This window comes from Gigantopelta aegis, chromosome 1, assembly GCF_016097555.1.
Source record: "Gigantopelta aegis isolate Gae_Host chromosome 1, Gae_host_genome, whole genome shotgun sequence".
NCBI lineage: Eukaryota > Metazoa > Mollusca > Gastropoda > Neomphalida > Peltospiridae > Gigantopelta > Gigantopelta aegis.
Window position 1 is genome coordinate 3,348,388 of NC_054699.1, and position 72,089 is coordinate 3,420,476.

A 72,089-nucleotide genomic window follows, 5' to 3' on the forward strand; every position below is an offset into this window, starting at 1 on the left:
AAACAACTTTATTAAACGTTTTAAAACATTAAATTGATAATTTGTAAGTCATATCTTCTCCTAGAAACGTGGAACTATTATTCTCTGGAACAGTCTTCTAACTAATGGAGAGATATTTGGAATTTTAAAATGCTTATTAAATTACAAAATTTAAATAAAATTTTAACATTGAAAAGTTTCGAAGTCTATCTGCTCCTAGAGATTTAAATAGATGTATATAGAAATTTAACATTGAACATTTGAAAGTCTATTTTCTCATAGAGTTTTGGCCGGACAGTTCTAAAACCTCGTACCATGATAACATAATAGTGCTATTCTTGGTCAAATAAAAAGTTGGCTTTGTGTGAATGTATAGGGGACTGAGTATTTAAGATTTTGATTTACTTTAAACTGATAATATGTATAACGAATTTCAGACAATATTCCCAATATGTGTCATACAGTTTTAATTCGATCATTCTTAAACTTGACACGTGGATATTCTGAGGTGGTCTTTATAAATTAATTAATTATCTATTACTGACAAATTTAAAACTAAATAGGCGAGCTCTATAGTCCGATAGGCCGTTTTGTTTTTATGGTGTATTTTTTTATTCCGCCGCCCTTAGATCTGTTTTTAAAAATGATTTTAAACATAGGAAAGAAAAGAAAAGAAAACAATCACCTAGATCATGTCAACTGAAAAATAAATTTGTTGTTTTATTGAATTCAGCAGGATTACCGTTGAAAAAGACGTTGTATACAGTTTACGGAGATGGCCGAGGATGTCCCACTGATGCTGATCGGAACTGACCGACAATTGTAACCTTTAAAGTCGCAAACCCTAGTTCCATCCCATGAAAATGGACACTAAGTTTAGTTAATCTATAAAAATGCAACACATTTGGATAACGTTATAACCGAGAGAAGCTATTTAAAGTATGTGATGTTTAAAAGGAGAAAATTCATCTAAAAATAGCTGGAGCATGTCTCAATAACCATTACTTCTCAGACGAACGTGCGTTTTTAAAAGTATGAAAAAAAAGAATTTTGGTGTCTTGCAAAAACCTGGATGACCAGAACCACTTCAGGTATCCAAAAATGAATATTCCAAATAATAAAATGTAAATACTTCTAATTTAAATACAGCGCGGATTACCTACAGGACAGTATAATGACAGTTTATTTTAGGTCAAACATAAATAATACCACAAGCTCATTCAATGATTGTTTTTTTCGGTGTTTATTTTCAGAATTGTTATTTTAGCAAAATATTTGTATTACACCTTTTTAGGCCTTTTTAGGTATTCCGTTAATTAAGGGGTCGGATCAATCTTCTGTACTGCCCACACTGAAACACCGAAATAAGTAGTCCGTTAATTAAGGGGTCGGATCAATCTTCTGTACTGACCACATTGAAACACCGAACTCGAAGTGACATTTGTAGGATGTAAATCAATTCGATTCCAGCGCCGGTCTAATTACGGGCATGCTGAGAAGGTGGAATTGTTATAATTCTTTGTAAATAAAAAATCTAAATCTTTAACTGGAGTAAGGGAAACTGAGTTTTAGTATTAAATCTTGGCAAAAAACAAACAAAAAGCATACAAACAACAACCAAAAATACCCCACCTTAAACACCCCTAAAACATTTTCCCATAACAACAATCCAACAATAAAAACAACAACACCCCCCCCCCAAAAAAAAAAAAAAAAAAAAAAAAAACCCCAAAAAAACAACAACAAAACACCCCCCACAAACAAACCCCAACCCCCCAAACAACCCCAAACAAAACAACAACAACAACACTAATACGCTCCAAAACAACAAACAAGCAAAAACCCAAATCTAGGTATACCCACTCTGGCCTTACAATGAACAACTGTATAGTCTAAACAAATAGTCCGTTACAATTAGGTCAACAATTGAAAATATGAACATGAAGAACAAAAACCCAAATCTAGGTATACCCACTCTGGCCTTACAATGAACAACTGTATAGTCTAAACAAATAGTCAGTTACAATTAGGTCTACAATTGAAAATATGAACATGAAGAACAAAAAATAGACCTAGTCATTCTCAATGACATATATGAGTACATTTACTAATGTATACATCCGCACATAGACCTAGTCAATGATGTACATATACTAATATTATATACATCTACACATTTAGAATCATTGTATATGCACATCTACTGGTATACCTTTACAGATGTATGCACTGATGTACACACAGAGAGATACATACTCAGTCCATTGACATTATACATTTGTAATTCATTTATGAATACATTTACAAACATGTAATATTATACCAATCTACACAGTCAAAATAGTATATGCTCATTTCTGGTATACCTTTACAGATGCATGTACTAATTAAGTTGTTCTTTCCTTGGAAAATGGTATTTTCTCATTTCTCAAGAACTGCTTCGTTAACGTCATGGTTAAAAATAGACACACGCATTAGGGAAGTATTTATCGCGTGACTCGTGTGTATTTATAACAATACGGACGATTGCAAATTGTCTCTAAGTATCGCCACAAGGAGATCTGAATTTCTTACTCACCCGTTGGTGAGAACTCCATTCATTATTTATGATATTCGTTATGAGCTCTATTAAATTAGAAAGATATTTTTTTAATTTGTATTAAATGTTTCTAAAAATTTAAATTGAAAATTTGAAGAAAAAAATTTCTCCTAGACTTTTTATAGGATAGTTCTGAAACACAACAGTTTTCACAAACTAAGAGAGATATTTTGGAAATAATGTATTTTTGAATGTTTATTAAATTTAAAACGTTTTAAATAGACATTTAACATTGAACATTTAAAAATCTCTCTTCTCTTATAATTTTGCTCGAATAGTTCTGAAACGTGGTGAAATGTTTCTCTGGGGCAGTCTTCACAAACTAATAGAGGACAATTTTGGAATTATTGAATTGTTATCTTTAAAAAAACAAAAAAAAACGTTTACATTGAAAATGTTCAATTTCTATTTTCTCCTAGAGTTTAAAAAAAACAGAAAAGAAAAGAAATATTATTTCCGCTATGACATTCGTCAGTGAAGCTTTATTGATACCGATTTATCTGGTAACTGTCTGTCCAACGTCTGTCCATCAACTTTTGATTTGTAGTTTATCATCTTATAGAGATTAGATTGTTCTGAAACGTGGTAGAATGATTCTCTGGGACACTCTCCATAAACTAATAAAGAGATATTTCGGATTTTTAAAAACAAATTTATGAAACGTTTTAAAAAATTAAATTGATAATTTGTAAGTCATATCTTCTCCTAGAAACATGAAACTATTACTGTCTGGGACAGTCTTCTAACTAATGGAGAGATATTTGGAATTTTAAAATGCTCATTAAATTATAAAATTTAAATAAAATTTTAACATTGAAAAGTTTCGAAGTCCATCTGCTTCTAGAGTTTTAAATTTAAAAGATGTATATTTTAGAAATTTAACATTGAACATTTGAAAGTCTATTTTCTCATAGAGTTTTGGTTGGACACTTCTAAAACCTCGTACCGTGACAACATAATAATGCTCTTTTTGGTCAGAATAAAAGTTGGTTTTTGTTTGAATATATACGACTGAGTATTTAAGATTTTGAATTACTTAAATTGATAATATGTATAACGACTTTCAGACAATATTCCCAAATATTCCCAAATATCAAAATATGTGTCATACAGTTTTAATTCGATCATTCTTAAACTTGACACGTGGATATTCTGAGGTGGTCTTTATAAATTAATTAATTATCTATTACTGTAAAATTTTAAATCTAAATAGGGGAGCTCTATAGGCCTTGTTTTTATGGGTGTTATTTTTATTCCGCCGCCCATAAATCTTACAAAAAATTATTATTATTTTTTTTTAAATATGTTTTTAAAAATTATTTTAAACATAGGAGAGAAAACAAAACAAAAACAACCGCCTAGATCATGTGAACTGAAAAATAGTTTTGTTGTGTTATTGAATTCCGTTGGACAAGACGTCGTATACAATTTACGTTTACATTTAGTCTAAATATTTGTCTAATTATGCAAAGATTGTGCGTGTGATCGATTCATTTGTAGTTATTAGAGAGGTTTAGATTGATTACGTGTACGTGTACGGGTACATGTGACGTCACATTATACGTACTCGCAATGAACTTGTAGAAACACTTGTTTACAAACGACGTTGTCCGTATGAGTACGTGTATGAAAACTACATTATGATTGGACCGGCTTTCTTCATAATGTAAAAATTTGACTGTCACAAAACACATATGTGTGCGATACATAGATTAGATGTAGTAGAACTGAACATGATGGCTTTATATTTTAAATGAAAAACTGACACGCTTTCACAACAGTGGCGTAACTATGGGGGGCCTGGGGCGGCCCGCCTCCCCCCCCCCTTCACAACATTGGACCCCCATTGCCCCCCCCCCCCCCCAATTTGATCTTTGATTGTGCACAAGAAATATGATGGAAAAACTGCAGTTAATACTGTTAGCAAGATTCCTTTTGTTTCGACAATACATCTGACTGATTGTTCAAACATTAAGGTGTGTTTGTTGTATGTAAAGCTATGATAATAGTGGGCGTGGGTTGAGGGGGGAGGGGGGTGTTTACTTTTGTAACTAGCCAGTAATAGGGGCCTATGCTATATTTTGCTACGGGCCACGCAGTTGCTTAATCCGGCTCTGCTAATGGTACAGACTTGGCAGACGGTGAGAACACAAATCTACACTGTTCAACAAAAAGTTAAGTAAGTTGTGTAATCTTTTTTAGTTATTTCCTTTAACATTGTATGGCTCCTGGAAGCTAAAACTATGTAGATTGTTATGACACATTTGACAAAAGAACTGCTGATGACTTTCTGTCCCTACAGAAACGGGACACATTACTTTTGTTATGACTGTTGCGGGTCACTGAGAAAAACAAAGTGACGTCTCGTCATTATCTGTCATTTGTCTATAACAGTCATAATTCAGTCGCCTAAACTATCGGACATTTTTACCACAAAGGTCTCAGAAGTGTTAATCCATAACTGGCTGTGATATATGGTTTTTGAGACCGCTCCGTAACCTAATTTAGCGAGGGAAGCCATCTTTGATCTCGGTTATATTTTAGAAAACTCCACATCAGGTGCTTTATTAGGAGGGGCCTCGGAAGAGTTAAACAAATACCATGTATGGTGGAGCAGGGGGATGGGAGGGAGACAGCCGCCCACAGTAATTTGGGATAATTGCTAAATATTTGCATTTACCAGCATTTGTCATGGAAATACATGGTAAAACGGTTTCAGGTCAGCTCATTTTGCCCGAATATCTCTATCGTTTTTGCCCGAATGTGAGGATTTCTCCAGCCCTGTGAGGCTTTCCACCCTCTACACAACCCCCCCCCCCCCCCCACCCCCACCCCCCTGTCTCGTACGTTTATGTTTATCATGATAAATTGATGTTATATGTAGAATGCAGGAAATTGCATTTCAGGACATTTAGTTTAAAAAGGTTCCAGGGGAACTCCCCAAGAAATTTAGTAAACGTTACTAAATGAGTTAACCCAGTTTTAATTTAACATGTGTATAATGATATAAAATAATACATTACAAAAACATTTCCTCTGTTTTTTCGTTTTTTCAATTATTATTTTCAATTAAAATTCATATTTGCGATTTTAATTGCAACACATTATTTGATTAGACCAAACAGTTGTTCGTTGTAGGTAATTATTTTGGCACATCGTCATGACTGTGGTGTCTATAATACCGATCTTCAGATTAAATAGCATAATACACATGTATATATATAAACATGGCAATAAAAGTGTAGCATTCACAACCATTTGTCACGATGAAGTTTACTTGTAGAAAACAGGAAATTGCATTACAGGATATAAAGTTTTAAAACTTCCCGGTGAAGCACTTCCTCGAATTCACCTAAATGCATGTGTACACACTCTGCCAATGTAGTGAAACCAGCTATATTAACATTTTATTTAAACACAATGTTCTGTATAGTACATTAAAAATAATAGATTGTTTTTTATTCATGTTCATATTTTCAATTGTAGAACTAATTGAAACTAACTATTTGTTTAGACTATACAGTTGTTCATTGTAAGGCCAGAGTGGGTATACCTAGATTTGGTTTTTTGTTTACGGTTTGTCGTTCAATTCCGATCAGCATCAGTGGGATATCCTCGGCTATCTCCGAGACCTGTAGCCTACGTGAATTGTTTCTTGAGCTGTTGATAGCAAAGACGGCACAACGATCGAGACTGAGAAAACGTAAGGTGGTGTGGTCTCATCAGAAACCTTTTGCAACTCGCCTGTCGTGGGTACCTTTGCGTTTGTGTCTGTGTGCGCGTGCATAAATATGATATATTTGTGCGTGTGAGTGTGCTATCATACACACGCAAACATCTAATAAAATTTCGATAAAGAGGGAGGGGCACTATAATTAGAGTGGGCAACTCAAAAAAGGTTTACGGTAAAATGTGTTTATAATACCAGCGTATCAAATTACCGATGACAACACAGTCGCGCATGCGTTTTTATGCCGGGGCAGAATTTCTATCTATCGATTGCACGCGCCCTTCACTTTTAGCACGCCGCGCTCGTGCTGTATAAAGTTTAAACTAAACTAAACTAATCTAAACTAAAAAAAAAAAAAAAAAAAAAAAAAAAAAAAAAGGAGATCCGCGGGGCCCCTGAAGGCGCGGGGCCCGTAGCATTTCCTACATCTGCTACGTTGTTAATCCGGCACTGACCATTAGTATACCATTCGCCTATATTCGCGTTTAAACAAAACAAATTGTCGATCAGTACAAATTTCACTTGTAGTATCCATAATTAAAACACATTTCATTTTCTTTAACTGTTTTAAAATAATGAAAACTGACGAAGGGGTCCGAAGATATACTGCTGTACCGATTATTTCATACCGAATACTTGGGCTACTTACCGAGGTACATACTGTAGGTTGCATTGTATCAAAGAAGAGAGTTCCGTGATAAAGTTCGAGGTGCACAGTGAAATATTTACGGTGTAAAAATAGACGTGGCTGTGTTTGGTGATATTGATTTTTTTGTACAAATACTATTATCCATTGACAATAAATAAATACACTTTTATTTGTTATACAATTGTTATGCAATATACACCAGAGGTTGAAACTAATGTAGTGTACCCCCAAAAATGGGTTGTGATCCCCTTGTGCATAAAATGTCCCTTAAGTGATTCTTCATATTAAATAAGTACACTCTGTGGGTAGACAGAAAAGTGAGGGTAGACTTTCTGTAACCCGGCAATAATTGAGAAAATGACGTTCAAAGATATAACCACCATGGCTGAATTTGAAAGAACATTATTTTTTGTAATCGTTTGTAATTTATATTGGTGGTTGAAAGTCTTGCATACTTTGATGTAATTTGCATATAATTAATGATTTCGATGCTTTGATCATGTTATTATAAACAATGTTAATGTTTCACTTTCCATATTTTAATTTGAAAAGATTCTGAAGACGTATTTTCATATTTACTAAGTTTTTACAGAATTATGGCAATAACATTGTCTGTTGGTCATTTACTTGTCTCAAATTGAACTAAATTTGTGTAATACAAAACTTATCAAATTTGTTCAATCATCATGACCTTTTGACCTCTGTGGACCTAATTAAATAACATATTTGCATACTGCTTATTTTACTACACAGAGAGATGTAATAGAAACATTTGGAGAGAGGGGGAGGGGTCGTGTGCTATGCTACGACCTTTGCTTACACAGTTATAACAATTTCATTGCCCCCCCCCCCCCCCCCCCCCCCCCCAAATTGTTCTTCCAAATTTGGCCATGGTCGCTGCATCTTTCTTATTGCCGGGTTACAAAAAGTTTACCCTCACCTTTCTGTCTACCCACATGGTCTAATAATACGAAGAGTAACTGAGGGAACATTTCATGCACACACCCAGCAACTGGACTAACATCCATAATTGTATCCATTGAGCCTAGCGGTGCACTCACTCTGAGTTGGAGCTGGTACTGAGATAGAATATACCCTGTTGCCTAAGGTGGGATACGAACCCAGAGCCTACCAGCTTCAAGTCTGATACCTTAACCACTATACCACAGAGACGACCCTAAATCGTATTATTTACTTACTGATATAGATGTTATTTCTTCGTGTATCTTGGCACTGACAAATAGTTTAAAATAGATATCCGCTAATAATGGGGCTCACGAGTGACTTGAAGTGTAACAAAGGTGTATCACATGCTGAGGTTTCCCACCCGTACTTAAGACTAATGACACGTACTCCCTGTCAAGTCGTAAAAAGATATGTTTGTATACCACTGAATATTTAATGTCAACGAATGCGTATCTGACGTAAGTTAAGCGCGTTGTTATGGGACTTGTTGCTAACAACATGAAATAACAGTACTTGTTTGTTAGACTGGAGGTGACCTGGTTGTCAAGGCGTGCAGAATATTCTGAGGTGGGGGTCTGGTAGTTTGCTTTGATATGCTAACGATTAAAAATATCGATCTCGTCTCACTGAATGGAATTGAGCGCTATGTCATCGAGTCTAGGGATCTAAAGGCAGTATATCACTGAGGGCAAGGTATACAACAGACAGGGTCGTTCAGCATGTACGTAACGTACCAGCTCGAGTGTTCTCTAGCCTATTCAGCTGTTTATATGTTTTAATCAGTCGCCAAACACGCTCAGACGACTTCATATACAACACAACACGATATCTTGGTTTTTTTTATATCCATTGATCTCATAGTAAATATATAGTAAGACGTTTCAGGATTAACCCCGATTGAAAATTTTTTTTTAGTATACATGATACAACAAATATAGGTAACATAATAAAAATAATATACAGGATACAAAATATTTTTTAAAAAGCCCAACATTTGAATGTATTAAATCAGTTCCCTACATTGATCTATGCATAGAGATTCAAACCGACACTGGGGTCTGATGCGTGAAGCGACACAACCGAAAGTTTCTAACAACTCTTTGTCCCGGACTACATACACCAATACTGGCCGTCGCCAGCTTCCAATGCTAGGACCCAACGTGTGACTATGACAACGAAGTTCGAGACTTTAGCACGTTTGTCACAGCGTTTGTTGTATTTCTAGGAAACCACGATAAATTTCTTTCCAAACATTCCAATATATAAACGTATAAAAAAAAACCAAAAATATATCGATAGAAAATATTTTATTGCAATAAATATTATAAAAGTTCATTTGACATTGCTATTGTATAAGGGAACTACTCTTTACAATATTTGGAGTGATGAGTATTGCTAATGAAGTTAATACCGTGGCACTGTGGCACAAATCATTAATAAGGTGAAAAGATATGATGAAAGCTGTTTTATAAAATCGGAGAAACTAGTGTTTCGCAGCAACATGTCTGTTACTTTTATATAGTTTTGAATAATTGTGATGTGATAAGTTTTAAAATTAAAATCCATCACAGGATTAGGGGCCACGCTATTTAAAAATCCTAGATTTGCGCTTGCATATTAAACCATACCTGTAAATCGCCAATTGTTTTTTATGTCTTAGAATAGTTCTACAACAGATTACCGAACACATTTTGATATTTTTTAAAAATATATTTTAATAAAAATAATTTTATAGGTTTTCGCTAGTTAGATATATTTTGAAACAATCCATAAAACACACACGTCGGAAGATGGCGGTAACTGGTGTGTGTGTGTGTGTGTGTGTGTGTGTGTGTGTGTGTGTGTGTGTGATTTAAATGTGAGGTTATATATAAATATTAATACAGTGTCTGCGCTTAACTTTTTTGTTGAGTTGCCATCCGGGCAAGTGGTGACAGCACTTTCACTTGCCCGGTTCTATTTTCACTTGCCCGAATAATATTTTCTAAAAAAACAAACAATATTGCAACAGATTATAAGAGAAAACATTTATTTTGAGTATTTTCCTGCACTTAACCAACCCACTTTTAAAATAAATAACACCCCACCCATTTCAATGAAATAATAATAATTTAAAAAACCCCTAAACTATAATGTTCAGTGGATACGATCTATGACGTGTACACATAACCAGGGCTGAATCTTGTCGACATGAATTTGTGCCCAATTTTACATGCTACTTAACTTGCCTTACACCTATTTTTATATTGGGCATATGTTTATATGTAAAAGCAGACCTACACTTTTTCATGGTGCAAAGTAGGCTACATAGCTGTACTTTTATTTATTTATTAATTACTGATTAATTTTTTTTTTTTTAAATCGGTCGCCAGGCGGGCAGACCTTACTGTGGGTTTTCAGTCGACCGTTAGGTTCGAAACCTGGAATATATAAACGTAATTTAAATTGTTTGTAATCAACTCTGGTCGTATTCAATCAGTTTCTAATGATGTAACATTATGAGCTACATTCTTGTGGCCTGTCGAAGTAAAAAAACAAACAACAAACAACCAAACAAACACATCCATATTCTCATTGGTCCCCTCGTCCCAACCAGTGTACCACGACTGGTATATCAAACTCTGTGGTATGTACTATCCTGTCTGTGGGATAGTGCTAATAAAAGATCCCTTGCTGCTAATCGAGTAGCCCATGAAGTGGTGACAGTGGGTTTCCTCTCTTATTATCTGTGTGGTCCTTAACCTTATGTCCGACCGTAAATAAAATGTGTTGAGTGCGTCGTTAAATAAAACATTTCCTTCCTTTCTTCCAATAGCCGATGATTAATATCGAAGTCAATGTGCTCTAGTGGTTTCATTATACAAAACAAACTTTAACTTTTTTCTTCGTATTTTACGTAAATAAAAATGTTACGACTCATTATCACTATGTTGGACTTACATTGGATATTGGTACCGCTACATATCTTGGCACCACGATTCAACTATGGTAATAAAATTGTTATGACTCATTATCACTATGTTGGACTTACATTGGATATTGGTACCGCTACATATCAGGGCACCACGATTCAACTATGGTAATAAAAGTGTTATGACTCATTATCACTATGTTGGACTTACATTGGATATTGGTACCGCTACACATCTTGGCACCACGATTCAACTATGGTAATAAAAGTGTTATGACTCATTATCACTATGTTGGACTTACATTGGATATTGGTACTGCTACATATCTTGGCACCACGATTCAACTATGGTAATAAAATTGTTATGACTCATTATCACTATGTTGGACTTACATTGGATATTGGTACCGCTACATATCAGGGCACCACGATTCAACTATGGTAATAAAAGTGTTATGACTCATTATCACTATGTTGGACTTACATTGGATATTGGTACCGCTACACATCTTGGCACCACGATTCAACTATGGTAATAAAAGTGTTATGACTCATTATCACTATGTTGGACTTACATTGAATATTGGTACCGCTACATATCAGGGCACCACGATTCAACTATGGTAATAAAAGTGTTATGACTCATTATCACTATGTTGGACTTACATTGGATATTGGTACCGCTACACATCTTGGCACCACGATTCAACTATGGTAATAAAAGTGTTATGACTCATTATCACTATGTTGGACTTACATTGGATATTGGTACCGCTACATATCTTGGCACCACGATTCAACTATGGTAATAAAATTGTTATGACTCATTATCACTATGTTGGACTTACATTGGATATTGGTACCGCTACATATCTTGGCACCACGATTCAACTATGGTAATAAAATTGTTATGACTCATTATCACTATGTTGGACTTACATTGGATATTGGTACCGCTACATATTTTGGCACCACGATTCAACTATGGTAATAAAATTGTTATGACTCATTATCACTATGTTGGACTTACATTGGATTTTGGTACTGCTACATATCTTGGCACCACGATTCAACTATGGTAATAAAATAGTTTTAACATATAATTTAAAGTTATAACTGATAATAAAACAATTATAGACCTGTATTTAAGACTTTTAGCAACAAATACTCCCACAATTAAATCTGAATAATACATTTAAACGTCAGTAGTAGGGAGGCCTGTATGGCACCATGACCTTGACCTTGGCCGTGATCATGTGACATTGATAGGAGACAATGGCCTTGGTGCAGGTGTGCGACCTTGGTAGGAGACAATGGCCTTGGGGCAGGTGTGTGACCTTGGCAGGAGACAATGGCCTTGATGCAGGTGTGCGACCTTGGTAAGAGACAATGGCCTTGGTGCAGATAATGGCCTTGGGAAGGTATGCGATCATGGTAAGAGACAATGACCTTGGTGTAGGTGTGCGACCTTGGTAGGAGACAATGGCCTTGGTGCAGGTGTATGACCTTGGTGTATTCAATTCAGTTCAATTTATTGCATATTACCAAACTGGTGTCAGCAAACAAATAAAAACAAAGAAACATACAACATCAATAACAACAACAATTATTAATAATAATAGCAATATTAATGTACAGGCCAGATGTAAGACTGACCTTGGTGTTGGTTTTGGCTTCATTGTATAAAGTCTATTGTGTTGGTTGTTTTTGTATTTACAGTGGATATACACGTGGGTGTTTTTTCACAGTGTCTTTTTTTATTTTTATTCTAGTTGACTTGACACCAAAAAGAATCAATAGCCATAAAAGACATTTCTCTTGAAAAGAATAAGTAGCAAAAAAACGTTACAGATGTTTGCAGACGGTACGGCCACCTTGTGTGTGTGTGTGTGTGTGTGTGTGTGTGTGTGTGTGTTTTGTTTTTTATTTGTTGTATCTGCAAAAATATCCTTCACTGGTGAACTTGAAAGGATAGTCTGGCAACCTCGAGCCGTATCACTAAGTTTTATTCTGTGCCGAGCCTGGTGATGATATGCAAATTATGAAAAGAACATACTCTGGTATGGTTTGGTTTAAAGTGAGACTTTAATGTCGCCAGACAAAATGCGTGTGTAATGATTTTCATTCATTTGTATTTCTTTAACACATAGTCGACTTTTTCTTTGTGCTCGTCATTCAGCCATTCGTTCATTCATGTCATTTAACTTTTTAGAGTAGAATGTTTTAAGACCACGATGTGTACTGAATATCGCCCATCATGTTGCTAATTAGTTGAGGCCCGTAGTAACAATATGTGAAATGTAAGGCACACACTATTATGTTGAGGTAAAGAGGGGGAGACAAGCAATTTGTTTGTGTTTCATTTATGTATATAATAGGACCAAAAGGTTAATAGTTTTGGAGTTAAGGGGGAGTGACGTGGGGGGGGGGGGGTCGGGTGGTAGACGGGGTCATAGGCCCCGCTTCCTATTGACATGTAGTTGATAAATGATATACCGGTACAATAAAAGATTATGATATATTATATACTTCCCATTGGCGGGCCTAGAGGGCTTCTGTTTTAAATACCCTTTTTAATAAAGTTTTAACATTCATCACAATGTACAACACTCAATTGTTATGAAAACGCGTCGCTGAGCATCGTTATTTCAACAATTTCCTGTGAGCGTGCCCCCCGAACCCGCATAAATATCTTACACCCTTTAGGAGATCGGATAATTTGCCTTCGACACACTGAAATTGCCCTTTTTATAATTTTGTGTGGCCCCTCCCCCTTTTACAAAATCCTGTATCTGCCCGCAGACTTTGGCTTGTCTACATTCATGCATTTAGGGAAGCGCAAATAAAAGATCCCTTGCTGCCTAATCGTAAAAAAGTAGCCATGTGGCGACAGCGGGTTTCCTCTATAAACCAGTTTCAGAATGACCATATGTTTGACGTCTAATAGCCGATGATAAGATAAAAATTCAATGTACTCCAGTGGCGTCGTTAAATAAAACACACTTTACTTTACATTCATGCATTCTGACTTTCACGTGAGTCTCGGCGTTCGCAAATACTCCCAGATAACGTCATTGTCTCACTTCATGCATTAGACCCCTGGTCTCCAATCTAACCTGTATGACTAAAGGGATGGCTTCAAATTTCCAATAGTCAATATTCACTCATGTCGAGCAATATACCTTCTGCTCCAGCTTTCGGTGTCTACACATACCTTTGGACATGCTCATGGTATGCAGATTTCAAACAACATCATATCATTCTGAAACAGAAGTTGTTCCATCAGGGTTATGATGTCCAGGGACTCATGAGGGCAATCAAAAAGTGTTATAGTAGACATCTGGAGACTATATGTACTATATGTATATGATGTATCACGGACCAAAATGATGGCTGATGCTATTGGATATATTGATCTTGTGAATACATTTTACAGCTCGTTGGTGAAATTCTTGCACATTGTTTCACCGTTTTAGGTAAAGTGACAGACTTGACAGCTGTCGTGGCAGTAGTCATGGCGGATGCCACTAGTGGGGCAGGATATGACCGCATTTCGCGAACACTTGATGTCATCACTGATATGACACTGATTCATGAATGCATGTCACCACAGCTGTACGTATTCTAATGACTTCTGTCCGGTGCAAGTTTTGATTTAGTAAAGTAGTCTCGGAATGGCAGACCTCTTTGTGGCGATGCAATAGGAATAAAATCTGCATTATGCGCAGACACGGCCCTGACCATGTATTACGATTTGTCGTTCAGATTCTTACACACATGTAAGAGATGATCCGTTTTAGATCAATTTCTTCCCCAAGATATTATGTTGGAGATCACGTCTGAATGTTGTGATTGGCTGTTCCGAGGTCATGACCCAAGTGTTCTGAGTAACCATAAACACGTGACGTCATTTTAGTATAATTATACTGATTAACAAATGAAAGGGGCGCACTCTAAGGGACGTGTGCTAAACTGTTTTTCTAGCACGGTTTTCTGACAACATTTTACCAGGTATTGCACTAGAAACATATGTCTGTGACGTCATTAAATTATATACTTTCAACCTGATGTCCAAATAGCGCTACGATATCGTAAAATCATCGTAGTATTGTTACATATGGGTTTTTTTATAAAGTAATCCAGACGACAAAAGCCCACTCCCTGATCAAATCGTAGGTGTGCACAAGGCAGAGTCGAAAGGATCTTAAGTAAAGTTGTGATTGCTTCCATATCCACTATCAGGTGCTCGATCTTAGGAGGACCGCCACTTCCCTATGAGATTTGTTACAGGACATTTCATCCCTCCTTCAGCTTCAAGACTGCCACTCCCCTAGTTGATCAGTCCCAGGATATTACAAACATCCTGTAGCCCTGTAGGAGTACTGCCACTCCCATGAAGATCCGTCCCAGGATGTTACACACATCCAGTACCGCCTGTAGGAGGACTCCCACTTCCCAAGACAATCCGTCCCAGGATGTTACACACATCCTGTACCCCTGTAGGACTGCCACTTCCCTAGACGATCCGTCCCAGGATTTTATACACATCCTGTACCCCTGTGGGACTGCCATTCCCCTAGAAGATCCGTCCCAGGATGTTACACACCTGCACCGTCTGTTAGAGGACTGCCACTCCCCTAGAAGATCCAGGGTATGCACTTGGGATTTTTGTTTTGACTGTCCAATCGGGCCACCCACAGCAACACTTTGACTCTCCCGTACAACTTTTGAATGGCTCGCGACCGAATTTCGTTAAAAAAGGAATTTACTTAAATTGCACTTTTAAAAACATGTTATCATATCATACAAACAATAATAACAACACAAAAGAAGGAAACAGAACATGTTTTAGTTTTATTACAAACTCTTGTAATTAAATTAGAATTATTATGTTGTTTCTGGTGTAGTTTCTTCTCCCATTTTCTTTAGGACAGCAGTCTTGTGTGCCTCACTCTCTTCTTGTAAATGAAAGAAGATGTTAACAAATTGAATCACAATTGACAACATTCAGAAGGCTTTTTTATTTTATTCATGCAATATACTGATATTGCTGTTACATACTGAGTAATTACTTAATGTTATAATATATAATTTTAAACAATATCAGTGATACTGTAAAACTCAACTTTTAGCCATAAAAATTATCTTAAGAAGATTATCATTTACCGCAGAGGTTTGGTAAGTGTGTGTGTGTGGGGATGGGGTGGGTTAGGGCAATGCTACATCCCCATTCAGGAATTTGTTTGCCTTTATAAGTTTGTTTTCTAAAATGTTGGTTGCCCACTCCCACTCCCATCGCATCCCCCACCAGTGCCATCCCCTGCACATATAAAACACTGGGGGGTGGGGTGGGGGGTGGGGTGGGTGGGTGTGGATGGGTGTCCACCCCACATACCCACTGGATTGAAGACTTGTTAAATTATGATTTCGTTTCCGATTTCCGTTTCCGAATCCAAAAAACACGAAATTAAATAAAGAATACCAGAGTTGAAATCACTTCAACATCGTAAGTATTTGTCAGGTGAGGCTCTCAAAGTTGTCGAAAACTTTGGACATTCTGCATTACAATATAAAGCTGCAGAAGAAAGATTAGACAAAAAATATGGTGGTGAACGAAGACAGATTGCAGTTTATTTTGATGAAATAGACCATTTCAAACCCATGCATGTTGGAAATTCAAAGGATTTAGAAATGTTTGCTGACCTCTTGGATGTTGTAGTTAAAAATTTCAGAGATGCAGGCCGTCATGATGAACTTTCCGATGGATCATTGAAGTTAAAAAAGAAAATGACAGAAGCAATGTTGGCTAAGTACAAGTTGAATCTGTTGAATCGTTGCGACAAATCATTATTCAAGAGGGTGAGTTTCAAACAGTTGCTTCAGAAATTGTTAGAGGATTTTCTGACGTACCAAGATACGAAGTGCCGAGTAAAAGGAAATCCAGTCAACGATAATTTTTTGGCAACGACAAGGGACCAGAAAATACCAGACAAACTTTAAGGATGTGCAAAGTGTATTCTGGTCCGCATGGCGTATGGGCGTGTGACAGTTTCAAAAAATAGGAATATTCAGGATAGGTGAGACATTGAGAAACATTACAATCTATGTTTTCAGTGCTTAGGCGATGATCATCGTGGACAATATTGTAAGCGGACAAGGGTCTGTGGAATTAACAGGTGTAAGAGTACACACAACAGACTTCTGCATCAGACCATGGATAATTCTCATGCAAAAAGAATTGTCAATAGTGATAGTGCATCAGTATCAATGAATGACAATCCAATTATTAGCACAGGACTGACAGATAATAATATGAAGAAAGATCAGTATAGACAAAGGTCTCACACAACAAACACCGTTAATTCAGATTCGGTGAAGTTCGTTGCTATGAGAACAGTTCTGGTAGTATTAAGAAATGGACACAAACAGTTGACAGTGAATGTTTTATTGGATGACGCAAGTACCAAGAGTTATCTGAATAGTGACGTTGCTGCAGAACTGGGTTTACAGGGAAATTCGCAAACGGTGAAAGTAAATGTATTAAATGCTCAAGTAGAAACATTTAGTACAGTTCATGTCAGTTTTAGACTAGAAAGTGTAGATGGCTCTTTGAAGACGACAATGAATACATTTACAGCAGAGAGAGTTACAGGTAATTTGGAGGTTGTTGTTTGGCAGAAATATTCGAAAAATTGGGCTCATTCGAACAGTTTGGAATGTCCGGATATTGGTCCTCGACCACTTGTGGATATTTTTATAGGTTGTGATTACGCTGATCTGCATTGTTCTTATAAGGACATCCGTGGAGTACCTGGAGAACCTGTCGCTCGTTTAACTCCCCTCAGTTGGACATGCATTGGAACTATAGGCTTGTTATCAACCAATCAAACAATTAATTTCAACAGCACATTTATTTGTGTTGAAAAGCTAGCTGAATTTAGTTGAAAATATAAACAGTGTTCTTTTGAAGTTCTGGGAAATAGAAGAAGTAGGGAAGCAAGATGACATTCAAGTTCTCAGTCCAGAGAATCGGTCAGCTTTGCAGAAAGCAAAGAACTCACTGGAATTCGTAAATGACCGGTATCGAATTGCAATTCCATGGAAGGATAATAGGCCATCTCTTCCAGATAGCTACAGCATGGCGGTCAATCGTTTGTGTAATACTGAAAAGAAACTGTTAAAAAACAAGTCGATTCATTAGAAAAGTGCCACCTGAAGAAGAACAGCCAGAACAGAAGTGGTATTTATCTCATTTTCCAGTGGTGCGTCCAGACAAAGCTACTACAAAGATGAGAATAGTGTTTGATGCTGCAGCAAAAGTTGAGGGCATTACGTTGAACAGTGTCATAAATCAGGGACCAAAATTATAGCGAGAACTATTTGATGTACTGTTGCGGTTTCGTAAACATCCAGTTGCATTGGTGTGTGACATAGCCGAGATGTATTTGAGAATAGAAATAGCTCCACAAGACAGGAAATTTCATCGATTCCTATGGCGGAATGTTGATCAAACGAAGTCGCCAGAAGAATATGAATTCACAAGAGTTGTGTTCGGAGTTAACTCATCGCCATTTCTAGCTCAGTATGTTACTCAAGAACATGCTACGTTAAACAAAGAACAGTTTCCGATGGCTGCTGAGACAGTTGTGAAGTCTACCTACATGGATGATAGTATGGACAGTATACCAGATGATGGTACAGCAGTACAACTCTACCATCAGTTGTCAAATTTGTGGGAACGAGCTGGAATGCATGCCAGAAAATGGTTGTCGAATTCCGTAAAGTTGCTTGAAAAAGTACCTGACAAGGATAGAGCATCAGAAATCAATCTGGATGAGGGACATTTGCCATCAAGAAAGACTTTAGGTGTATTGTGGTCATCTCAAAAAGATGTGTTTATGTTCAAGGTTTGGCAGGATATCGATGCAGATCTGACAAAACGTCAATTCCTGAGTAAGATAGCAAGGCTTTTCGATCCTATGGGTTTTCTGGGACCATTCACAATAAGAGCAAAGATACTTATGCAGGAAATATGATTAGAGAGCTTAGATTAGGATGATCCATTGGCCAGCAACTTGAATGAAAAGGCTCAACAGTGGTTTAGTGAACTTGGTCAATTAGTCCATATTGAGATACCACGATGTCTTCGTCTTGATCAGAACAAAAACATAGTGTCGTGGACTGTGCATACATTCGTCGATGCTTCTGAAGTTGCGTATGGTGCTGTAGCTTATGTCAGAAGTACATATAGTGATGGACAAGTCTCGTGTCGGTTGGTAGCTGCAAAAACGAGAGTCACTCCACTTGCTGCAATGAGTATATCTCGATTAGAATTAGTTGCAGCTGTTCTTGGACTGAGGTTGTCGATAACAATTAGCAGAGTTCTAGATATTCCGGTTTCTCGAGTAGTGTTGTGGACAGACAGTATGAATGTGCTTTGGTGGATTCGTGGTCGAAGCAGAAACTTCAAACCCTTCGTTGCAAATCGAATTGGAGAAATTCAAAGGTCAACAGAAACAAGACAATGGTGTCATGTCCCAACAGCAATTAATCCCGCAGATATGCTCTCTAAAGGAATACCTGCTTCAAAGCTCGTCAGTGAAACTTTCTGGTGGGAAGGACCTGACTTTTTTGGACTGAATGAAGAAAACTGGCCAGACAAGAATTTTCAAGTTGCTATAATGACTCCTGACATTGAGGTGAAAATGCTTTTTAGGACTTTATTTGTTGCTCATCCAAGTGATTTGAAATGGAGATTGGATCCAAAGCAATTTTCAAGTTGGAGAAAATTGACATGAGTTCACGTTTGGGTTGGTCGGTTTATCAGAAACTGTCAGGTGTCAAACGATGAAAGATTTCATGGTGAGTTGCAACCAGATGAAATAGAAGACGCAGAGATTAGTCAGATAATCTTGACACAACAAGAGTTTTTCCCTGAAGAGTATCCAGTCCTCAACAAGGAGAAAATAATACCTTTGAGAAGTAAATTAACTGGGCTACAACCATTTATTGATGGAGATGGAGTTCTTCGCATGAATGGACGTCTTAAATTTGCACATTTCTTACCGCATGACGTTCGAATTCCAATTATACTACCTCGAAAAGGTTGGGTTACAAAGTTGATTGTAAAACAACACCATGAAAAAGGGCATCATGTTGCAGGAACTAATCAGACATTAGCAAGTTTATCGAGTCGTTTCTGGACAATATCAGCTCGTGAAGAGATTCGTGAGTGGGAAAAAGAATATTGTGAATGTCGAAGGCGGAAAACTAGACCGGCAAGACAAGTGATGGCTCCTCTTCCTAATATCAGATTTAGTCTTAGAACATTCAGTCATTGTGCGGTGGATTTTGCTGGACCATTTATCACAGTTCAAGGTAGAGGAAAACGTAGAGAAAAGCAGTATTTGTGTTTGTTTACATGTTTATCATCGAGAGCTTATATCGGATGACAAGTCGACGCGGTATTCCGGAAAAGATTTTGTAGGAGCTATAAAAGAACTTCGTGAGCTGGCTGACAAATTTGATAAGGACAAATTGCTCAAATCTGCAGCAAATCGAGGTATGAAGTGGCATTTCAATCCTGCAAGTGCACCCCATTTTGGTAGGGTTTTTGAGTGTATTATCAAGTCTGCAAAACGGGCGATATATGCAATTTTATGTAATGCCGATGTAACTGATGAAGATTTAGTCACAGCGTTTGCAAGAGCAGAAGCGTTGATTAATTCGAGGCCGTTGACATATCAAAGTGCTCATCCAGATGACAATATTCCGTTGACACCTAACCACTTTTACATGGTTGTATTGGTGGACAGTTTGCTCCAGAATCCGTTGACAAGAGTGATTTTCATCCTAGGAAATGACGGAGAAGAGTTCAGGAACTTGTTAAACATTTCTGGAAAAGGTGGTTAAAAGAATGGCTACCTTGTTTGAATTCGTAGAAGATGTGGTTCAAGTGAGAAAGGGACATTCGTGTAGGTGATGTTGTGATCGTAGTGACTACCGACACTCCTCGTGGTCAGTGGCCTTTAGGACGAGTTATAGAAGTTTCACAGGGCCAGATGGTCATGTGCGTGTGGCAAAAGTGTAAATGGCGATAAAGTATTGTTGAGACCTATTACCAAACTTTCTCCATTAGAATGTGATGTCGAAGAACACTGACATTTCTAAATAGTGATTTTTACTGACAGTTCCAGTTTGTATACATAGTGCTTATAGTTCTAGTAACGAAGGACTGACTTATATTTTAGTAAAATAGTTATATTGGACATAAATAGCACAAGAGATATTGAGTGTTGATATGAAAAAGGGTATTTCATATCAAAAGGGGGAATATGGATTGAAGACTTTTGTTAAATTATTATTTCGTTTCCGATTTCCGTTTCCGAATCCAGAAAACACGAAATTAAATAAAGAATACCAGTTTCCGGTTTGAGACAAAAATGGCATGGTTCGTCGTTAATTTAAAATTAGTTTATCGTGGACAAAATAGCAGGACAAAATATGGTGAATATGTTGGAAGTCGTCGAAACATCCACCAATCCAAACTGCTGGCTATTTCAGTGCTTTCAAGTTATGTAAAGCCTATAATTGTGGTTGCTAAATACAGGTTACTTATCATAATTTATAGTACATACCTTTATACTTTCCATCTTGATTGTGAAACATCCCTTCACAAACATACTGATATTGCCCCTGCACTGTGAACATGGTCCTTTAGGTGCTATACGGTACATTTTATTACACTCTTTCCTATCAACCAAACTATGACCCATTAATATCAGTACTACAACCCCTACCTCAAAGTATTAACTGAAGAAAATGGTACCTTTCATGGCTCATTTTTGGTGTAACCAGATGTTTTTACAACACCCCTAGTTTCACACAAAATTTGAGTACTGTTTTTTACAGGTACCCCATACATGTTCCAAGCACAAGGTTACTTGACACAGTGGTACTAGATGAAATAAGATTGCATACATGTTTAGCCCAGATGAAACTAATTTTTTTACAGCCAACACACTCACATTCATAACCAATGACAGGACTTGTGGTGTTAACTTCTCTATCAAAAGTTCGGTGCACCTCTAACTTTGACCCAGCCGGAAATTATTTGGTTTAGTGCTACCTGTAAATAGGATTAAAATTATATTGTTTGCGTAATAGTGACAATAATGATTAAACTACTAAACATTTGTATGAAGTGGCTCTAAACCAATAATGCTTAGAACAATAATAATGTTACATGTGTTTGTGATACAGGCGCGGATTCGGGGCAGATGTTTGGGCTCTTTAGCCCCTTGCTTCCGAAAACACACGCACGCACGCAAGCACGCACGCGCGTTTGTAGACAGATGCACAAAGAAACACAAACACGCACATACACAAACTTACAAATGCATGCTCATTAAAGCACAAACACATGGACATACATAGGCCAACACACACTCACAGACGCAAACACCCACACAATCATACATATACATACTTGATACACATACACAAACGTACAAATACATGTACATACTCATAAAAACACAAACACATGGACATACACCATTGCAAACACTCACACATACGACATAAACACACTCACAGACACGCAATCACACTCCGATACACATGCAAACACATACATACGACACCAACACATTCACAGACACATAAACACACTCAGATACACATGCAAACACCGAGACATACGACAAAAGCACCCTGCCTGACACACAAACACGCAGATACACATGCAACACTCACACGTACGACAAAAACACAGTGACAGACATATGCAAACACAGTGACAGACACACGGAAACACACTGACAGACACACAGACACACTGACAGACACACACAGACACACTGACAGAAACACACAAACATACTGGCAGACACAAACAAACACACTGACAGACATACACTAACATTGACAGACACACAAACACACTGACAGACACACACAAACACGGACAGACACACAAACACACTGACAAGACACACACAAATACTCTGACAGACACAAGGAAACACACTGACAGACATACACAAACACTCTGACAGACACACAAACACACTGACAGACACACACAAGCACTGACAGACACACACAAACACACTGACAGACACACACAAACACTGATAGACACACACAAACACACTCACAGACACACAAACACACTCACAGACACACAAACACTCTGACAGACACAAACACACACTCTGACAGACACATACAAACACACTGACAGACACACAAACACTCTGACAGACACACACAAACACACTGGTAGACACACACAAATATTCTGACAGACACACACAAACACTCTTGACAGACACACACAAACACACTCACAGACACACACCGACACTCTGACAGACACACACAAACACTGATAGAGACACACAAACACACTCACAGACACACAAACACTCTGACAGACACAAACACACACTCTGACAGACATATACAAACACACTGACAGACACACACAGACAATCTGACAGACACACACAAACACACTGGTAGACACACACAAACACACTGGTAGACACACACAAATATTCTGACAGACACACACAAACACTCTTGACAGACACACACAAACACGCTGACAGACACACACAAACACTGAAAGACACACACAAACACACTGACAGACACACACAAACACTGAAAGACACACACAAACACACTGACAGACACACACAAACACTGATAGACACACACAAACACACTCACAGACACGCACAAACACACTCACAGACACACAAACACTCTGACAGACACAAACACACACTCTGACAGACACATACAAACTCTGACACACAAACACACTGACAGACACACGCAAACAGAGTGACAGACTCAGACAAACACTCTGACAGACACACACCGACACTGACAGACACTGACAGACACTCTGACAGACATATACAAACACACTGACAGACACACACAAACACACACACTGACAGACACACACAAACACTCTGACAAACACACAAACACTCTGAGAGACACACAGAAACAAACACACTGACACACACACACACACACAAACACACTGACATACACACACAAACACTGACAGACACACACAAAACACTCTGACAGACACACACAAATACTGACAGACAAAAAAACACAAACACACTGACAGACACACAAACACTCTGACAAGACACACGCACACATACACTCTGACAGACACACAAAACATTCTGACAGACACACACAAACAAACGCTCTGACAGACACACACAAACACTCTGACAGACACAGACAAACACTCTGACAGACAGACACACACACACATACACACTGACATACACACACTGACAGACACAAGCACTCTGACAGACACACACACACACACTGACAGACACACATAAACACACTGACAGATACACACAGACAAACTGACAGACACACAAAAACACTCTGACAAATACACACTGGCAGACACACACAAACACACTGACAGACACACACAAACACCGACAGACACACGCAAACACACTGACAGACAATCACAAACACTGACAGACACACACAAACACACAGACATACGACATAAACACTGATAGACACCATGGGGTTGGGGTGGTGGAGGGAATGGCATTTACCAACATTGATCATGATCAATTTTAGGAAATTAATTTCAAAACATCTAGTTGTCAACACTTTCCCTGATTTCCCCGCACCCACCCCAGAATTACCGTAAACGTGTTACCGAGGCAGAGAAACCTGTTCAGCTAAATTCGAAGTAAAAAGTCGAGATTAAAGTATTACTTTTCGACAAAAGTGCGACAATACACACACACACACACGCACGCACTCACTCACGCACGCACACACATACATACACATACATATACATACAGACATACACAGACAGACATATAAACACACACACACACACACGCATACATACATACATACACACATGCATACACATACACTGAAACACACACACACATACATACAGACATGCATACACACATACATACACATACACACACTGAAACAAACACACACACAAACACACACACAGACATGCATACACACATACATACACATACATATACATACAGACATACACAGACAGACATATAAACACACACACACACACTCACACACACACACGCGCGCGCATACATACATACATACATACACACATGCATACACATACACTGAAACACACACACACATACATACAGACATGCATACACACATACATACACATACACACACTGAAACAAACACACACACAGACATGCATACACACATACATACACATACACACATACATACACATACACACACTGAAACACACACACACACACACATACATACAGACATGCATACACACATACATATACTGAAACACACTGAAACACACACACACAGACACAGACATGCATACACACATACATACACATACACATACACACACACTGAAACACACACACACACACACACACACACACACACAGAGAGAGACATGCATACACACATACATACACATACACACACTGAAACGCACACAGACACACACACACATACAGACATGCATACACACATACATACACACACTGAAACACACACACACACACACACACATACACACATACACTGAAACACACACACACACACATACATACATACATACACATACACACACTGAAAGACACACAAACACATACGTACAGACATGCATACACACATACATACACATACACACACTGAAAGACACACACATACATGCATATACACATACATACACATACACACATACATACACACACTAAAACACACACACACACAGACATGCATACACACACTGAAACACACACACACAAACATGCATACACACATACATACACATACACACACTGAAACACACACACACACACACATACAGACATGCACACACACATACATACACACACTGAAACACACACACACAGACATGCATACACGCATACACACTGAAACACATACATACACACACACACACACACACACACACACACACACACACACACACATACAGACATGCATACACACATAGGGGTTTTGTTAGTAACTAAAATGCAGGTGAAAGTTCCTATTTAACGATCCTAACGTATAAAATATCGCGTCATTTCTCGCTACGACCGCTTCGATATAAATTATAAACTTTAATTAGAAAATTATAATATTTTGGAATATATTCACACCTGAAATAGAAACATTTACAAGTTACTGTCATACTATTCCCGATTTCACAGTCAATCTTAGACACGTCTATCTGTCCATGTTGGACTTTCCCAGTTCCTCGAGAATAGATATATTGATTTGAATACGTGACTGAGCTGATGCATTGTTCTTTGACGTAACAATATAGAAAACGTAGATTACACTTGATGGTTTTCGCACAGTAAACATATTTCTAATTTGATATGTAGCTGTCCTTTATAATGCCATCTTGCTAAGGTGTTTGTATGTGTGGGGAGAGGGGGGGGGGAGGGGGGTGATCGTGTCTGAATAGGCAGATTTATGAAAGAAATGTTTATATTGAATGCTGTGACATTTATTACATATTAAATAGGATTGATTTAAGACCTTCCACATAGTCCATACTGACACCCCCCCCCCCCCCCCCAATGTGAAAACAGGGTATATAATCAATGTAGCTATCCATTTATCTCTCTCACGCAAAAACACACGTACATAAATATTTAAAATACATACATACATACATACATACATATATACATACATATAAATGCACTATAGATTCTTTTCCTTCATAACAAAACGTACACATTTTACATTTGACATCCAATAGCCGATGATTAATTAATTAATGTGATCTAGATGTGTCGTTAAACAAAACAAAACAAAAAATTCGAATGTTTTAAGCAAATATAACAAAGTATATGACATCTCTGCCCAAGATGTCCCAGTTAGGACACCTAATGCACCGCTAGAACTCAGAATTTTAAAAATCATTTTCTACTCGTACCTCAGACAGACGGACAGAAATAGTAGTTTTTTGTTTAGTTTTTGCTGCCAAGCATTACCAAGACAATGACTGCTCACTTGAATCTCAAACAGATGACAATGCAGCAATGCAGTATTTGTATTTTAAAGTAAGCATTAACTTAACGCTTGTATTTGGTGGTGTCAAAATAATACTAGGGCATATGTTGACGATATATGCATAATTCTGAACGGCAAAACCGTTATCTATGACCAAGAACGTATCTCTGCACAAGAACGTATCTCTGCACAAGTACGCAACGTTCGAGTGATCGTTCTTATGCATTGTTTCGCAGTGTGTCAATCAGTCAGTCATTTGGCACGTGCCTACATCCACGGAAGGTTCAAGAACGGCCGCCTTGGCGCATATCGTCTCAGTTCTTCGTCTCAAAATGTGTCCAAGACACAATGGATGGACTTGTCTGCAGTGTTGCTCCGCTTCTCACACTCACGTTATGACGCAAAAAAATCGGAAATGACAAGGGATGAGATAACCGTTTGGGAAACAGTGTTCTTGGTTCAGGTCACACTTGGACTATTAAATCATGTAAATTCCGAAGTACGTCGACTGTGGCTGTTTGACAAGTCTCTCCACCGACGACGTCTTCACCATCACCGTGGCCCCGGTGTAAAAGGAATGCAAGTCCGTAGGAACCGAGGTCCGCAGGACCTCGGTTCCTAGGAAGCGTAGTCCTATCGGACCTCCATTCCAACAAATGTAAGTCCTACCCAGACTTGCATTCCGGATATATTTTTCTGTTTTTTTTTTTATATTAAGCCTAGGACTTGTATTCCTAACGGACTTAAATTCCTTTTACAGGAGTGACAAACTTACAAGTCCGACATAAATACAAGTCCGACATATTAATAGATGTATTTATATTACCTTCGGCAATATGCACGAGTTATCTGCAAGGCACGATTGAAATTTGAGAGTCTGGCAGCCTTCTCTCGTAGTGTAGTGGATAAGATAGTGCAACTTCAGTAATATCATTGCTGGTTCAAATCTCTATGCCGCATTATTTTTTTATGACAAATGTTGTTTTTTTTTTTTTTTTTATAATCTTGGATATAACACGTGATTGAATGTTTGTAACCATGTTATATTTTCATTGGAAGATGAAAACAGAACGTGCATCTTGCTTCTTCCGAACGCATATAAAGCAGCTACTCAAAAGCATGTTCGTGCATTCAATATGTCAGACGAGACATGCAAAAAACGCTTCAAGCCGCAAGTTGCAGACATATTTTTTTATTTGCAAAATGGACATTGTCAACCTTGAACAAGCGAGTCAAATAAGCGTTTCATTCGAAGAACAGCAAAGGCCAACTACAAAGTAAGCTCATTAGTTATTATCTTGTACAATTTTATCTTTTTAACTTGTGTTGTTTATAATTTTTATTCAGTCGGACTTTTATTCCTCGGAATCCTAGTCCGTGGGACTTTCATTCCTAGTACTCTAAGTCCGTTGGACTTTCATTCCTAGTACTCTAAGTCCGTGGGACGTTCATTCCTGTACTATTAGTCCGCGGGACTTTCATTCCTAGTACTCTAAGTCCGTGGGACTTTCATTCCTGTACTATTAGTCCGCGGGACTTTCATTCCTGTAGTATCAGTCCGCGGGACTTTCATTCCTAGTACTCTAAGTCCGTGGGACTTTCATTCCTGTACTATTAGTCCGCTTGTATTTTATTAATGAAACTGTTTGGTCCGTTAAACTTTCATTACAACGTCTATGTGCCATTTGATCAATAGTTTAACAATAACATGTTTAAATGTGGAAGTACACATGATATTATCTAAATATCAAATATACCACATAAACTATATTTTAAGATACACATGTATTGTAATTACTTCCAGGTTAATAAAAGCACCCTTTACTATAAAGTCAATAGGAAGACGACAACAGATATTATTCCCGACTCCAGCTCAACGTCAGATACACTGGAAAACTGGCGAAAAGTCCTCATCACACCTGAGGAAATTGAAGAAGCCATGAATGCCATGCACTCTAGCCCATTGGGTATGTACTTATTTTAAGTTTATATTAATAATTGTAACATTTAAATTGAATAAATCGCATTATTAATTATAGCGAATGTGTAAAGGAAAATATCCATTTGTTTGTAATGCGTATACGTATACGCTTAAGTAAATTATAATTCATAGAGACGGACGCACAAATTAAATTTACTAATATATTTGAATGAAAAGTTATGTTTATGGAAGACGGATTACGTACACGTATACTATTTAATTTAATTAAAATTTGCCCCTTACTTTTGTTTAATGTATTGAAATATTTTTATAAATTATTTTTCTTATGCTTACCATCTTTTTAACATCCACTTTTTATAGGATGTCGTTAAACATCCATTCATGCATTACATTATAGTACATTACATCATTAAAAAATACATACGGTATTATGAAGATTAATATTTTAATTTTTGTTTTTAATTTTAGGTGGTCACTTTGGCCGTGACAAAACGCTTGATAAGATTGAAAAAAGATATTGGTGGCCTAATTTGGTAGAAGATGTAAAAAGATACCTTCAAACCTGCGAGAGGTGCCAGAAAGTGAACAGAAAACAAAATAAAATTGCTCCACCTTTACACCCTATTCCAGTTACAAAGCCTCAAGTTTGGCTATCAGTAAGTTTTATTTTATTAAAATACTTTAGTTGTACTGTCTTATATTATTAATGGGAAAGTGCATATAAAAGATCCCTTGCTGCTTATCGGAAAGAGTAGCCTATGTGGCCGCAACGGGTTTCCTCTCAAAAATGTGTCAGAATTACCATATGTATGACGTCCAATAGCCGCTGATAAGATAAAAAAAAAGAAGATCACTGTGCTCTAGTGTCGTCTTTAAATAAAACAAAAGTACTTTACTGTCTTATATTAAGATCGTTTTGTACACATACATTTGTAGTTTTGAAAATGTATTAAGTTTTACGTAAAACATATAATTTAAAAGACCCTCCACCTAATTACAAGAAATCTTTTTTATAAATATAATTTATTTTTTAAAAATATATGATTTCACAATAAAAAAAAATAATTGTATAAAAATATATATAATTATAAAGTAATAATTATAATAAAATTCAATGTGTTTGCAGTTTTTAATTTTAACTTTTCATTGTTTCTTTAGATTGGCATAGATCTGGTTGGCCCTTTGAGGGAAACTACCAATGGAAACAAATACATTTGCACCGTTACCTGCTATTACTCAAAGTGGGCACAAGCAAAAGCTTTGCCTACTAAACAAGCATCTGGAGTCGCACACTTGTTATTGGACCTCTTCTTACGGTAAAATTAATTTTAAATTATTATATTATAATTTTAATAATATCTAACGCTAACTTATTTTTAAAAAAACTTTTTTTTTATTATTAATTTTAAACCATATGTTTTTCTCTTACATGTTGTATTTACATATACAGTGAAACCTGTTTTATGCAGCCACCCAAGGGAGTAACAAAAAGTGGCCTCTTAAGACAGGTGGCTGCTTAATATAGGTTATATTGTACTAAAATAGCTGATTTGGGAGAAAATTAAGGTGACCTTTGAAGACAGCTGGCTGCTTGATACAGGTGGCTGCTTGAGCAGGTTTGACTGTAGTCATAATTAATGTATTTTTTAATTTATTTATTTAATTGGTATAATTTATTTTTTAGTTTTGGTTTCCCACAAAAAATAATAAGTGACCAGGGAAGAGAATTCAACAACAGTGTGGTTGATGGGATTACAGATGCACTGAAGATTGTACATCGTCGTACCACTGCATACCACCCGCAATGTAACGGATTAACAGGTAAATCTAATACCCTATATTGTTACATTATACTATCAATAATACAGTGTTGCAATTAAAATAATTAAAGCAGAACCTATGAACAACATATGGCTATAAATACTTTTAGCACTCAATTTTGAAAAAGTTTGTATATTGTGGAAAAAAGTTAAGTATATAAAAAAAAACATGATGTAAATTTATGCAACTAAAGCCATCAGTATTAAAAACAAAATTCTACGACATTTTGCCTGTTTCAGTAACGTAATTGATTGCAATTTTTTGTTAATAAACTGATGTGCAATAAAGGAAAAATTAAAAAGTTGTGCTTTGACATTTTTTTTTTTTTCAGATAGATTTAATCAAACTCTGGAAAACATGTTGTTAAAGCTTGATGATGATGATGCTGAATGGGATACATTGCTGCAGCAAGTTGTGTTTGGCTATAACAAGTCGAAACACGCCAGCACCAAGTTTTCCCCTTTTTTCCTGATGTACGGAAGGTGAGAAGTTTATAATGCATATCCAGTGATTGGGCTAATGAAATAAAATAGTTCCAGTGATTTACGAGTAAATGTTGTTATAATTAGATATTGTACAGCTATCCTGTGATTGACGATTGAAGTGTTGATGATAAAAGTGGAAACCATTTATAGTTGGAAACAAACAAACACTTTATTTGCGTATCATACAATTTATAATTGATAATAATCATATACTAACAATGTGTTTTATTATATTGATTATCGTTATAACAGAGAACCAGCTTTACCATCTGATGTGGTCTGTGATTCGGACGATAATACAGAGCAACTAGTGTCCGAAGAAACATGCCAGATTGAAATAAATGAAAGGGTTAAAAAAATGGCAAACGTCATTGGGAAAATGGCTGTTGGCAATATCAAAGAGGCACCAACTCGCCAAAAAAGAAATTACGATCAAAGACATGCGTCACAACAGGTTTGTAGTTTTTAAAACGAACTAATTAACATATGACTGCTATTTTTTCCTATGTAAATCATATTATACATGTACGTCATTTGTAACTTTTACACAGAAAAATATACATTAAAATTATAGTAATATTTTTGGTATAACACATCACACACACACACACACACACACACAACACATATATATTAATATATCATTATGATTAAATGTTGTTGTTTTTATTTCAGGATTTTGTTATCGGAACAAAAGTTCTAAAGAAAAACCTGCGGCGGCAAGATCGCAAAGGGGGAAAAGAGGAGAAGCCTTGGCTAGGCCCTTATAGAATTCGGGCGATCACAAAGAGTGGGTCCTATCTATTGTCAACAATGGATGGAATAGCACTGAAAAGTTCTATTAATGGGGATAATCTGAAACAGTGGGAGGAGGCACCATTACGCAAAATGCCTAAAATTGTTGAATAAAAAAAAAGAAACTAAAGTGTTTGTATTTTGTATTTGTATTTGCATTGCATTATAGTATGCCTGTATGCCACCAGACTTGCATTTTGGTTGTGCGGGAATGTAAGTCCTACCTGGACATGCATTCCTGGCAGTCGGGCCAGCAATCCTAAGGAACCTATGTCCTAGGACTTGCATTCCTAGATACGTTAGTCCTAGGACTTCTATTCCTAGCAGTTAGAGTCCGGGGAGACTACCATTCCTACGGACTTTCATTCCGTTTACAGGCCGTTAGGCCTCAAACGAGATTCACGAGCGCAACTAATCGTGAGTTTGAGGACATTATGCTACTTAAAACAAAGTACCCTCACAAAATTCTCCAACCAACTAATGTGCATCCAAAAATTATATAACCCACAGGTAACTGAAACTGACGAGACACGTGACTGAATACCGCATGTTGTCCGTGCATAACTATTTGAGGTTTGACCACGTGACGTTCAAGCACGTGCAAAACTATTTGAGGCGTTCATTACCAAACACGTTGAAAACGCACGCTGGGAATTACCGTATTAGAGGAATTCGATATGAATGAACAAACGGACGACGATTTATTTGTAACACAGAACAGTTTTAACAATTCAACTGTGGAACTAGATTTGAATTCCGAATTTGATTTTGTGCCTTTTTTGTCCTTTAGAAGACAATTTTATAACTAATTTCGATTTAGGCAGTTTAAACAGTGAGTTAGCAAGTAAAGCTTGTGACGGTGAAAGCAATGACATTAACTTGTCAAACTTAAATCCAACTAATTCCGATGAGGAAGTTTTGCAGGCTACTAATGCCATAGAAAGCGAACTGAAAGATGAAACATTACGTTTCGGCACACCACTCTCAAAAAGTGAAATGAAAGGTTTACGTGACTCGGCCTTTTCTACAAATACTGAAAATAAGAGCACATGGGCAGTCAATCTGTTTAATAGTTGGATAAATGAAAGAAACAACTGCAATTTAAGAGATGTACCCATCATTAAAAAGGATCTTATTTCTTTGGCGGAAGATGAACATGAATTAAAATACGGTTTTGATGTGTTTTGTGATGGAAGTACACAACATGAAAGGTGCGGAGTATCGCGGTAATACACTCTATGAAATTGTTTCATCGCTACAGTACTATCTGCGTAGAAATGAGAAGCCAGTTAATTTTTTTGATGAAGCATGTTACACGGGACTAAGGTCTGTACTCGACGCACGCATGAAAGAAATTGCAAGGAAAGGCATTGGTATCAGTAAACGTCAGGCTCAAATTATATCGGAAGAACAAGAAGATATCTTATGGAGGAAACAGTTTCTTGGCGAAGACACTCCACGACAACTTCTAGATACACTCGTGTACTTAATCGGACTGAATTTTGCGCCAAGGGCGGGAGATGAATATAGGTTTCTACGTGTTGGTTCAGTATCCCAGTTTGAGCTCTTGGTAGGTTCCAGTGGTGAAAAATCCTTTAAATACACAGAAGACATTTCAAAAACTAATCAAGGAGGCTTGAAACATCGGAAATTGGAGAGGAAAAGTGTTACCGTTAGTGAAAACCATGACTTCCCTGAGAGATGTCTTGTCAGGATATTTGAAAAATACATTTCATTGAGGTAAGTAAATTTCTTGATTATATTTATCTCTTCTGTTGTCTTCACGTACAAATTGCCATAGTGTGAGGCCTATTAGTGCACAGCCCAATTGGGCCCAAACATAGGGCGGTAACCTTTATGGACGGCAATATTTTGGAAAACAAATTATTTTTGTATGCTGCACACAATTCCACTTTCCCCCACTAAGTAATATAATTACTCTTTATGCCAGATAACATTCCCTCCACCCCCTCCCATTCTCTTATTCCTAAAACTGATTAGCTTCTATTTAGAGGCGTGGCAGGGGCTCGAAATATCAAAATGCCTAGGAGCGCCAAATACTCTGAATAATTATGTGTCTGCCAGTTGTAAATTATACAACACTAATGGGGGGGGGGGGGGGCAGAAAATTTAGAAATTAGCGCTTCTATGGGGATATAATTATTTTGTTGGAGTTCCATTATAATGGGTAAGGAGATGTTTACCGTATCCACTGATCTAAGACAGTATTAAATTCTATATTGCAGGCCTAAGAATGGAACATGTGATTCGTTTTATCTACAACCACTTACATTTTTAACATCAGACTGCTGGTATGCAGATGTTCCTGTTGGTATTCATCCATTATGTTCAACCTTTGGATGACTCTGCAAGGCGGCGGGTTTCACTGGCTACTACACCAACCACTCCCTCCGGGCTACTACTGCGACGAGATTGTATGAGTCTGGTATCGATGAGCAACTGATAGCCGAGAGAACGGGACACAAGTCCGTGGCTATTCGGGCATACAAGGTACAATAGTTAATTAAATTACACGATTTAATAAAATTAATATCCTCTTACTGACCTTCATTGACGCAGGTTCTCAAATTATGAATCATTTGAAAATAACAACAATAATTAAACCAACTCATTTTGATTTAAGGATCACCCTTTTGATCTTCCAGATAATTATAATTAAATGTATATAACATACAGGTACATGTATATATTAAATATGATTATATCCTGTCTCAAGAGATCATTTTATTTTCATCTCCTGTGTTTATATAAACGTATATGACTGGTTTATTGTCGTTATAATGTGTAAATAAAATAAATAGATATGAACATGTTATAATGTCAGTGATGTAGCAAGTTTTGTTTTGTTTATTTGTCGTAATAGAGAAAATCAGCAAACATGGCGTCAACTGTTGACAACATCATTCAGAGAAAATCCCCAAGGATACTGGACACTAAGGGCAAGGCCTCGGCAACACCTCTGATTTCCCATGATGTCGAAGAGAAAGCTAAACAACGTGACCTTTGTCTAAAACTCGGCGACGGCACTACTTTTTCTATGAAATTCTAATGCTCAATTAAAGAAAAATACTTTGTGCACAATTGTCTTGTTATTATTGAACTATTTTACTGTCACGTGGTATTTAAGGCTCAAATAGTTACCCTCAAATAGTTGTAAACTGTTTGAGGGTTGCTGTACATTATCCAACTATTTGAGGTTTGTGGTACTATTTGAGACCTCAAATAATTACTAATGTTTACCTAACTTTGTTTTAAATTAAGGGGATTTCAGGAAATTCTACATAATACGCAAAATAAATGAAGTGAAGCGTTTTATTTGATAACTTTACTGTTTTACAGAGTAGTAGATCTATGCACATTGACCACTTTGTTGCCTAAATTTATACACCAAAACAAAATAGTTCTTATTCAAATAATATATTTCGAACTACTAAATATCTTGTTATTATTAATATGTAGTAGTATATTTTAACACCGCATCGTTTCTTTACGTTGTACTGTCAAAGTGACTATTCCTCAGATAATCATAATTAGTTATTGTAGATTTTTTAATACAAAATGTGCCAAGGTTCCTGTTGTGACAACAGTCTGAAAGTGACCTATGACTACATTATTTTAACCCACCTTTCTCATACTGTGCATCAAGATCCATTTGCAGATGAGCAGCGGGTTTTGTTTTGTCTTCGTTTACAACAGCTGCAGCTTTCCTCACCCTCTGGAGATGGTAGTCTGAAATAACATTACGAACTAAGTGTAATACGTGGTATATAATACGTTTACAACAGCAGCAACTTTCCTCACCCTCTGGAGATGGTCATCTGAAATAACATTACGAAGTAAGTGTAATAGGTGGCATATAATACTTTTACAACAGCAGCAACTTTCCTCACCCTCTGGAGATGGTAGTCTGAAATAACATTATGAACTAAGTGTAATACGTGGTCAACATACATTTACCCTCCTTCCATGTATGTCTGTGTGTGTGTGTGTGTGTGTGTGTGTATGTCTGTGTGTGTACGGTTCAGTAGTTAAATGGTGTGTGTGTGTGTGTGTGTGTGTGTGTGTGTGTGTCTGTGTGTGTACGGTTCAGTAGTTAAATGGTGTGTGTATGTGTGTGTGTCTGTGTGTGTACGGTTCAGTAGTTAAATGGTGTGTGTGTGTGTGTGTGTGTGTGTGTGTGTGTGTACGGTTCAGTAGTTAAATGGTGTATGTGTGTGTGTGTGTCTGTACCACTATTCACATCTTTCATAATTTTGATCCAGATGCTGAAAAATAATAATTAAAAATAAATATATAACTGTCATCTTGTATAGGAAGTTCGAAATACGTATTGCACAAACGATTTTCCATGACATCGAAAAAGAAAGGAATGTTAAACGACACCTCATCACATTCATAACAGACTGTGCTTTGTTAAAACATTATAACTGTAACGTTTGCTCTAGTGTGTCTTACTAACTAACGCACAACACAAGACACCTTATAAACGTACTTACAAAACAGCAAATGATCCCTACGTTTAACAAACAAGTACACTGTTTTATAATTTCGTAATGATTTAATTTGAAATTTCTATGATTTATAATCTAAACTGAATTTTATTAGCCAAATATTAACAACCATAATAATAATAATCAATCGGATTAAAATTAGTTCTACTGGTCTACCAGTAGATCTAACAGCATTGTGTAGACTCCTATGTCCAGGTGACATTTCGTCTGTAAATAATAATTAAAATATCGACCAATCACACTTCGCCTTTTATAACGTTATTTGGGAGCATACAAATTCTACAAATATCGGGCGAGTCTATTTTAGTGGCCGCAGTACAGCGAACTATACCAATACGTACGGGAGTGGTTATCAATCTCCAATTATGCATTACAAATTATTTATTTATTAAAAAAAACACCTAAATCTGTCTTCAGTTTTACATTACAAATTATTTCTTTTATAAAAAAATCCCATGTTTTAATGCATTCGTAATTCACACGAAACACCTCGTATACCTTCGGGATAATTCGGAATGTTTTCAAATTCTTTTCAAATCACTGGCATTATTCTGCAAGTAAGGTTTTGACTGGTCGAATGAAAGGTCAGCTGGACATGAGCTCCAACGGGCTGCTGTTAGATCCACATGTAATAGTGGAGCTAATTTTAATTAGATTGAATAATAATTAGAAGAAGAACAACAATGTAAACAAGAAGAAGAAGAAGAACATGAAGAACAAGACGAAGAAGAGAAAACTCCAGGGCCCATATTTTCGAAGCTATCTTAGCCTACGAAATCGTAAAATCATCGTAAGCTATGACATCACTATGGCGTGTGTTGTAGTGACGTCACAACCTACGACAGTTTTACGATTTCGTAGCGCTAAGATGGCTTCGAAAATATGGGCCCAGAACAGTAAAACGTGAACGGACAGACGACTTCAGACTGTCAAAGCATTCATGATTGTTTTGTTTTTGTTTTTTAAATAGCCGAATTACATCATTCCTTTTAATGATGTTAGAAGTTTGTAACATAATTGCCCATATGGACTGTCGAATTACAGGATTTAAAATGCATCTGGTGAGTAACATTTAATGTTGCAACTGTAAACAGAATGTATCATTTTCATTTATGTTTTATTCGTAATGAAACTTTAGCAGGTTGTGAATTGTGTTTACGCGGCACTGTAACTTGTAGCGATCTTTACGTTACTACAGGAAGTATAACTATAATATATAATTATTATTATTATGTATTTATGTATTGTATATATAAAGGTCTCACTACATAGTTTACTTCCGGATGAAAGTTCGTTGATCACGGTCCACTATAGTTTCTAAATATGACATATGTTGTGGTTCACGTATTTATTTCTAATAATTGGGGAACAATAAAAAAAAAGTTAGCACTTTTCAATGGTAAGCATCCAGGCTGGATTTTCCCCCATGTTATTTTGTAATATTTTGCATTGACCTTTTGGGACATGGGTGTATAGCAGAAGAAAGAAAGAAAGAAATGTTTTATTTAACGACGCACTCAACACATTTTATTTACGATTATATGGCGTCAGACATATGATTAAGGACCACACAGATTTTGAGAGGAAACCCGCTGTCGCCACTACATGGGCTACTCTTCCGATTATCAGCAAGGGATCTTTTATTTGCGCTTCCCACAGGCAGGATAGCACAAACCATGGCCTTTGTTGAAGCAGTTATGGATAACTGGTCGGTGCAAGTGGTTTACACCTACCCTCTGAGCCTTGCGGAGCACTCACTCAGGGTTTGGAGTCGTTATCTGGATTAAAAATCCCATGCCTCGACTGGGATCCGAACCCAGTACCTACCAGCCTGTAGACCGATGACCTAACCACGACGCCACCGAGGCCGGTAAATGCTTATACGTGCACACTACTAAAACATTTAACAGAATAACTTAAGAGTATAATATAATTTGTGATTATCTATGATAGCATATGCCTACCTTTAGCATAATACTACGAATACGTTCCCCGTAGTCATGGTAACAACAATACAAAGAACCATTGACGGTTTTGTTGGTTGCAGTGACGTCACAGCACGTCTCTCCTGGTTTACACGATAGAGAGCAGCACCACATTTGTAACCATCAGGAACATTACTACAGACTGCCGAATTGGAAACATTCTGCGTGTTGGGTAAAACTGTCAAGAGAAGAATTTAGCTCCCGGCTAGAGAATTACTCTGTAAAAGATTAATTATTTAGAAGTAAGTAAGATAAGTAAGTAAACAAGTAAGTCGACACGTAAGTATGTAAGTAAGAAAATAAGTAAGTAAGTAAGGTCAATGCTTTTGTCAAGGGGATTTACAAAATTCTAAAAAAGGCAATTTTAGTTTACTACAAGCAAATGAGCCAAGTTCCCAAAAGGGAGCAAGAACTGTAGGGTTGTTCGGGAGTATGCTCCCATGAAATGTTTTAAATAAAGATGCTCAGAAGGAAATGTTTTATTTAACGACGCACTCAACACATTTTATTTACGGTTATTATGGCGTCGGACTGAGGGAGGAAACCCGCTGTCGCCACTTCATGGGCTACACTTATCAGCAAGGGATCTTTTGTATGCGCCATCCCACAGACAGGATAACACCTACCACAGCCTTTGATATACCAGTCGTGGTGCACTGGCTGAAGCGAGAAATAGCCTAATAGGCTTAACTGACGGGGATCGATCCCAAACCAACCGCGCATCGAGCGAGCGCTTTACCACTGGGCTACGTCTGGCCCAAAGATGCCCAAAGACGCGTTTTCATGGTAATTTAGTGTGAAATATTATGGAATATGAATTTTGTTTAAAAAGGTACTGAAAAGGGCACTTCAAACGGGCGGGTGGGGGGTGATCACGGAACCTCGGTGATCCCCTCTGGATCCACCAATGTGTCGTGAAAAGAGATTCAGTCTTTGATACAGTCTTATATGTATAATATTTGATCATATTCATAGAGGACAATAAACGAGGTACCAGTTATTATCAAATTTACGTCCCTCGTGAAATAATTTTCAGCTGTCACGTGCTTCAGCGTGTGACAAATTAAAATTATTTCACGAGGGACATAAATTTGATAATAACTGGTGCAGAGTTTGTTATTCTATTTATTATCTGAGCTATCTTTCCTCTAAAAGCCTTTATTTTCGACACACATGCACGTACATGTATAGAAACAATATAAACCACTTTACGCACTGTTCTGAGTATTGCTATAACTTTGTAATTTAATCATGTTCATAGATAATTTTTAAAAACAAACGTTCTCTTTATTCTGGTACAAAATCTATAATGAATTGCATTAAAATGACATTTTATTGTAAATTTAACACCAAAAACAGACAGCCGAAGAAAACTACATGACGTCATTGTATGTATTTGCCAAATCGTGATGACATCATATTCAAGGGGTCCAACCTATACCGTATGACACGTGCTTGAACTTCGTATACCACTACCAAAATGGCGGATATAGCTCGCTTCGATACACGACGGTGAGTACATTTTGTCTTACAACTGCATGCTAAATGCCTTTCTGATTAAATTAATACTGCGATACGGCTCTAGAATGAATACTCTATCCATCTGTTTACGTAATTCTCGATTTTGTTCAACCAGAAAAAAGCTATTGAATAAAAAAACCTCGTTGTTTTGACAGTCAAAACAAACATGACCAAATTTGATGGTGTTATTTTAACAAAACAAGTTATATTTATATACTTTGAAAGTGTCATGATGAAAGCTTGTACACCCTGGGAGCTAAATTAAGCAAATACGTTTTGGAAAGTCATTTTATAATTGTTCATCCAAGACATTTATTGTAGTTTAGGCACATCTTCGTCTGCTCCCCCGGGTTTAAGCCAAGATTTCGTTTACTTCAAAAAATTATATTTGAATTTGTACCCCTAAAATATCATGATATTATATTTCAACTTACGATGGGTTTTTTTTTCAGTAATGGGGAGATAAAAAAAAGAGGCCAGTAAGTTAGGCCTTTGCCAATCACGAAAGACGAAAGTTGTTTCCCGTCTTGACACCTAGGAGATCCAGTTCTGGCAAAAGGCTGTATAATCGTCGAGAGGGTTTTCTCACCGGGATATATCCTGGACCATCTCGAGGAGTTCTACCTGCACGTGCCAACTACAAGGTGGATGAAGGAAAGATACTCCCTTCATTATGACTTGGAATCAAGGACAATATGCTCATGTGTTCTGATGTTACATGCAATTAAACTGTACACATAAACTAAGTTTCAACTATTCAAATGCGTTCTTATTTCTAAAAAAAACAACTCACCCAAGTATTGTTCGAGACCTGTGAATGCTTATATATAATTGGTTATGATTTGATTACAAGTACATTTATATTCAAAGGCAGCCTGAATAGTCTATTTATTCTATAACTGTAGTCTATTTATTCGTGTTACATCACTGACACTATGTGATACCACTGGCAGCAGAAATTAAATTTTAGGTTATCACACTCCATAAGAGAAACATCTCAGAGACTTTGGATTGGATAAAAACGCATTGTGATGCAGAATTTTTTAATGTGACGTCACAATTGTAATTCCTATTTTTTCTCTGTTCAGCTTGAAGGTTTGTTTGTTGTTTTTTTTTTTTCTTTTTCTAATTTTTTTTTTTTTTTTTTAAATGGCAACAGACATGTAATGTAAATACTCTCATTTATGAAATAAGTTTCTCAATTCGTGACGGTTGACTATCTTACTTACGTTAGTTAATTTTGAAAACGTCACCTAAGACTAAAGCCCATGTCTTAATTAACGAGAATGAAATAAATACAATAATCAGCCGTCACTCGTTGTGGAACCTTTATGCACACAATACAACTTGTCATCAAATTTTGTCAAAACACATCTGAAAACACCCAGATGTAGGTCAAGGGTGAGAGTCAAGGTCACTTTGACTTATTCGAGATACACGGCATGTATCCATATACTAGGATTGCTGTCGATTTATTAAATAATATATAAAAACTAGATAATTCATTCCAATGAATCTGGAAACGCGGTGTCCTTGGAGATGACTCCTAGTTGAAAACACTCGTCCACAGTCAGTGCACTGGTGGCCGCCTGGTCTGCCGTGATGGACAACCACATGTCTGCGGACGGCATACCTTCCAGAGTATAGTTAGCCGCAGTCTTCACAAACTATTCTGAAAAACACAATTTGGAACATACGATTAGGTGTCCTAAACCCGGGGGAGTAGACGAAGATATGCTTAATATTTATAAACGATCTTCTTGATGAAGATGGACATTTATTTACATTTGAGAAATTAAAAAATATATAATGGAAATTCACACGTTTTAGAATATTCATCGCTTTAAGGCATTTATAAATAAAGCAGACAATGTTAGAAATGGCCACTTTACATTGCTAACTAATCCTGTATTTCCGGTAAAATTTAATATTATTCTTAAAAGTCAAACAAGTATTAAAGACATGTATAAATTATTAAATCACGAAATTATTACACCAACATCACAAATAAGATGTAGAAACCAAGGTTTTGCTTTTGACTCGAAAGAATGGGGAAACTATTATAGATCTGTGGCATGCTGTTGTAAATTGGATTTTAAACAAGAAAGGAATTCGAATAAAATTAAATAAAACAATTATTTTATTTTGACAAATAGGCAATATAAAAAAACATATTTATAAACTGGCTATTAATAAATATTAAATATTATATATACAAGACAAAAATGGAAAAAAATGAAATAAATATAATAGCTGCTCAAAATATATTCTTTTTAAAAACTAAATATGAGGAGTATAATACAATCTGGGCACCATGGAAACGACTCTTCAGCCAAGAAAGTAATTTGGTGGAAGAAAATAGAAACAATTATCAAGCGAGCGCTTGACGTGAATTTTGACATTATTACTTATCACTATAATTAACTACTATAACTTTTCTTTTTAACAATCTTTCTTTCTTAACTTATATATTTATTTTATGTCCCCATTGCATCAACCAGCCTATTTAAATATATTTCTATTAACTAGCCATTTATAATGTGTTATAAATACTACTATCTACATTAATATTAAATATATCACCATCTACAAAAAAAGAGAAAGAAAATAGAAAAAAAAGATATGCCTAAACTATAAGAAAATTCTTGGATGGATAATTATAAAATGACTTTCCAAAAACGTATTTGCTTAATGTAGCTTACAAGGTATACAAACTTTCATTATGACACTTTTTAAGTATATAAATATAACTCGTTTCCTTAAAATAACACAAAAAACTTTGATCATGTTTGTTTTGGCCGTTAAAACAACGAGGTTATTCTTCAATAGCTTTTTTGTAGTTGAACAAAATTGGGAATTAAGTAAACATATGGATAGAGTAATCATTCTAGAGCCGTATCGCAATATTATTTTAATCAGAAAGGCATCCATCGTGTAGCTGTAAGACAAAATGTACTCAGAGTCGTGTAGCGAAGCGAGCTATATCCGCCATTTTGGTAGTGGTATACGAAGTTCAAGCATGTGTCATACGGTTTAGGTTGGACCCCTTGATATTTAGTACCGACAAGGTCATTGATTTATAAGCGTCAAATCATTCGTGAGACCAATGCATGATAATTTCTCAGTGAGAAATTATGATTTTCATTTTCCCCGTTATAAGTGCCTGCTGGAGAAATAAAGTGTTATATGTATAATATTTGAGCATGTGCAGCTAAGTATAAGTAATACATTTTATCAAGGTTTATATTTTTGTATTTCAGCGCATTTCTTTGGAGGAGGGACATGACGTAGGCCTAAGCCCAGAGGTAAAGCGCTCGCTTGATGTGCGGTCGGTTTTGGATCGATCCCCGTCGGTAGACCCATTGGGCTATCTCTCGTTCCAGCCAGTGCACCACGACTGGTATGTGTTATCCTATCTGTGGTATGATGCATATAAAATATCCCTTTGTGTGAATGTTTTACATGTAATAGCTGATGATTAATAAATCAATGTACTCTGGTGGTGTCGTTAAAAAACATACCTTAACTTTCTATTGAGGAAGGGTAACAAGAGGATGGGTGGGTTGTTTTCGAGTGCATAATGTTGTTAGACAGTACATTTATTGACATTTTTTCTTTAATCACGCTTCCATGTTGTGGGGGTTTTTTTTAATGTTATCATCTCGTTCATTATTACAGCATTTAATACATCTAACATGTTCTAAGCTTTCAATGGGGTAATGGAAAAAGTTCGTTTCGTCTTTTCCGTGTGCAATTAATTTACATATTCACCAGGTTTACACGTTGATACATGTTTGCTATACAACGCATTGAGGTATACCATAGATGCTGGCTTCAGTCTCCGGTGCATCATGCATAACGACTGTAGACTGAACAAAATAGTATATGGAGTATAGAAAATAGTATTTGCGGACACACACTGTCACACAAAACGACCAACCAACACTTGAGTTGTGTATGGATTTGTTAGTGGACATGACCTATCTGTACGACCCAGGCACTAGACTAGTGACACACTTTATGTTTTGTGCCTCGATACGAGACATAAACAACGAAACATGGTTTTAATATGGTATGCTGTTGTCACTCCAAACAATCATTAGGCCTACACCGGAAATAGTACAATCCTGCGAAACGTAGAGCGTGCACTAATCAGCTGCGTATTATTTTTTTTTTATGTAGATCTGTAAGCCTTTGTCGTGGTTACATGGCCGATTTCTAAGTATTATATTCTTAATGTAGATCTGTAAGCCTTTGTCGTGGTTACTTGGCCGATTTCTAAGTATGATATTCTTTATGTAGATCTGTAAGCCTTTGTCGTGGTTACATGGCCGATTTCTAAGTATGATATTCTTTATGTAGATCTGTAAGCCTTTGTCGTGGTTACATTTTATGTAGATCTGTAAGCCTTTGTCGTGGTTACATGGCCGATTTCTAAGTATTATATTCTTTCTGTAGATCTGTAAGCCTTTGTCGTGGTTGGCCGATTTCTAAGCATTATATTCTTTATGTAAATCTGTAAGCCTTTGTCGTGGTTACTTGGCCGAATTCTTTATGTAGATCTGTAAGCCTTTGTCATGGTTACTTGGCCGACTTCTAAGTATTATATTATATATTATGTGGGTCAGCAGGCACTTCGCAAGCTGGATGTACTGGGCGCCGGTGATGATCTTCAAAATCCTGTGGATGGTGTAGTTGTCCATCTCCCTGTGGAGGATCCCTTGTCGATAAAGACCATCCCGGCGCGAGGTGACCACTAAGACTTGTCCCACGCCCTGTAGCTCCGTCGAGTGGATGGCGACCTCGTGGCCATCCGGGAAGTGCTTGAAGTTTTCCTCGTAGAACCCGCCTGGCAGTCTGTCGGAGTCCGTGACGTCGTCGACCAAGTACTTAGAGTACTGGCCTCGGATCTTCCAGTCGTCCCGGGCGGAAGCAGAAGGCCGAGTCTTGGCAGGTTGGTCCCACGGGGGTGGAGGTGGTGGGTGGGTCACGACCTTCCGCTTTGCAGCACCAACATCCAAAGTAGTACTAGCGGAGTCCCCCGTGGGTGGGGGCCTCGACGCGGACGGACGACGAGTTGGAGCGGGTGACGCTGGCCGCGGTACTGCACTCGTTGGCTGTTCCACTTGCTGCGTCGGTTCTGCCGGTTCCGTCGGTTGGCGAGTGGCTTCCCGTTGAACTGGCTGATCTGGTGATGGTGGGGGCGGCGACGCAGACGGGACCGCCGCTGGCGGTTGAGCCGCCAGCTTTGTTCCCCCCTGGGCCGCCCCTGGCGCACGTTTCCTCTTCCTCGTTCCTCTCCTCTTCGTCTTCGCTGTAGCCGCGTCGCCATACACCAAAGTCACGGTTGCCCGTGACCCGGTGTAAGCGACGCGGTACTCCAACAGCTTCCCGTAACTGGCGAGAAGTCCCCCCCAGGTGTGTGTGTGTGTGGGGGGGGGGGGGCAAGTCTAGAGCGCAAGAAACCACGTCTAACTTCATCGCTAGTCGAGTCGAGTCTATGGAAAGGTAAGCTTGTTTTTGTTTAACGACACCACTAAAGCACATTGATTTTGTTAATCATCGGCTATTGGATGTCAAACATATAGTAATTTTTTTGACACAGTCAGAGAGAGGAAACCCGCTACATTTTTCCATTAGTAGCAAGGGATCTTTTATATGCAAAATCCCACAAACAGGTTGTTTTTCCTGGGAAAACGAAGTGAAACAAGAAAACAACCGGAATTTTATGGAATTCCCATTTTCTCTGATACCCGGAAACAGACAGATTTAGCGAGGTTGTGTGGTAGGATTTAAATGTGAACTAATATATTTAGCGGAGGAACACTGTAAACTTTTCACAGAGCAGCAGCTGGGTTGCCGGGTGTTGTTGATTAATGATACGCTCTTGTTAACTGGTTCGACAAACTGAATTTGTGAAAACAAACCCCCCAAAAAAAGAAAAAGGCTAAAGGAAAAGAGAAGGGAGACGTTACTCTGGAACTGAGACAAGGTAATTTTCACGTCGTATCTAGTACTTGGTGGTGTGGGTGGGGGTGTGGTGGATGTAGGTGTTCCAGACAAAGCACGTCACAGTATATGGAGGATATTAAACGAGCTATGTATTATCAAGTCCCGTACGAAATAATGTTTCTTTGATACGAGCTTCAGTGACAAAGGAAACTTATTTCACGAAGAACTTAAACTTGTTAACACATCGTAGCGAATTTTACATTATATTTATTAACTCACCCCTCCCCCAACCCCACCCCTAGGATACGTATATCACGAAGGATTTGAATAATACATAGAAGCGAATTTGATATTCCATTTATTACCCCCGCCTCCCCCCATCAAAAAAAAAAAAAAAAAAAAAAAGAGAGAGAGAAAGAAACGTGTTAATTGAGTGTTCCTTTAAAATTAATTGTCTTGATTAGTTGCCTAATTCAGTAAATTGTAAATGGATTTGGATTTGTTTTTTAAATGTTGTAATTAAAAATGTATTTTAAGTGTCCGTTTGTCTGTCTGTGGGTATGCATTGCATGTTTTTTTTATGCACACATGTGTATGTATGTATGTATGTATGTAATGTATATATATATATATATATATATATATATATATATATATATATAGTGTTGGAAATCGGTTGCAATTTCATGGTCGATCATCAGTTGTAATCTGTTAGCACTAATCGATCGACTTTCGATTATGCAATCTGTTAGAACTTGGAGAGGATCAGACAAATTCGGAACTATGCACCTATTTTAAACATATGTATATACATGTATATATTTTTTCATCATGATCATCTAAAACGTCTTAAGTAGTAATGTTTACTTTTTAATGTTCTTACGTTTCCAAAACAGATATCTTTTACATGAGATGTAAATTTTGTTGCAGGTTTGTAGAATATTTTTGAGAACAATATAGCAAAGACATAAATGTAGTTCAAATAGCATAATGGATTCATTTCTTCAATATAACTCCATATCAATAAGCAACTAAAACGCTACATTTAAGCATTCTATAATGATATTTTGTTTAAGAATTATGTTATACAACTGAAACAAAATGCAAAGGAAAAACATAGGAAATTACTTAAAGTTAACATAACTATACTTCAGACATAAAATATGCTGGGATTTGGGTTTGTTTTCACGTGTAAGCAAATATCCGTCTAAAAGCTATAACATTTGCATATATGGTTGGGGTTGGGTACTCACAATGAGTATAAGGTAGTTCATAACTTATTTTAGTGGACGAATCGTCCGTGGACAACTTATCAGCTTTTCGGTTTTATTCGGTGCCACCGTATGTGGTTGCGCACCGCTCTTTAATCAAACCAGTTTTTATTCCGTACTTAGATATGCCTAATAATTTATATTTTCTTGGTTCCAATTGTGAATGTATGATAAGAATGTTTGAATGTAACAGATATTTTTATTTCTTTTTAATATATATTTTTTTAAATCTCAGTATTTGTTTTATTCTTTATGACAAATGCGAAAATAAATAAATGTCAATGAACACACAGATTTACCAGTAATAGCGGCATAGCCTCAAAAGGTTAGAAATAAAAAACGTACATAATAATAGCCCACAAATACTGGATTTGATGAATACAAATTCTGACAACGAGCAAGGAAATATTTACTGCGCTTAACAGTTTTCGCGACAATCGATTATGAATTTCACAATCGATCATCACATTGCCAGAGCCCCAACCGATCAATCTTCGATTATAATCGAGCATCGGAACACCACTAATATGCATGTGTGTATATACGTATGCATGAATGAATGGATGGGTGTTGGAATGATGAAACCTTTTATTTTTGAAAAATTCAAAACGAAGAATCAAGAAACTTTCATAGCAAATTAGTTTCCCAAATAGAATTAGAAAACGGAAATTTAATCACAGAGCAAGCGGAAATATTGAAAGAAACAAAACGTTTTTATGAAAAACTGTATTCAAAACAGGAATCTGAATGTGAAGATATAACAAAATTAATTGAAAATTGTAATTTTAATATTCTCTCTGATGAAGAAGCTGCAGAGTTGGATGGGGAATTAATGTACGGTGAAGCTTTATTATTTCTTAAAAATATGAAGAATGAAAAAAGTCCTGGTTCTGATGGATTTCCAGCAGGATTTCTAAAATTCTTTTGGCTAGATTTGTGGCACTTTGTAGTTCGAGCCATCAATTATAGTTACAGTATTCAAGAAATGTCACATGTACAAAAACTAGGTATCATAACCTGCATACCAAAAGCAAACAAACCTAAGCAATTAAAAAAAAAAATGGAGGCCACTCACCCTTTTAAAGTGTACTTATAAAATAGCATCTGGTTGCATCGCAAATAGGATAAAAATCGCATTGGACAAAATTATTGAAAAAGATCAAACAGGATTTATAAAGGGAAGAAATATAGGAGAAAATATAAGGTTAATATATGACATTATGCAATACACAGAAACATAAAAAATACTAGGTCAGCTATTATTAGTTGATTTTGAAAAGGCGTTTAACTCTGGAAATTTATTTAAAAAAACTCTAGACATTTTTAATTTTAAGTGTTCAATAAAAACGTGGATACAAACACTGTATAAAAATTCAGTTTCAGCTGTAATCCAAAATGGTTATCTATCAGAAAGTTTTAAGTTATACAGAGGCTGCAGACAAGGCGATCCGTTATCGCCCTACATTTTTATAATATGTGCAGACATACTTGCCATTTGAATAAGCAATAACAAGAATATTAAGGGAATTTATATTGATGGAGAAGAATATCTTATTTCCCAGTATGCAGATGATACTACTTTTATTTTGGCTGGATCTCCCGAGTCATTGTACGGCACACTTACTACTTTAGACTGCTTTGCAAAAATGTCAGATTTGAAGCTAAATTATTCTAAATCAAAGACAATATGGATTGGCAGAAAAAAGTTCTCAAATGAAGTCTTTCATCATACTAGATGGAAATTAGAATGGGGTTCAACTAAGTTTACTTTATTGGGAATTCGCTTCTCTTTAAATTTAAAAGATATAGTTAAAGATAACTTTGAATCAAAAGTATTAAAAATGGAAAGTACAATGAAAATCTGGGGTGCACGAAAATTGACGTTATTAGACTCACTGTTTTAATGTGTTTTTTAAAAATTAATTTTAATGAGGAATTCCTGGTCCAGCAAAGAACACCTGGCCATGTGCGTGGCTTAAAGGAAGGGACAATTAAGGCATTTGACCTGTATGCATATTCAACGATATATAATGCACATTATTGCTTAATATCAACAAGTAAAATTGTATAGTTAATTAATAAAACGGTTAAATGTGGTGGCTATTATATATAACGAGCGCAGCTATTTTGAACCATCCCAGTGAATACGCCCTATGGCGAGCTAGTGGTTATGTAATACCTAACGTGTCACGTCAGGAATTAGTCTTCGAACTGAAGAAACAAAACATACCTGATTTTTGCGGATGCATCGCAATTTATTCTGTAATAAAAGCCATGGCAGTAAGCCAGCAACAATTATATATATTATTTTTAATACAAAATAAACCACCATTGTCAAAGTGTTGAAATAACTATTATGTTTTGTACATAAATTAACCCACGTACTGAAATAATAATCGGAGTGTTTTCTTAGTTAATTGGAATTTTCTTTCCGTGGCTGTCCCTGTGGTTCCTGATTGGCAGGTGTGTATTTAGACGGTCCCCAGACACTGTGTCTAGACACACTAAAAAGACGTGCCTCTTTTATTAAGATCACAGGGTATTGTGTGATAACCGCACGGACACCCCTCTAATCGTAATGGACATTATCAGCCGTCCTGCTTTATTACTGTAAGTAATTCTGTAAAACCCTTGATTAAGTAGATTTTCCCATCTAAAATCACAAAACTGACTAATTACGTAGTCCCAAAGAAAAGAAAATTATCACTTGGGTATCGTGAGTGGCCGTTTTTGCTCGAACGTAGCATACCAATAGGCCTAATAATATGCTTTTTTTCCTTTGGATTTCTTTAAAAAAGAAAAATACTGTAACTCCATTTCGTTCTATTGATGCAAATTGAAATATATTTAGTTAAATAGTTTATTATACTATCAAGTCATTTATGTGGTTTTACAAGTCGGGTTGATGAAGGCGACGCGCCTTGTCGTAAAAATTAGAGCGTTTGTTTACACTGCATAAAGGAGATGGACGGAGCTGACGTCACTTCGCTCAAGCTATACCACCGGACGTTACAAAAACGAAACAGAATGGCTGCTCCCAGTTAGCAGGAATAATCATATTTTTTTTATTAACTCTAAAATTACGCATTTTTCATTTGTTAAAGTGTCAGTATGTGTTGGTGGTCCGGGTATGCATCTTTCCAACACATAAGGCTCTTGTTTGAGTTTACTCTCCCTTTAATTGTTGAAAATGAGGTAAAGTACACATGGCAAGTACGCTAACTGATTCAGAGCCTCGTTCCATGAAGCGATCTTAGCGTTAAGATCACCTTAAGTACATAATACATAATGTTACATTTAAAGTGACATACCCTAGACTTTAAACACTTTACAGAAGTTTCACTATTAAAGTGACAGACCCTAGATTTTAAACACTTTATGGCATAGTTTCACTATTAAAGTAACATACCCTAGATTTTAAACACTTTACGGCATAGTTTCAATATTAAAGTAACAGACCCTAGATTTTAAACACTTTACGGCATAGTTTCACTATTAAAGAAACAGACCCTAGATTTTAAACACTTTACGGCATAGTTTCACTATTAAAGTAACAGACCCTAGATTTTAAACACTTTACGGCATAGTTTCACTATTAAAGTAACAGACCCTAGATTTTAAACACTTTACAGCACAGTTTCACTATTAAAGTGACGGACCGTAGATTTTAAACACTTTACGGCATAATTTCAACACGTGAAAATTAACACTAAGTTTAGTTAATCTATAAACCTGTAACACATTTGGATAAAGTTGCAGTTGAGTGAAGCATGAGTCTGTGACTTTGAAATGGTGAAATACCCTCTAAAAATGGAGTAAAACTCAACTCCATAACTGTTACTTCTCAGACTCACATGCGTTTTTTAAAATATGAGAACTGCATTTAGTGATATTAAAAACACCAGGATGACCAAAAAGACTTTGAATATACGGAAATGGCTAATCTAACCAATCCAATCTAAGTAAAGTATGTCCCTTTAAAACCTCAAGGTAACGCGTTGGAAACAGTGACATATAGCAAAATAAGGCTCTGGCAGCTATTTTTTTAACGTAAGATTTTTTTGCTTTCCCGCGCTCCATTTCTGTCCAACTTTTCATATGTTGTTCTGTATGTCTGAACGTACAAGAAATGACAATAAAACGTTTTGTTGCAATTTTTTTGATGTATGGGTATTTTGGCGGTATATTGACCCGCCTATCTCGATGGTACCCTCCCAACGTTCGGGGGGAAAACAGGATCTAAAAATAGAACGATTCGACGCTGACTACATAATTTCCTACGTTTCACATTTCACAGTTTAATGTTAAACACATCCTATTTAAATGTTGTTTTTTTTTTGTTTTTTTGTTTTTTTTAAACTGGTGGGATGCTTCATTCAGCAAGTCAGCAGTACAGTATTGGTAGATTCACTGTCATTATTGGTATTCGGGAATAGCAGGAAAGTAATTCATTAGTATGTAACCCCTGCTAGTTCATGACAAAACACGACTCGTAGGGAAAACCTATCAATATATAAATAGTACATTTTGTTTAATAATTTGACATAACAACATGACATATATGAAAAATATAATAAATGTCTGGGTCCTACATAAAACATACAAATACACGTAACATTAAAACACCTTCTCGTTACAGAACCTGTAGCACGATGGCTAAGTGGCACTGGCGTAGCCGGGGGAGGGGGGGCGTGTCCCCACTCAAATCAAACTTCTTTTTCATAGGCAGTGTGGTTGCCCCCCGCCATGTGGGTGGTCATTCCGTATAGAATTTTGGCTAGATGGCTAGTTTGATAATGAACCAGTTGGAAAAAAAATTGTTTGGTTTAACGACACCACTAGAGCACATTGATTTATTAATCATCGGCTATTGGATGTCAAACATATGGTAATTTTTGACGGTCATAGAGAAAACCCGCTACATTTTTCCATTAGTAGCAAGGAATCTTTTATATGCACCATCCCACAGACAGGATAGCACATACCACGGGTTTTAATATACCAGTCGTGGTGTACTGGCTGGAACGAGAAATAGCCTAATGGGCCCCACCGACGGAATACCAATTTGTTCTTCTAAATGTTTTTTGTTTTTTACTTACTTACTTACTTACTTATTTACTTACTTTAGTTACTTATTTTTATTAATTAAATTGTGTATGTTACTTAATGAACTTATTTACCTTATTTTAACAGAGTGGTTCTCTAGCAGGGAGCTAAATTCTTCTCTTGACAGTTTTACCCTGCACGCAAAATGTTGCCATTTCGTCAGACTGTGGCCATTTTCCTGATGGTTACAAATGTGGTGCTGCTCTCTGTCGTGGTGTATAAAACATCACAGCTGTACACGAAACCGCACTCTACCATCTTCAGTAACTCGGAGATCTGTCACAAGGTCACGTGTAAACCAGGAGAGCGGTGCTGTGACGTCACTGCAACCAACAAAACCGTCAATGGTTCTTTGTATTGCTGTTACGATGACTACGATGACTACGTTGACTACGGGGAACGTATTCGTAGTATTATGCTAAAGGTAGGCATATGCTATCATAGACTGATTACAAATTATAATATACGTTACGCCATTCGTTTAAATGTTTTAGTTGTGTGAATGTATACTGTGTGTTGTTTTTTCGGTGCACTGATCCGCACACACATGCGACGACCAGCAATTTTAGTCTAGCAGTGATCACGTGACAGTCAAAATGGCAGCTTTTCCCCCGCATTTGTTTTGACGGTGGTCATCGAGTCATGTTCTACACCATATTTGTTGTGACGTAAAATAGTGAATTTACGTAAAGCAGCACTGAATCCGTCCCGCACGCTTTAAGGTCCTTTGGGATATAACCACACAATTTGTTCAGAAAACCTATATAAACATATCTGGTATTCCAAGCGCAGACTCGATCTCTGCAAGTCACATCTCCTTTTTAGCCTTCTTGCTATATTTAGGGGATGCTGTGTCAAAACGACATGACATTGTCTGCCACAGCACCACTAATTCATCCTCTTCTTCTGTAGGCCACATGTTGCTGGAGGCTGCCATTTTGAGTCATGTGATCACTATCTATCCGTTCATTGGTAGTTTAAATTATTACGTCAACGTTTTGTTGCATTGAAGGCGCACACGTTTGCGACGGCGTGCAATTACATGTAATAAAATCAAACATGTTTGATCGGAGCAATTTCATTTGCATGCAACAAAACTAAACGACGTTTAGGAATGGAACATAATTGAAAATGATATATTCAGTTTATTGATACAAAATTAGCCAGGAGCAGTTTGAAGTCTATAATTCGACAATCAATATGCACAATTATTTAACAAACTTCTAATAACATTAAATGGAATCCTGTGACTTGGATATTTTAAAAACCAACCAGGAATGCTTTGACAATCTCAAGTCGTTTGTCCGTGCACGTTTTTAATTGTTTTATGTTTCTTCTTCTTCTTCTTCTTATTGTTATTGTTATTGTTATTTTTATTGTTATTATTATTATTATTATTATTATTATTATTATCGTTATTAATTAACATTTATCCAACAAAATTCAATTTAGATTATGAATAAAATAAATTTCAAGTTAAATCTTTACGAAATTAGAAAACAGTGTACTTATTTCTTAAGCGTAGGGATCATTTGCTGTTATGCAAGTACATTTTTTATCAGGTTTCTGGCAATGATCCGCGGATGTGTTGTGCGTCATTTAATCTCGTCTGCATAAAGAGCTTTTGCAGCAGACCCAAAAAGAGTATCTTATGTTTAGTAGCATGTTTCTTCTTTAACACACTAGAGCAAACGTCACAGATATATTGTTTTAACAAACTACAGTCTGTTATGAATGTGATGAGGTGTCGTTTAACATTCCTTTCTTTTCCCACGTCATGAGAAAACATTTGTGCAATACGTATTTCAAACTTCCTATACTAGATGACAGTTATATTGTTTTAATTATTTTTCAGCAACTGAAGGACAATTATGAAAGGGATATAAAAAATGGTAAGTTCCATCAACTGCACACACACACACATATATACACACACACACACATACACACACATACACACACACATACGCGCACAAACACACACACACACACACAGACACATACACACACATACATACACACACATACATACACACATACACACACAGACATACACAAACACACACATACGCACGCACACACACACACACACACAGACACATACACACACACGGATACACACACACACATACATACACACACATACATACACACACACAAAAACATACACAAACACACAGATACATACACAACACACACACACACACACACACACACAGAGAGACATACACAAACACACACACACACACAAACACACACACACGCACACACATACACACACGCACGCACACATACACACACACAGACATGCACAGAAAATATGAAAATTATTTTTGTCATTATGAGTGACCACAGGGTTAACAAGTAGAGGATATTTCATATTTTTTGTCAAATATGATTTATATCACATCTCACGAGTCGCGCTTGCGTGACTATTGTGATATGACTGCAAACTTCACGAGATGAGATATAAATCTTATTTGATATAAATCTTATTTATTATATAACTTTTGGCAATTTTGTTATATTTCTAAAATGTCAGCAGCAAAATAGTTTCGGCTTTCTTACAGTGAACATAACACTTTTTACAGTGACGATAACACATTTTAAAATTTTTACTCTAAAATGTGTTATCGTCACTGAATGACTAATAACACTTTTATTTCAGATATTTTAAGAAATTTCACTAAATGTTATAGGCCTATAATAAATTATAAATTATGTTATTTCAGACAACCACCTCCAGAGGGTGAGGAAAGTTGCTGCTGTTGTAAACGTATTATAGACCACGTATTACACTTAGTTCGTAATGTTATTTCAGATGACCATCTCCAGAGGGTGAGGAAAGTTGCTGTTGTTGTAAACGTATTATAGACCACGTATTACACTTAGTTCGTAATATTATTTCAGATGACCATCTCCAGAGGGTGAGGAAAGTTGCTGTTGTTGTAAACGTATTATAGACCACGTATTACACTTAGTTCGTAATATTATTTCAGATGACCATCTCCAGAGGGTGAGGAAAGTTGCTGCTGTTGTAAACGTATTATAGACCACGTATTACACTTAGTTCGTAATATTATTTCAGATGACCATCTCCAGAGGGTGAGGAAAGTTGCTGCTGTTGTAAACGTATTATAGACCACGTATTACACTTAGTTCGTAATGTTATTTCAGATGACCATCTCCAGAGGGTGAGGAAAGTTGCTGTTGTTGTAAACGTATTATAGACCACGTATTACACTTAGTTCGTAATGCTATTTCAGATGACCATCTCCAGAGGGTGAGGAAAGTTGCTGTTGTTGTAAACGTATTATAGACCACGTATTACACTTAGTTCGTAATGTTATTTCAGATGACCATCTCCAGAGGGTGAGGAAAGTTGCTGTTGTTGTAAACGTATTATAGACCACGTATTACACTTAGTTCGTAATATTATTTCAGATGACCATCTCCAGAGGGTGAGGAAAGTTGCTGTTGTTGTAAACGTATTATAACACGTATTACACTTAGTTCGTAATATTATTTCAGATGACCATCTCCAGAGGGTGAGGAAAGTTGCTGCTGTTGTAAACGTATTATAGACCACGTATTACACTTAGTTCGTAATGTTATTTCAGATGACCATCTCCAGAGGGTGAGGACATCTGCTGCTGTTGTAAACGTATTATAGACCACGTATTACACTTAGTTCGTAATGTTATTTCAGATGACCATCTCCAGAGGGTGAGGAAAGTTGCTGTTGTTGTAAACGTATTACAAACCACGTATTACACTTAGTTCGTAATGTTATTTCAGATGACCATCTCCAGAGGGTGAGGAACGTTGCTGTTGTTGTAAACGTATTATAGACCACGTATTACATTTAGTTCGTAATGTTATTTCAGATGACCATCTCCAGAGGGTGAGGAAAGTTGCTGTTGTTGTAAACGTATTATAGACCACGTATTACATTTAGTTCGTAATGTTATTTCAGATGACCATCTCCAGAGGGTGAGGAAAGTTGCTGTTGTTGTAAACGTATTATAGACCACGTATTACATTTAGTTCGTAATGCTATTTCAGATGACCATCTCCAGAGGGTGAGGAAAGTTGCTGCTGTTGTAAACGTATTATAGACCACGTATTACACTTACTTCGTAATGTTATTTCAGATGACCATCTCCAGAGGGTGAGGAAAGTTGCTGTTGTTGTAAACGTATTATAGACCACGTATTACATTTAGTTCGTAATGTTATTTCAGATGACCATCTCCAGAGGGTGAGGAAAGTTGCTGTTGTTGTAAACGTATTATAGACCTCGTATTACATTTAGTTCGTAATGTTATTTCAGATGACCATCTCCAGAGGGTGAGGAAAGTTGCTGTTGTTGTAAACGTATTATAGACCACGTATTACACTTAGTTCGTAATGTTATTTCAGATGACCATCTCCAGAGGGTGAGGAAAGTTGCTGTTGTTGTAAACGAAGACAAAACTCAACAGAAACCTGCTGCTCATCTGCAGATGGACCCTGATGCAGTGTATGACAAAGGTGGGATTTGTTTTTTAGAAAGATAATAGACTCTCGGTCGATTTCAGACTGTTGTCACAACAGGAATCTTGGCACATTCTGTATTGAAAAATCCACAATAACTAGTTATGATCAGCTAAGGAATATTCACTTTGAACGTACAACGTAAACAAACGAAGCGATGTTAAAAGATACTACTAATAAATATTTTTGTTAATAACAATATATTTAGTATTTCGTAATATCTTATTTCAATAAGAACTATTTTGTTTTGGTGTATAAATATAGGCAACAAAGTGGTCATTGCGCATGGATCTACTACTCCGTAAAACGATAAAGTTATCAAATAGGCCTAAATAGAAATTATTATACGAGCTTGTGTATCGTATTGATTTTACGAAACGAGTGTCAGGATTTTTGTATTGCCCGAGCGAGAGTGAGGGTAATACATGAATCCCAACACTAGTTTCGTAAAATCAGTACGACTCACACGCGAGTGTACTAATTTCTATATTATCTATATTATTATTGTTGTTTTCTTTACGAATAACAAGAACCGACTAAAAAAATTTCAGCCACAACTAGAAGGAGACGATGAAATGACGTCACATTTCAAATGCACAGTCTGAGCTAGGACTGGAGAAGCAACGTCATGTTATGATGTGGCTTCTCAAAAATATGTCATTACACTTGTTACTACACGTGTGCTTCGTATGATTATTATTATTATTAACTCGGTTATGTTGAACCATATGGATAATAAAATGCTTCATTTACTTAGCGTATTATGTATAATACTGGGTGGCTTTCTTTCCCCCCAGATGAACATATCTCGGCTCTCCGGTGGAAAACAAATGGGAAGAGATCGTTTGTGAAAGACGGACTCACTGTCGTTGAAGAAGGGATTCGGGTGGAGAAAGAAGGTAACTATTTCATCTACAGCAACGTCGTGTTTTACGGCAACCAGACTAAGGAACTCGATTTCGCCAGACTTTGTCATTACCTGGACAAACGCGTCCCCACGACAAGAAGGTCTAAATTCCAACAGCTGTCGTCCAACCCCCAGTCGACGTGTAAAGTCCGACGAGGGAAGCTCGCCTTCGCGCCATCCTACATCGGCGCTGTCTACCATCTGGAGGCCGGGGCCACGGTGATGGTGAGGACGTCGTCGGTGGATAGACTTGTCAAACAGCCACAGTCGACGTACTTCGGAATTTACATGATTTAATAGTCCGAGTATCTTCTTATTCCTAACAGCCAGGGTCGTATGTAGCTTAAAATAACTAGGTAATTACTAGTACTGGGGTGGGGGTGGGGTGGGGTGGGGGGTGGGGGGGTGGGGGTGGGGGGCAGTATACAAAGAAGTCTCTGATCATGGTCTTAGCACTTTTAACAATACACATTTGCGTATTTTTCGGCGAGGAGGCTACTTTTTCACTGCCAGCCCCCCCCCCCCCCCGCCCATTCCCTCCCTAGATACGACCCTGGCAGCAGTGTTTCTCAACCTGTGTTCAACAACTCGGCCTGTTACAGTGTTCTGTCTCACACCGCGGACGTATGACAAACCCTGAGTGAGTGCTCCGCAAGGCTCAATGGGTAGATGTAAACCACTTGCACCGACCAGTGATCCATAACTGGTTCAACAAAGGCCATGGTTTGTGCTATCCTGCCTGTGGGAAGCGCAAATAAAAGATCCCTTGCTGCTAATCGGAAAGAGTAGCCCATGTAGTGACGACAGCGGGTTTCTTCTCAAAATCTGTGTGGTCCTTAACCATATGTCTGACGCCATATAACCGTAAATAAAATGTGTTGAGTGCGTCGTAAATAAAACATTTCTTTCTTTCTTTCTGGACCCAGCCAAGGGTTAACCCCTAGGAAGGAGCCAGTGGGCGGACATGCCCGAATCTTCAAATGTAGTCTAGATATGGTTGGAAAAAAAATGAAGATGCAAAATCAAAACGAACATGGTACGGTCTGTCGTACATCCAAGGTGTGATTTGGAAAATGGATTCGAGTTGCCACTGTACATTATTGGAGTGTTCAGGAGGGAAAACATCCGCGTACAGTTTGACTAGTTTCCATCGTATTCTGTCCTGTCACAGTCATTCATTTCTGTGTACAAAAAACAGTTTAGTGAGCTACCTTGAGCACTCGGCTTTCTGAACATAGTTCATATTACAGTTATGGGCCAAATTAAATCTAAATGGCAACATATTCAGGACAGTCTCACGAAGTATATTTTAGTATGAGATTAGGGCGAGAAAAGGGGATTGAGAAACACTGCCCTACATTACTTAGAATCACAGTTATGGTTAGTTCTTTTAGAACTGAAAATGCGCAATTTTAAGCAACCGCACGGTCGGTGGTTTAATTGATATGTGGCAGGTTTCGGATAGAAGATTAAAAACTATATATCTTCAACATCCCGACTGCCATTATGACCAATGATCGTGGTGGTTATATATACCGTATGACAACCGCGTGTTTTCGGTTGTAAATGTCGCGTTTTCGTTATCAAATTGTCTAACCTTTGCTGTAGTTTACAGTAGTGTTCAGCCCGTTTGAGCTAAAAGGAAACCGATGGAATGTCAGGTAACTCTGTAATAAATAATCCTAAAATAGATACTAAATCGTTAAAACGTTAAACAAATTTCTTTAAAATATTAACATAAAATTATATACATGTGGATTAAATCTTTCATTTTTTGGTGGGGGGAGGGGGGGGGGGGGTATTGGGGCTTTTAGGGATTATTATTTATTTATTTATTTATTTATTTTTGTTACTGCTGGAAGAGACGAAGTAAAAGAATTACATGAGCAGTGTTGCCTTTAACGTGAATGTAGGGCCTACTACATGTCGATTTAAATACTAGTAGGCCTAATGCCGGTGACGAACCATTACGTACGTACAGGCGACGTAGAGGCGCCCAAACGGCTCACAACATTGTTGTGGTACGCTGACTAGAGCACATACTTATAAAAACACAAGATTGGAAAATCAAGATTTTATCGAAGTGTCCATTTGCTGTTAAAGTATGCTCTGCTGATGTTAGTTCGTGCCCCGCTTAAGTTATAGTTTGTCTCCGGCATAACAATTCAGGGCTGCGTTCAGCGACGACGAGCAACGCTAAGACGTTCGCGAACACTTTTATTGGTTTAAAATTGTGATAATCTGACTAAGGTTTAAACAACAACAACAACAACAACAACAAAAATGAAGAAAAAGAAAAAGAAAAAAAAATGGTCCCTTTCACATTCACACGTATGTTTATTTTTCTTAAACTCCATCGAATGAGATCCTATACAGCTGTTCACATGCACACATTTTGTGTCTTGCGGTTTTTTGGTGTAGGTTTAAATAACTTGATATTTGATTGTTTGGTTGTTATTATTATTATTATTATTATTTATTTATTATTTTTGTTTTTTTGTTACTGTGTAATTTATTTTTTCTCCATGCATGTAGCGAATTCTGCCACAGAAAACGCAGGTACGTGAAGCATGTACGAAATCCACCTGTCAGATTCGGAAATGTAAAATGCCGCATGATTACCTATCGCACGTCACACACCGTGTATTCCGAAAGAGACTAGGCGTGGGTTTCAAACTTGATATGTGGTTGTTTGTTTGTTAGTCCCTCCTGAATTCCGCGATTTCGCGGATATGGAAAAATTAGCAGAATTTGCATCATCGTGCAGAATATTAGTAGTTGTTCGTCCGCGAAAAATCACTTTTCGTGCAGAACACGTGCAGAATTCATAACTTTAGGCCGTGGAATTTGTCTTAATCACCGCAAAATGTTCGATGTTTCTGAAATGTAACATTAAACATGGAATTTTAATAGTGTTTACGTTCCATACAGTAATAAATAGAAGCATAAAGCATTTGTTTATTTTCTTAAGTTATTACAGGTTGGTCTGGTAAGCGCCTGATAGTTACTAACCTGCGTTTGAAACCAGCCTTCAGTTTCTGTCATTGAATCGGAAATCCTCGCAATGGATTGTGGCGAGATGTTCCGATCGTTGCTCGGTGCGTAGGTTACAGAAACCGACGAAGATGGGTTGTAATTACACTTTGACAAATTCCACAAATATGAAATAGGATTCAGCAATTCCATTTTATTTAATATAAATATATAACATATAAATATCGATTGTTGGAATTCAAATAAATATGTAACATTTTGAACATCTAATTTATAAGTGTTATTTTTCAGTTTTATATGTTGAAGAATTTGCCGCAGAATATGTCAAATTTTACAGCGGAATTTTAACATTTTTGCTGCGGAATTCGGGGGGGGGGGGGGGTTGGTTGCAGATAGGTTGTTTTGCTGTTGTTGGGATTTTTGTTTGTTTGTTTGTTGTTGTTGGAGGTTTGGGTTGTTTAAAAAAAATATATTTCAGTTTTTGCATTGCTCATTATAAGGTGACATGCCAAGACATCGGTTTCCTTTTTACACAAACGGACTACAGAATAAGGAGATGCTCGGACTAATGTATATATCTGCCTCTAGGCCGGGAACGTGGCAATTTCTGGAATCCAACTTAAGAAGTGTTTGATTAAATTTTAATGTATAATTAATCGATTCTTAAAGTTTATTTTGACAAAACGTTAACGGCTTTACATAACTGACAATTATTGTGGTTATTTTCACAAAGCTTTCACAATGTATTATGGACTCCAGTTAGAACCACGTCCTCGTCGTGGAGTCTGGAAACGACCTATAGTTACGTACAGTCAACCAGAATAAAATTAGATCTCAAAGGTACTATGTCAGAGTTGCAATAATGTCGATTCCCGCCAAAAATATTGATTAATTTTTGCTTTGAAACATAAAGTTTATACCTTCAGTTATGTTAAATCCCTGGCCCTAGTTTTTGATTCACTCTTTTCACGAGTCACTCCACACATTTAATATTCTAAAATATTTAAAAGCACATTGTGATAACTTCTAAGCAAAACATAATTTATTATGCGTTTCTTATTAAAAAAATGCAATACTAATGCTAAAATTCAATTGGATTAATCAGTATATCCGTTCAGTTCTACTACTAGAGTAGAAGACATTGGGATATCAGTTCTATGATCTACACTGATTGACCAGTGCTGCATTTGAAGCTAAACACGTCCTGAAAGTAATCGCTGATTACGATTACATTAGCAATGTAATCGATTACGATTGCGATTACATGGCATTTTCAAACGTTGTAATCGATTACGATTGCGATTACTACGATTACCCCATTTCTGATATAAATACGCTGTAAACAATGTATAGCTGTTAACGGTTGGGGCGTTGGGGCGTTGGGGCGGGAGAACTAGTTCGGTGGTAAAAACGCTCGCCTGATAGGTAATATTAAAAATTTGAATAAAATTCAGTATCACGTAAAAATTGTAATAAACGTTCTGGATGGAATCGAAATGATTCCAACACATTTCTTTGAGCAAAATATATTTTTTCTAGTTTCTTTGAGATGATAGCACTCCACTAAAATGTGGCGTACCGTCAGAGTACACTGACAGCGCTCACACTGAGGTGGAGGATCTTTCTTCAAGATAAATGAATGGGTCAAGTAAGTATGGCCGATGCGAGCACGACACAAGACTATTTCATCCTTCCTGCACTGCCTATAGGAGGACTGCCACTCTCCCAAGACTGGCTTGATAGCATGAACCTTGTTTGAAACCGCACCGTTTCAGTCATTTTGCCAAGTCGAAAAAATAAATTGGTTGATACTATGTTTCAAATAGTATAGGGCACACCAACCCCGGCATGAGGAAAATTCAAAGCAGACTTGGCAGCAGAATCTGCCTTTTGATTTCCTCTCTCGTATGTATCGTCCATAACCATATCATTAATGTCCGACGCAATTTAACCGTAAATTAAAATATGTTGAGTTTGTCATTAAGCAAAACATTTCTTCTTTTTTCTTTTGTTGGTTGATTGTAAAAAAAACCCAACCCTATAGGCTAATAGCGGAAAAAGCTTGACACTGTCTAATAACTAGTGTCCGCGGCTTTAAAACGCTGTAGTGAATTACAGATAATTCGGTCAGGATTTCTTTTAAGCGATAACTGGAGTGTAGCCAATATAAAAAAAGTACTTCTTAAAATAAGTGATAACAGAGGTAGATTAGTGATTCGGAAGAGAAAGGTTGACTGTACGTATATAGGAACGACCAAGAGTTCTATTTACTAAAGCAAATCATTTTCAAACGGACGCAGTTATGGCGGTCAATAATGGACCTAAATATTATGTTAACAACAGTATATTGTTTATCTTTACTTTTTATGTCTAGACGTGTGTTTCCATTTGTGTCATGTTTTCTTTTACTTAATTATATGTAAATTTATTGTTTAACAGAATAGCAACGTCTCTACTTTGTGTTGTGTGTGGACTGAAAAGAACAACATTCAGATTTCCACCGAAATCTAAAATAAATTTCTTCTTTCTCGAGAGAATTCGTTACGAGTGTTTTTGTTTTTTTAATACATACCTATTAACTAGACGAGGTTGATATTTTACTTATTAAAAAACACGAGTAGCGAATTCTATTTATCCAATAACACTTCTAAACTAACGTTTTAATTCAATTATTAGTAAATCACAGTACTAAAGTCACCCGTGGAATTAAATATTCAACGAAGAATGGTTTGTTATTGGGCTCGCATTATTTCAGGGAAACAATCAAAACTATCATTCCTTCTATACAGATTTATGTTGACAGATCATGTTACAAATAGAATACATTATAATTGGCTCACTCGTATTTAAAATATTTTGGAGCATTTAGGAATGAGCGATGTTTGGATATCAAATACTTTTCTATCGTTAACCTGGCTCTCACAACAAAGTAAACTTAGACAAAATGATCAATATTTACAAACATGAAATAATAGTATATCAATGTCATCAAGAGGCAAAACCTATCAACTTTTTAAAGAAGAACTTATTTTTGAAATTTTTAAAAATATAATTCCCGAAAGGTTGTGGAGATTAATTATAAAATTTAGAACGTCAAATCACTATTCCCGAGTAATGTTTCTACATCCCTACAAGACCAAGCACCTACAAATTCAAAGAACTAATGAGCAGTAAAAAAAATAAGTGTATTAAAGAAGTTGGCGAAATTTATAAATGTAATTTGCCAGGTTTTTAAACGCCCTGGTAACTGAATAACTCATGTCACAAGCAAAACTGTTTCCTAGCTATATTACAATTATTATTGTTATTAATATTATTATTATTATTATTACTGAACCAGATACTACCATTACCATTACTATTATTATTATTATTATTATTATACTACGACTACTATTACTACTGGCACAATTATTATTTGTATTACTATTATTATTATTATTAACTATTATTAATTATTATCACTAGTACTACTACTGTTACAGTTACTGTCAATTAATACCATGTACAGGTAAATACATGTACATTATGTAATATTATATGTTATTATATCATCCTCCTGTAAACCATCTTGTCATGTTTATTATATTTATTATGTATGTTCCTCTAATGCCGTTGTGGGACGGCCTGAGTGAAATAAAGTTCTGTTCTGTTCTGGTAATGTGACGCCATCACGATAAGCACAAATTAGTTTGACGTCACGCATTTTAACTAAATCTTTGAAAACGTACGCTCAGGTACACAGGTCTTGTTGGCTTGTAAGCAAATGACCCATCCACAGCAACACATTACCTAGAGACCTTGCAAATTTGCATACCATTATTAACCGGGTTAATACACTAAAATTATCACATGGGTTTATGACATGGATATCATGGGTAAGTTATAGGATATATATATATATATATATATATATATATATATATCGTCAAAAAGTGTATGTTTTTCTCTCTACATGACAGGCTTGTTTCGTGAGAGAGTTGAATTATTGCTCTCACTCAAGCCTTACTCAAGAGCGGATATAACTATAACCTCAAATACACCCCAACAGCAGAAAACAACAGACGCAGAAACAACCGCAATAGAAACATCACCTGGTACAACCCACCATATAGCTCCAACGTGAAAACCAACGTAGGTCACCAGTTCCTCAGATTACTCGATGAGTGCTTTCCCAAAAGCAACCCTCTCCACAAAATTATAAATCGAAACACCGTTAAAATTAGCTATAGCTGCATGCCTAATGTTGGGAAAATAATTTCAGCGCATAACAAAACTCTACTTCAACAACACAGAGACAAAGACGCCGTTCCCCCCAGAGAATGCAACTGTAGACGAAGAGCTGAATGTCCACTTGAGGGCAAATGCTTGCAGAAAGGAGTAATATATCAAGCTACCGTTAATACACTCGATAACAACAAGCAAGAAACATACGTTGGTTTGACCGAGAACACATTTAAGACGAGATATACTGCGCACACGAGCAGTTTTCAAAACGCAACACAGAAGAACGCAACAGCGCTAAGTCAGTACATTTGGACACTGAAGGATAGATTCACCCCATACACCATTAAGTGGAAAATTTTATCCAAAGCAAAATCATACTCTCCAGCGAGCAAAAGATGTAACCTCTGCCTGAAGGAAAAACTGTTCATAATGTATAAACCTGAAACCAGCACACTAAACTCCAAGAATGAACTCGTATCAGCATGTCGACACAGACGCAAATACCTTCTGTGCGCATACCACACATCACCTATTATAGACCTGCATAGTGACGTAACCTCGACGTCACAGAGTCCATTACGTCATCAGCTTTCCGTTGACGGTGTAATTAAATCTACATCTGATGAGTGAGAGCAATAATTCAAATCTCTCACGAAACAAGCCTGTCATGTAGAGAGAAAAACATACACTTTTTAACGATATATCTGGCTCCCACACGGTTGAGCACTCTATAAAATAGCGTCTTTCAACTCGAAAACGACTACTATATATATATATATATATATATATATATATATATATATATATATACTGTATGTGTGTCGAGGTTGACTGTTACATTCATAGATATTAACGCACTGGCGCAGGGGATATTTAAATCCTTTCTGGTCTCACAAATTGCCCGATGCCGTTGGTGGGACTCGAACCTGTGGCACCGAATCGCCCGAAAATTGCAGACTAACCACGATGCGCTCTGACCTATTGAGGCCTCCATAAAAAGGATGCTCTTTAACTCAACCACATGCATCGGGCCTACAATCTAAGCGGCCGATCCCGCTGACGTACATGAAACAGTGGGAAGACCTGGCACTGACTAGTATGTATGTTTGTATGTATGAATATCTATATATGGTATGTATGAATATCTATATATTGTATGTTCATCGTCGTATACCTTGCTACACCGGATAATGCTCGTTATTCCCACTGCTCCTGCAGAGATCAACGATTCTATCTTCGCTTGGCAGTAGAACCTCCAACTCGTCAGGCGCTCGATCCATAACCAATGTGAACCCTATAAAGACAACAATAGAATGGGTTAATACACACACATAATTTGAGTATTTTGCATGAAATCTCAAAAATACCTATTTTTGATGGGATTTTGGCGCTTAGGGCATAAAGAGGTTAATATCTGAAAATGCTTAAGGGATATCACCGGGCACCCTCCTGTATTTTGAAGAGGTAACCCCAAGCAACAAGAAACAGCAGAGAAAAAACTTTACCCGGCAAACCCAGGTTCATAAAACTGGCAGCCTGAGACTTCCAGACTATCAATCGATATTTTATCGGAATATTTTGAGGAAAAGGTTTCATGCGATCTCCATTGCTCGAATATCTTCATCGTTTTTGCCCGAAATTAAGGATTTGCTCCAGCACTGGGGTTGCCCCCACTCTCCGCTTCGTACGCGTATGTGAATATTGTAATAAAGCTGAGCTCCTGACCACCTGTCTCTGACGCTTATGTATTTTATCGTATATAATATATTACGTATAGTGTTTGAAATAAGCACTTGTCCGTTTGTCCTGACAAGTGAAAATCTGACCGGACAAGCAAAATGTACCTCAATGGTTGTCCAGTGGACAAGTAAAAATGTTAAGTGCAGTTTTATTTTGATCAATCGAAAATACGGTCCTTGTACTTCAAAATATTGCTGCATAAGTAGATTTCTCGATGTACTTGTCCGATGGACAAATGAAACATTCTGCTTATTTCTGTCGCTGACGTATATACTATATTATGCATGTATGTTTTACTAATGATAATGTGATTTATAGTCTCTCATAACTCCATAAGGAGTGGCCTTTATATTGTTTATTCAGAATGTTTGTCGTGTATTTTACTGAGTGTATATTACGTATTTATAATATACCTGTATATTAATTTTTACTAATGATAATGTGATTGTTTAGTCTCTCATAACTCCATAAGGAGTGGCCTTTATATTGTTTATTCAGAATGTTTGTCGTGTATTTTACTGAGTGTATATTACGTATTTATAATATACCTGTATATTAATTTTTACTAATGATAATGTGATTTTTAGTCTCCCATAACTCCATAAGGAGTGGCCTTTATATTGTTTATTCAGAATGTTTGTCGTGTATTTTACTGTGTATATATCGGGTGAGATTTTAATAAAATATCTGCCTATTCGCTGGGTGAATTTTTTATTTAAAAAAAAAAGTTAATTTGCAAGCTTGAATTGCCCGTAGTGTTTTAATAAAATAATCACTTGAAATCCAGTGGTGTGAAGTGCTGTACTGTACACACCTTTTCAAAGCGTGGTAGTCATTACGTGTCACTATTAATAACTAGTATTGGAATTTTCCTACATGTGACATGGCGTTGATCCACGTCAGGTATTTCCGTTATGTGCGCGTGTGTCTATTTATAACCAGGTAGGACACGAGACGAGTTCTTGAGAAATGGGAAATGGGAAAGTACAATTTCCAGAGAAAGCCAACAAAGCAGAAATGCTAATTTATTGATTACATGGTTGAAGTGGACACTAAGTTTGGTAAATCTACGAACCTGTAACAACATTTGGATAAAGTTACAATAAAGTGAAACACGAGTCTGACATTGAAACGAGAAAATACCCTCAAAATACAACAGAGCTTGTGTCAATAACCGTTACTTGTCAAATATACATGCGTTTTTAGAATTATACAAACACCACGGTGACCAGCAATACTCGGGTGTAGGAAAATGGATAATCTAAACAATAGAATGAAAGTAACGTCTGATTTTAGTTGTCAAAGATCTAATAGTAATAAATACACCGTAGTGTTTAAAAAACTGGGGTCTGTCGCTTTAATCTAAACAATAGAATGAAAGTAACGTCTGATTTTAGCTGTCAGAGACGGATCTAATAGTGACAAATACACCGTAGTGTTTAAAAACTGGGGTCTGTCGCTTTAATCTAAACAATAGAATGAAAGTAACGTCTGATTTTAGCTGTCAAAGACGGATCTAATAGTGACAAATACACCGTAGTGTTTAAAAACTGGGGTCAGTCGCTTTAATCTAAACAATAGAATGAAAGTAACGTCTGATTTTAGCTGTCAAAGACGGATCTAATAGTGACAAATATACCGTAGTGTTTAAAAACTGGGGTCTGTCGCTTTAATCTAAACAATAGAATGAAAGTAACGTCTGATTTTAGCTGTCAAAGACGGATCTAATAGTGACAAATACACCGTAGTGTTTAAAAACTGGGGTCTGTCGCTTTAATCTAAACAATAGAATGAAAGTAACGTCTGATTTTAGCTGTCAAAGACGGATCTAATAGTGATAAATACACCGTAGTGTTTAAAAACTGGGGTCTGTCGCTTTAATCTAAACAATAGAATGAAAGTAACGTCTGATTTTAGCTGTCAAAGACGGATCTAATAGTGACAAATACACCGTAGTGTTTAAAAACTGGGGTCAGTCGCTTTAATCTAAACAATAGAATGAAAGTAACGTCTGATTTTAGCTGTCAAAGACGGATCTAATAGTGACAAATACACCGTAGTGTTTAAAATCTGGGGTCTGTCGCTTTAATCTAAACAATAGAATGAAAGTAACGTCTGATTTTAGCTGTCAAAGACGGATCTAATAGTGACAAATACACCGTAGTGTTTAAAAACTGGGGTCAGTCGCTTTAATCTAAACAATAGAATGAAAGTAACGTCTGATTTTAGCTGTCAAAGACGGATCTAATAGTGACAAATACACCGTAGTGTTTAAAAACTGGGGTCAGTCGCTTTAATCTAAACAATAGAATGAAAGTAACGTCTGATTTTAGCTGTCAAAGAACGGATCTAATAGTGACAAATACGCCGTAGTGTTTAAAAACTGGGGTCAGTCGCTTTAATCTAAACAATAGAATGAAAGTAACGTCTGATTTTAGCTGTCAAAGAACGGATCTAATAGTGACAAATACGCCGTAGTGTTTAAAAACTGGGGTCTGTCGCTTTAATCTAAACAATAGAATGAAAGTAACGTCTGATTTTAGCTGTCAAAGACGGATCTAATAGTGATAAATACACCGTAGTGTTTAAAAACTGGGGTCTGTCGCTTTAATCTAAACAATAGAATGAAAGTAACGTCTGATTTTAGCTGTCAAAGACGGATCTAATAGTGATAAATACACCGTAGTGTTTAAAAACTGGGGTCTATCGCTTTAATCTAAACAATAGAATGAAAGTAACGTCTGATTTTAGCTGTCAAAGACGGATCTAATAGTGACAAATACACCGTAGTGTTTAAAAACTGGGGTCAGTCGCTTTAATCTAAACAATAGAATGAAAGTAACGTCTGATTTTAGTTGTCAAAGACAGATGACTCGTTCATAGGAACTGTCGGAAATGCAGTGTGTAGTGTCGCTGGAGTCTTGATACATCCTTTTAAAAACCTTTTGCTATAGGAAAACGAATTGAAAACATATAAGCTACTCACAGTCACAACATTAAATGTGGTTTTATTTAGTAAAAGAAAAAGGAGGGGGCGGGAAAAAAAATAGTTTTTACAATATGGCAGTATTATTGTGGGGTTTTTCTTCTCATATTATTTACATGCTACTGAACAAATGTTTAAAAAAAAATAGCATTAGTTTATTTATAGTGTTACCAAGGTTCGGTGTTTTATGTCCATGATCTACGTAAAATGAAATAACAGTTGGATAGTAAATATATATAAAAAAAATACGCAGCTAGACAAAAAAGGCATTTCTAAACTGAAAAGTGCACCTTTTTTATCCCCTACCTCCCCAGCCCACCTCTCGTCCACTCTTGTTATAGTCACCAGTTTTAGAGAACATTGATTAATTAATCAATGGCTATTAGATGTCAACAATTTGGTAATTCTGACAACTTAGTTACCAGAGGACACCCGCTATATTTTTCTTAATGCAGCAAGGGATCTTTTATATGCACTTTCCCAGAAAAGCACAAACAACGGCCTCTGACCAGTTGTGGTGCACTGGTTGGAACGATAAAAAACCCCAATCAGTTGAATAGATCCACCGAGGTGGTTCGATCCTGCGACGCAAGCACCTCATGATGTCAACTTGTTGATTAAAGTGCCTGTAAACACTAATAATTTAACTATTTACACCTATCCTGGAGAATAGAATGATTCATTTTCAACTGAATTTAAGCAAGAAGATAAACGGAGAACACAATTTTAAAATCCCTTGTTTTATCTTGTCAGTTGTTTTCCAATTCAAAGTGTTTTATTGCCAGGGAAACTGAGGACAGAAAAGAGACAGACAGACAGAGAAGAGAGAGAGAGACCGATAGATAGACAGACATACATACAGACGGGGAGACGGACAGACATACACATAGACGGAGAGAGAGAGAGAGAGAGAGAGAGAGAGAGAGAGAGAGAGAGAGAGAGAGAGAGAGAGATGGTGAGAGACATGAGGAAGTGAAAGAGAGGGGGGGTGAGAGACATACATGCACTAATTAACATAATGCACTGTTACACATGAGTGTAGACTATTTTAGTAATCTATGATTAAATAACTCATATAGACTAAGTTTTCATACTGTATTATACATTTTACCCTCAAGCAGAGGTATATGATTCTAAAAACTTCCTTTTGGATGTTATTAATCTTTGTGAAAACGTACTGCATATTTTAACAATGTTTTACATAAATCACCTTGTCCACATTTTCCAGTTTGATATCTTATATATAGGTCATTCCTTAGATGTTCTGTATTTGATAAAATAGTTTTTACTTTACATTTATAGATAATAAAATAAATGGAATACAGAAATAAATGTTAAAATCCAATCCAACGTCTGTGTTAGTATTTTTTGTTGAGCAAATATTATTAGTTCTGAACTTAATTTCAGATTTTGAACATGGAGGCAGTTAGTTTTGACTCATTTTATAAATTGCGTCCACATACAAGTTTACAATGTAGCATTACCAAAACAAACGATTTTATATAAAGTTTCAGTTGTTGATCTACAAAAGGTACATCTATCCTTATCTGCCATGTTGATTTTATACATAAATATAGTTGTAGTTAGAATCCTGCGAATTAGTCTAAATTGGTTTCCGAAGTGGTTCTATAAGGATGCAAGAAGACCGTATTCCAATCAATTTTGGTACCAAACTGCTTTGGCTTTTCAAACACGGGTAGAATTTAGAATTCTGAAATACATATTTCTAAAACACTTCTTGGCTGATGTTTTCCAATATATAGTTTAATAGAGGATATGATGCCAAAATTAATAGCCATTGTCAAGTTGGATAATTCTTCATAAGACTTAAAGGTTCTATCTCTGTTTAATTATTCATAATACTTAAAGGTTCCATCTCTGTTTAATTATTCACAAGACATAAAGGTTCCATCTCTGTTTAATTATTCACAAGACATAAAGGTTCAACCTCTGTTTAATTATTCACAAGACATAAGGGTTACATCTCTGTTTATTAAATCACAAATCTGCACAAAGCGAGCATCCAATCTGAATGACAAAACCGTATTCCAGTATCAAAATCGTACCTGTGCACTAGGTGCTTGTCCTTGAGAGGACTGCCATTTCCCTAAGAGATCCGTAACAGGATGTTTCATCCCTCCTGCACCACCCGTAGGAGGACTGCCATTTCCCTAAGAGATCCGTAACATGATGTGTCATCCCTCCTGCACCACCCGTAGGAGGATTTCCACTCCCAAGACTAGCTTATAAAACACAATCTTGCACAAGATAGAGGTCAGCGGAATATATACAACTGTGATGGCAATGTTTCCAAAATACAAACTTTTTGACAATTCTAATGTTATCATTGTAGAATAGTGGTTCAGG

General features: G+C 36.8%; 1 protein-coding gene and 2 long non-coding RNA genes across 3 annotated transcripts; 2 read left to right on the plus strand and 1 right to left on the minus strand.

Annotated features, from left to right (window-relative positions):
• Positions 1–30,312: 30,312 nt before the first annotated feature.
• Positions 30,313–35,051, plus strand: LOC121369307. The gene is made up of 6 exons (XR_005957600.1): positions 30,313–30,686; positions 31,018–31,625; positions 31,847–31,961; positions 32,477–33,706; positions 34,213–34,477; positions 34,851–35,051. It is a non-coding gene; the product is annotated as an uncharacterized LOC121369307 (long non-coding RNA).
• On the minus strand, positions 34,357–41,389 carry LOC121369302. The gene is made up of 4 exons (XR_005957599.1): positions 41,234–41,389; positions 38,463–38,701; positions 35,612–35,716; positions 34,357–34,460 (listed from the first exon to the last, which is right to left on the minus strand). It is a non-coding gene; the product is annotated as an uncharacterized LOC121369302 (long non-coding RNA).
• Positions 41,390–45,649: 4,260 nt separating this feature from the next.
• LOC121369287 (lymphotoxin-alpha-like) lies at positions 45,650–58,506 on the plus strand. The gene is made up of 5 exons (XM_041494254.1): positions 45,650–45,996; positions 52,421–52,757; positions 54,189–54,225; positions 56,755–56,865; positions 57,666–58,506. Exons 2-5 carry the CDS (start codon positions 52,479–52,481, stop codon positions 58,070–58,072), a joined length of 834 nt encoding a protein of 277 aa, XP_041350188.1. The 5' UTR covers positions 45,650–45,996; positions 52,421–52,478; the 3' UTR covers positions 58,073–58,506.
• The last annotated feature ends 13,583 nt before the right edge of the window (positions 58,507–72,089 follow it).

What these genes read in the sequence shown, in the direction of transcription:
- LOC121369287 (XM_041494254.1), top strand. Translation starts at nt 52,479, where the DNA reads ATGTTGCCATTTCGTCAGACTGTGGCCATTTTCCTGATGGTTACAAAT. An exon ending in TGAAAGGGATATAAAAAATG is followed by an intron (nt 54,226 to 56,754) that starts GTAAGTTCCATC and finishes ATGTTATTTCAG; the next exon opens with ATGACCATCTCCAGAGGGTG. An exon ending in TGATGCAGTGTATGACAAAG is followed by an intron (nt 56,866 to 57,665) that starts GTGGGATTTGTT and finishes CTTTCCCCCCAG; the next exon opens with ATGAACATATCTCGGCTCTC.